Here is a 72,089-nt window from a genome sequence, read left to right as displayed (position 1 = left end):
ACTCGTAGATTATTCCAAAAACTAATTATCTTCGAAAAACCGTAACTTTTGCATACGAGCGCCATTTTTGATGTTCTTTATATCCACGTAGGCGGCAACATGATCTACAACTTTCGTTTAGAATCCGTTGGCTAATTTTGACTGTATTTTTAAAGTTATATTTTAACAGACTTAGATAGATAAAATCCGTTAAAAATTCATAACTTTGTCATCCGACATCCGTTTTCGTACGTCCTTTTATTGTTGAGTTCTTATTAACAAGATCTTTGATTCTTGTTTAGATTGTGTTGGCTAAAAGTCGGTCGATCTAAAACTTGAATTCCGGGTTGTGCACTATTATGCTATGTTAAATCTTAGAAAAATCATAACTTCCTCATACGAAGTTAGATTTGGACGTTCTTTTTATGCACGCTCTCGGTTTAACATATACTACAACTTTTGTTTAGATCGCTAAGGCTAAAAAGTATTTTGTTGTAAACTCACTTTTTACGATTCCCGGTGTCGTGTCGGTTTTGCCGTAAAATTTCGACGGGTCATAACTTCTTCGTTATAACTCGGATTTTAGCGTTCTTTATATGTACAGAACCCTTGTAAAATATACTATAACTTGGTTATGATTATTTAATCTACATAATCTTCTATCAAAAAGTCATTTTTTGACGGTTATTGTTTCTAAATTGACTAGCCTGAATCTGCGGGCGTTACGTTAATCAACGATAATTTTCGAGACACCACTACCACTCTTTATTAGTCCCCCATTAGTATGTTTGTTAACCACACATATTCCAATAATGACTTATAAAGTGTAATGTGCAATCAAATTCATATTTTCCTAAAGTAACTAAGAGTGAAATTTTAGAAAATAGTTTAGTTACTTCATATCATTATACTTATTAATGAGATTATGACCTATTAAATCCGTTCGGCTAACGACCATCAACTATAAAGGAGAGCGATGGGTGAGAGTAGACACCCATTCAATGACCATTTTATAGGCCGCTTCCTTATACCCTCTTTATAGTATGGTTTCGTGAATGAGATATACTAACGATTTGACTGACTATTCTTATATATATATATATTAAACTTTTAATTATATATACATAGTATAAGGTGTACTTTTAAACATTTTAAATTGCAAGAGTTTAATCTTTTAATAAATTAAACTTTTAACTTAATTAAATTTAAACCATTTTATGGATTTATTCATTATCTTTTAATTAATCATTTAATTAAATTAATAATAAGATCCATAAGGATAATTTTAATCATATAAATTTATCATTATCTTATCTATAATCATCTCCTAATATTTTGGGTTTATTTAATTATCTAATATGAACAAAATTCAGATTATGGAAGATTATATAAAAGATAATTACCAAATAACAATCAAATAAATCAAATTAGGCAAAAATTCCAAAAATTCGAATATAGTCTGTCAGGAACCAGATTTCCAGATTTATATGTGCTCACGTCGTGAGATCTGATTCTTCAGAAAAATTCGATTTTGTTCAGGTTCAAGAAATATACATTCAATTGTTAGAAAACCTACGCTCAGATAACACTGATGGGTTTTACATGTATTTGTAACACCTCAAGTTCAGAAGTGCAAGTTTAGGGTTCTTAGTGTAAATAAGTAAGGTCGACTCGGTGAGTCAATGGATAGACTCGGCAAGTCGAGTCGTGATTCTGGTCATATGTTAAGTGACTAACTCGGCGAGTCGGAAGTGGACTCGGTGAGTCGGTGTTGAAGGGAGAAAACCCTAGTTCCGGGTGTTGTGCCCTATATAAAGCACATTATAGCCACCCTCAGCCTCTTTACTGCCCATTTGAGTTCTAGAAACCCTAATTAGTGTGTGTGAGCCTCCATTGTTAAAATTTGAGCTTGGAAGAAGAATTTAAGAGGAGAAAGTTAGAAGATCAAGAAGCTAGCATCGGGAGATCATTGTAGATCCAGAATCTACTCCTTCTTGGGCACATTTCTGAGGTAACAAGTCGTTACCTTGAGTTTTCTCCTTCTAAATCCATTCTTGGTTGTTGTTTTGGGAATTTTAGCTTGATTGGAATCCATTTTGGGTTTAGAGGTTACATGTGAAGTTGCAACTTCAGATCTAGGTTAATAGTGAGCCATGAAAGCTTAAAGCATCAGCCATGGGGCTTGATTTAGAGTATCTTTGTCCCAAAACCACCTTGTAGCTTGATTAGAGCTTGTTGAGCCTTGCATGTACGTAAAGTTGGAAACTTTACGTGTGAATCTGGCCCTAGGAGTCCAGATCTATGTATTGGAAGCAATGAAATGGCCTGAAATCGTCTAAATAAAGATGTCACATTTTGGACTTGGCGAGTGGAAGAACAACTCGGCGAGTCTGTTGAAGATTGCCTTGGACTCGGCGAGTTTGTTCTTGGACTCGACGAGTCTGGTCGTGGAACCCTAACCTTTTCTGGTTAAGCCTCGAATTGGTGAGTCGAGGGACGACTCTGTGAGTTAAGCAGGATGGGACTCTGAGATTGTTGGGCTCGACGAGTCTTGGGGCGACTCGACGAGTTGAGTCGTATAATCGGAGTTCTGAGTAAAGGAACTCGACGGGTTGACTCGACGAGTAGGGTCAACCAGAAAGGTTGACCTTGACTGAGGACTTTGACTTGGACCAAGGGTTGACCAGTTTGACTTCCAAGGGTATTTTGGTAATTATTGGTGTTTATTGGTTTTGGTTATTGGTAATGATCAGTGGTGGAGTCTGTGCTGGTGGTCGGAGCAGCGTGGTCTTATTCCTTCAAGTCGGCAGTTGCAAGTGAGTTATCCTCACTATTTCAACAGGGTCTAAGGCACCAAGGTCGGCCCTTTATCGGATGGAAATCCGGGTAGTTGTTGTTATGTTATTGTTTTGCTATGTCTGCATCCGGGTAGTTAGGATGGTATGTGTTAGAGACCTGGTTAAGGTCGGTATCCAGGTATATAGGATGATGTTATGCTAGTGACCGGTTAGGTCTGTATCCTGGTTAGGATGTTGCTATGCTATGTGATGTGTTGGATCGGTTTGATTAGTTGTGAGATGTTATATGATTATATGTTTATGTGCACATGGTTGTTGGACTGTGGTTGGGTTGAGGCAGGTCCTGCTTTGTGCTGTAGGCCAACATACCTAGGGCGGACCGGTTAGACCGAAGGCCCGGCGAGCGATCCGGATAGGCTGAAGGCCCCAAGAGGGCAGACCAGACGTGTCGAGGCTTGGAGAGTGGACCAGACAGACTGAAGGCCTGGTGAGTGCAGACCAGTCATAGTGTAAACTCAAAGAGTGGAGCAGGTGGACTGAAGGCCCGGTGCGGGCGGACCAGTCATGCTGAAGACTCGGAGAGATAGTGGACAGGGTGACTGAAGGCCTGGTGTAGGCGGACCAGTCATACTATAGACTCGATATGCATGGCTGTTCTTTTTATGATATGATATGATATGTGTATGGTATTGTGGTTGGTATTTTGGGGTAACTCACTAAGCTTTCGGGCTTACAGTTTCAATGTATTGTTTCAGGTACTTCAGGAGGTCGTGGCAAGGCAAAGGCGTGATCGTACCGCTCCTCAGTTTTATGTTGATGTTTCTGGGATACTCTAATAATAAATGAACTAAAAACCTTTTTGTAATAAGTTAATGGATATGGGTTGTTTTGAAAAGTTTAAATTGGTTGTAAATTTCCACAGTGTTACAAGTTAGTATCAGAGCCTTGGTTTGAGTGAATTGGAGGAACATTCGTGTGAATCCAGTCTCAAATCAAGGAGAGTTTTCAAAGTGAAATTGAAATGGTTTTCAAAAATAAGTAGAGGAGGATGCGGAGGTACAATCAGCCAGAGCCAGTAAGTAAACCCCAAAATACCATACAAGTTATTTGATTATGTGAGATGTTAGAACAACATGCTAGTACTAGGCTAGGGATCTTTAGAAATTGCATGATAGAATTGCTTGATTATATGATGCCTGCTAGCCTAGGGTTCCCTGTTATGTGAGGTAGTTAGCAGTTCCTATAGAGGTGAGGATTGAGTGTTGCCATGTATATGATTATCGCTAGGGTGTTGTGGTGATACTTGATATAAATATTGGTAGGTGTGGAAGGTAGTATGGGCCTTTACTACTGAAAGCACAGGACCCATACGCTTATCAAGGAAGTCACAACCCCTAGGGTCGGGTTGGGAGTTGGTATCCGGGTTATTGGGGAAGCATCTGATTTTCTGGCGGTGTATTTGCAGTATGGTGGTTACGAGGCATGCCGGGAGTGGATCCGGGTAAGGATCGGGATCAAGAAAGGGCGGTCAGGGTGGATCAGTGCCACCCGAGGTCATCGATCAGATGAATACGGATGAGTTGGATGCCAGGATTCGTGAGATCCTGCATGATAAGATTTCTACTATGTTCCGGGCGGAGATGCCAGAGATGTTTGGGTCGATCAAGACTGCCATGGTTGAGTATTTTGATGAGCGCTATGCAACTCTTGCAGAGACGCCTACTGTGGCAGCTGCAGCGGCTGTAGCAGCGACATGTGGAGGAGCCGGTCGGGGTTTCCAGTATCGGGACATCGATAATACGAAGCCCCCTACTTTTGATGGAGTTCAGGATCCGATCATTGCTATGAGGTGGTTGTCAGGCGTAGAGGGTTGTTTCTTCACGTGTTCATGTCATGCGGATCAGAGGGTGAGGTGTGCTTTGAACCTTTTAAGGCTCGGGGCAAAGGATTGGTGGAGGTTGACTACGGGATCATATTCTGATGTGCAGCGGGCTGTGGTTACATGGGATCAGTTCCGGGAGATGTTCAGTACTCGATATGTTTCGAGGGTTGAGAGAGAGAGAGAGAGAGAGAGAGAGAGGTTGGCTCAGAAGTTATTGCAACTGAAGCAGGATTCGGAGTCGGTGATGGAGATCACCAGGATGTTTACTTAGAGGGCGATGTTTTTCCCTGAGTTTGCTTCGGAGCAGGCTCATATGTCCCGATATCTGAGTATGCTCAAGAGGGATATCAGGCAGTTTGTGTCTACGCAGAGGTGCGATACCTTGCTGGAGTTGCAGGAGGCCGCTCAGCGGCGTGAGTTGGAGATTGAGTTACAGTTGCGAGAGCAGAGATAGGCCCCGGTGCAGTCGCAGCCGGCGCCAAAATGGTCCAAGACCGTTGATTCCAAGTTGGGAGGTCAGGGTAGCCACACTTGCGAGCAGTGTGGGAAGGGTCATACCGGAGTTTGTAAGTCCGGTGGTTCATGCCGCAAGTGTGGGAGAGAGGGGCATTATGCGAGGGATTGCCGTCAGTCAGCCCCGGTTCAGGATTTGAGGATTTGTTATCATTGCCATCAGGTTGGTCACTTGAGGGCCAACTATCCTCATCTTGTTTCCAGATCGGTGCAGGTTCCAACACCGTCTTCTGTGAGGATTATTGGCGGGGGTCAGGGTGGAGTGGAGCCTCCGAGGGTTCAGGGGCGCGTTTTTCAGCTCACAACATAGAAGGTCAGGGCAGAGCCGGATGCAGTTGCGGGTATGTTTTCGTTTCCATTTTGTTATCTTGTTATCTTGTGGTTATTATGGAGTATTTGTTGGATTAGTGTCTAAGTCCATAACTATTTTGGTATGTACTTGACCCGATGGTGCATGGTCCTTTTGGGTTGCCTTCACCAAAACAACTTGATAGGATGAATTATGGAAAGAGAGGATTAATTATGATTTATTAATATATTATAAGAATAATATATTAAAGAAGAAATCATATTGTTTAATTAATATTAGTCAAGAATTAATAAGAATTAAGTTTGTCGCTAAAAGAGATTAATTAAACTTAAGGGACTGGAATTGTAATTATAAGATAATTGCAATTGGGCTATGGATTACCTTATAATATAAAGTTGGACGAATTCTATGGGGAAGCCCATTAGAAATCGTCCAAGGCTTATTAAAGAATGGTCCATGGGCTGTTTAGGGCTTAAGCAGTCACTTTAGGGTTTCCTAGTTCAAAACCCTAATAGCCTACATGTATATAAAGTTCCCTTAAGCCCCAAAAACGTGGTGAAGACTCCTTCTAGGGTTTGTAGACGTTTTGGGCAGCCTCCTTCTCTTCTCCTCTTCATCCTCTTGCTCTTGGTGTTTGTGAACCATTAGAGGAGTGACATTTGTGACTCTAAGCTTTCTAAAGTCAATACAAGAAGGATTTGAGATTGTTATTGCTACATAACAATCAAGGTATGATCTAAACCCTAATTTATATATTATATTGATTAACATATACTAGATCTAGGGTTTATAGTCTTGGATGAAATGCATGTACAATAGAGAAACCTAGATCCAAACATTAGGGGTTGTATGAGCACATAGGATGTTCTTTTGGCTAAAACCCATCAGTGGTATCAAAGCCTTGATTGGTTTCTATTGTATTGATGCCTTGTATGTTTGTTCAAGTTTCAAAATCGATTTTTAGCCAACCTGCCTAATGAACTCGGCGAGTCCCATTGTGGACTCGGCGAGTAGGCCCCTAATCGGCGAGTCCATAGTTCGAGCGTCAGAAAGAGGGGATTTCGGGATTTCTTGCTGTTTTACTCATGGATACTTGCCTTATTTGTTTTAGGTTATTAAAATATGATTTTAAACATATTTATGAGTATATCCTTGATTAAACAAAAGATAATTACCAATTGATTAGGTAATAACTTCCTTATATGATAAAGTTTGATTATTTGTATTAATTGGGTAACTTACTTTGCAAGAAATTGAAATTAGGTCAAATATAGATAATGATAAAATTAATTGTTTAATTTATATTATTTGTTATTGGATCCTTGTGTTATGAAAAGTTTCAATTTTCCCCTTTAGGTTTTATAGTTTAAATTTGAACTCAAAAGTTTTGTTTTGAAATTTAAATAGTTGAAACCCTAATGTTTTGAAAAAGGTTTCAAAACTTGCCCTCAAGTTTTGGAATTTAAATTTTGATTGAAAAGTTTGATTTTGAAATATTTAAATTCTAAACCCTAATGTTTTGAAATGTTTCGAAACTTGCCCTCAAGTTTTGGAATTTAAAAGTTGATTAAAAGTTTAATTTAGGAATGTTAAATTCTAAAACCCTAGTGATGTTTTGAAAAGTTCATATCACACCCTTATGGTTTTATTAATTAATTAAGGTGTATAATTAAAAGAGGTTTAATAAATCCATAAAAGTTTTGGTTTGCAATTTAATTGAATTAAAAGTATAATTATTAAGTTTGACCACCTAGTATTTTAAAAGTGTAAAATACACCCTATATTATATATAACATTAAAAGTCTAACATTATATATATGTATAAGTAAAAGTCTGTCTTACCGTTAGTAGGCCTCATTCACGAAGCTGGTCTATAAGGGGTGTTTAAGGAAATTGCCTATAAAATGGCGATTGAATGGGTATCCACTCTTACCCACCGCACTCTTGACTAGTCGAGGGTCGTTAGCCGAACGGGTAGGATAGGACAGAAACCTTTCATTATAAGTATAATGAAGTACAAAAGTAACTAAATGTTTACAAAATTCCCAATCTTAGTTACTTTAGGCAAAAGTGAATTGATGCAATTCCATGAAATTACACTTTGTGCCCTTGCGAAGACGTTAGTGGAGCGCGTGTGGTTAACCGGCACACTAAATGGTTCTAAGCAAAGGTAGCAAAGGGTGACTCAATGTTTGTCATAGTTCAGTGGAGCGTGTGTGGTTTACCGGCACATCGAATAGGTGACTGTAACATGTGAGGGCACCATGTAGATTTGCATGGTTATTCACACCCGCTTTGTGATCCTCGGCATCCCAGTCACAAACTAGATGGGCATATCAAGATTTAAACATGTCATTGAAAAGGTTGAATGAATCTCAAAGAATCTAAGAGTTTTCAATACATTTAAGACTTAATCTGTTTTTCTTTTTTCATGGTGGAAAATTAGTGAATCGTCATTCACTTACCTTCAAATGTTCTGCAATTAGGGTTACGACATCCCTCTCCCGAGTTGTGGAATATTGTGTTGGGTCCTAGCCTTAATATCTCATTTGGGTGATTTATGAAGGACTCAATCGATCAACTAACTTGAATTTGTTTTCTCCCGTTTTGTAGATGTCAAAGTTCGACAACTATGGTCTTCCCAAATCCCGTGGAACAAGCATTCCACATGAAGATGATATTCCACGATTCGATCGAGGAACAAGAGATCATGCTTCACTTCCTCCTCCTCCTCCTCCCGTTATTCTCCCTAACCCACAAGATCGAAGAATTGAAAGGTTCAATGTCACTAAAGCCCTATTGGAAATGAAACATGAAGATGGTAAACTCGTGTGTGCCCACGTTCTAGGAATGAAATCACACATCGATAGGTTGATAATGTTGGGTGCGTCATTCCCGGATAAGTTGGCTGTGAACTGGGTTCTGCTGTCACTCCCTAAATCATATAATGAGTTCAAAAGAAAGTATTATATGATGGATCATGACGCAAACCTCATTGACCTAACTTACATGCTCATTGCTGCTGAATCAGAAATGATTTGGCAAAGCAATGTAGCATATTTGTTGGGAAAGTCAACCAACCATGCTTCCAAGGACGTTCTAGGAGAACCAACCTGCGTTTGCTGCCAAAAGAAAAGGCGTTGGATACAAGTCTGCCCTAAGAGCCTGAAGAGTCCAAAAGATGGGAGAGTCAAAATGTATGGTTGTGCTTCAGGTAAAATCCACTATCTAATTCCATTAAGTTCCTATTCGTTGATTCTTAATACATGATGTGATAAGATTGCATTTGAATGTTTTGTAGGATCAGTGAAAAGAGAGGAAGCTTGATGAAAGAGCAAGATGAATCTAATCACGAAGAAATGGATCTCGATTGCATGGATTTGAAGATTAGATTTTGAGCTAAGAAAGTTATGATAGAGTTGTTAGGAATTTTTCTTTTGACTACATAGTTTTCAGTTGATTTTGCATTGTAAGGACAAATGTTTTCCGCTGCTTTTATGAATAAAATAAATTTTTGATATGACTTATTTATTTATTTATTTATTTCCTTGCAATTAAATCATTATGAAAATTGATGTTTGCATATTTCTACAACGAATGGATAAGATTCTTAATTATGTTAATAGTGGAAATGTCAAGAATTTACCAAATAGGGAGAGTCTCTCATCACCCAAGTTTCAATTGGACAGAAACTTGGAATTGGTTGCACGATGAATGAGAAATTTCATATTTGGAAATTAGACTAATTCGTTGACAAAGTGTCAAGTGAAAGACTATTAGATCGAGTACACAAAAGTTGTGTGTTGATCAAGTCCACCACAAGGGTAACAAAGATATTCGTCATGATTTACTAAAAGATTAGTAAATATGATTATGCTTATAAGATTAAGTGTAATTCTAAATTGATTGAAAAATGTTTAAATCAATAGCAGAACGAATAAGAAGAATCAAGTAGGTAGAAAGATAAAAGTTTCTCTATTCTAAGAAGAAGGGATAGTACCTTTTATGCTTTATGATATGACTTAATGATTAAGAACCATATTTCAATTGATCCTCTAAATAAGTCCTAGTACAATTGTTTGTCTGAGAAGAGGAATCAAGAATTGAAGAAATGGTTAAATCAAGAAGTCAATCATACTTCATTCCAAAACAAGTCTTAGAGTTAAGATTGTAATATTGAGTGGCAAGTCTTAAGAAGGTTCATAACATTCATCAAATGTAGAATTGGAAAATGGTTTTCTTATTCTTGAACATTTGAAATTGGTAAGTTGTGATGACTTGAATAAGACAAAGACCAACTAGGACCAATTTTATGAAATGTTTTGTCTTGATAAAGGCTACACTAACTCTTGAATATTTGTTTGTCAAGAAATGTTTATTGACAAGAGAATCTTATATGTCAAGGAGTCAGTAGGAGCCTTAATGGTATTGAAGGGCTTTAATAACAAATCAAGAATAAACCTTATCGATCATCACTAGCACACGAGTTGAGGTTTACAACCTATCGTGTTGACATTACCTTGTTTCTGTGCCGTTCCAATTGAGTTAATTATGCATGTGAGCCTTATGAGTTCTCATTTGAATGCATAAAAGGCAAGGACAATGATCAATGAAAGGTACATTCATAGGAAAAGGTGAACTACTTAACTACTTGGAAGACATGGTGGGCAACCGTGTTACCATGAGGCAAGAAATCAAGATTTAGAAAGTTCGGTCCATATGAGTTTGAATTTATCGTAAACTTTGGTTTTGACAAATTCACATGGATAGGAAGACATACACCATTAAAATCTAAGTGTCATAAGATTCCCTCCTTCATTAAAATGACTGTGAGGAAATGCTTTCACTAAGGAAGATTTTAAGAAGATAGTGATTATGAAATTGTATTCTCGAATTCGATTATGGTTACGGTATCCCTTTCCATGATTCGAATTGTGAGATTTGGCAATTAGTCTGAATTGTTTAAGACACACATATGAGCTATCTAAGGCAAAGGTGTATAAGTTTAAGAAGCCTTGATAAAAGATTATCAAAGCATTAGGTATTAGAAATATGAACTTAAAGAAATTCAATAGGCATTGTTTTTCTGAAAGTTAAGCTATTTCTGAATACATGTCAAAACTAGTGGGAGCATAAGTGTTATGTTTATAATAATCATCGTGATAGTGGGAGCATAAATGTTATGATTGCATGATTATTAAGGCAAGTATTGCAAGTTAGCAATATTAATTATAGAAAACAAGAGTCATACTTTGCAAAGTTGTAAGGGTTGAATAGTTGTTTTTCTATAATTAAGGGAGAGAATATTATGCTTCATTTCAAATATAAAGGATTAGGTTGTGGAATGTTAATAAACTTCGTCAAGGATACATAGTGTGTTATTAAATTTCGATTATGATTACGACATTTCTCTTCATATTTCGAATTGAGAGAACGTAGCACATAAAATATTATGGCATAAGATTGATAAAGTATCGAATCTTTATGTAAGACATTATGCATCGTGTCCCATATGCTTCGGGTATAGGATCGATTGCAAATGCTATAATATTTGACCATTCTAAAATTTTCCAAATGTCTAGTGCATTTAGAGGGAAAAGGACAAGAATCGGTTTTGACTAAGATAATTAGACAACTATCAAAGGACAATCCAAAGTTCGCTGATGATTGTTCGCTTGTGAGTAGTTGGAAGTATAGTATTGGATGGACCATATCGATGTTATTATGAATAGTAAATATTCTATTGAGAATGAGTTGTCACATGGTAAGTATGGAAAGGTTTCCATATTGGGAATTGGATATTGAGAATCAATGTCTAGATTAGAAATTTTATGCAAAATGATGTTCAAAGGAATGTACTTTGAGTGAGAGACATCACATCTATGGAATTGTCTTGTAACAATCTCCAATAGAGGACTTTGTAATCTCATTGGCAATAGTCATTGTGATTTTGTGATATGACATTACGAAAGGATCATTGCATAAAATGTTAGAATCTAGCATATTCTATAAGTGGCAAGAATTTGATATTCTTTGACTTGTGGAAAGGATTAGGAGTTGTGAAATGAGTATGATTGGAAATGTGTTCATTTGATCTATTTCATAAAGTAAGAACCATAGGTAAACATTGTGTGCATGCTAAGAGCATGGGACAAGTGTTGTAATTCAAGTAAGAAGTTGATTACCCGAAACAACAAATAATGAGTAATCGATATGGTGATAAATAAAAGGTGTTTTATTTATACTCAAAGGTTTGAGGCCATATGGAATTAGTATTATTCTTGTGTTTCACTTTGCATGTTTTGACTTCCTGAATAATTTAGTTGGTTGAGAACAGTCAAATTATTCAGATGGGCCACAGTCGTTCATATGTTGGAAGTAGATATGAATGAAGACTGTCATGAATTGGTGTGTGGATTGTCTAAAGAGAATTAGACATAAGCAAATGTTTGCTGCAACGTTCATGAGTGCTTATGAATATGATTTGATCATTGGATTAAACTCACGCTCACTTGGATCACTTCATGGATAGTATCACGAGTGATTAGTGAGACGATAACATCTTATATTCTTGAAACCGAGATGTGTGAGTTGTACCTTGCGAGTCGGTTACACATTGATAATATGTAAACACACCAGTAACTTAGTGTTATAAAACATATTGTTGTGTGTGATTTGGTGAGTGAGTGCAAGCGAGCATTGAGTCAAAGTTTATCCGTTCCTTTTGTCCAAAGAAGGATAAAAGCGATATATGTGGGCCCCTCGATGATTTAGTGATGTCACCTAAGCGCTTGGCCAAGCCGGGACTAAATTGATGTGTTCAATTGTAGTCTATTGTTAGTCGTCATAAATCTGAATTCGGGAAATAGCACATAGACAGAGAGAAAGATTTAGATCCATGTCTCAGTCTATACGATATCAAGAATGGAGGAATATACGATCTCTTATCTAAAGGACACGCGTATCTGATAAGATCAGAGTTGACAACGGCTTTGGAAAGCTACGATTGCAGATCAGGATCTGAAGTCATACGCAGAATAGTTATTAGACTTGTCCAAGTGGGAGACTGTTGGATTAGTGTCTAAGTCCATAACTATTTTGGTATGTACTTGACCCGATGGTGCATGGTCCTTTTGGGTTGTCTTCACCAAAGCAACTTGATTGGATGAATTATGGAGAGAGAGGATTAATTATGATTTATTAATATATTATGAGAATAATATATTAAAGAACAAATCATATTGTTTAATTAATATTAGTCAAGAATTAATATGAATTAAGTTTGTGGCTAAAAGAGATTAATTAAACTTAAGGGACTGGAATTGTAATTATAAGATAATTGCAATTGGGCTATGGATTACCTTATAATATAAGGTTGGACGAATTCTATGGGGAAGCCCATTAGAAATCATCCAAGGCTTATTAAAGAAGGGTCCATGGGCTGCTTAGGGCTTAAGCAGTCAGTTTAGGGTTTCCTAGTTCAAAACCCTAATAGCCTACATGTATATAAAGTGCCCTTAAGCCCCAAAAACGTGGTGAAGACTCCTTCTAGGGTTTGTAGACGTTTTGGGCAGCCTCCTTCTCTTCTCCTCTTCATCCTCTTGCTCTTGGTGTTTGTGAACCATTAGAGGAGTGGCATTTGTGACTCTAAGCTTTCTAAAGTCAATACAAGAAGGATTTGAGATTGTTATTGCTACACAACAATCAAGGTATGATCTAAACCCTAATTTATATGTTATATTGATTATCATATACTAGATCTAGGGTTTATAGTCTTGGATGAATTGCATGTACAATAGAGAAACCTAGATCCAAGCATTAGGGTTTGTATGACCACATAGGATGTTCTTTTGGCTAAAACCCATCAGTATTGTATATCTGCTAGTCTCGTTTGCATGATTCATGGTACTGTATTCGTTCGTCCTTTCGCCGGGTTTATCGTATGATCGAGGGTTTTGGTATTGGGAGTATTAGTTGGTTATCATCCATGGGGATTGTTGTTGGGGAATTAGGATTTTTGGTCTGAATGTCGGGTATAGCATTTTTAATTTGATGAGTGCTCAACTGAGGGTCGAACTCCCTTAGAGTTCGAGGTGTGCAATGTTGGGACGCGATTTCATGAAGGTTTCTTGTTTAGATGAAATCAGTTCATGGATAAGGGAAACATGTTGAGTAGGGTTATTTAAGGTGTTCAAGTAGTGGTCCAGATTGGCTGAAGGCCTAGTAAGGCGGTCCAGTCATGCTGAAGACTCTGTATGTGTTGATAGATCCATATGAGGAGGTGGCTTGAGTATGTTGTGATGCAATAGCAACCAGTAGGTCTGGACACGGGTATTGATTATGTTAGTAAAAGGTGGTGTATGGACTTCGATAGTCCTTGTGATCAGATTCAGAGTATATGCGATGCATGGAACTGTGGTTGCTCTACAAGGGATAGTGTAGAGTGGAGTGTGAGCACCGTGGCACTTGTTGTTATGGAAAGGTGTTCAAGTAGACTTCCTTGGATAAGGAATGGGAAAGGTATGTAACTCCGGGAGGGAGTGTTGGTTCACGGAAGTGAAAGCGGTAGTGAGAATGGATGATTGAGAGTATTTCAATTATGGTTGTTGAGCACTGTGATTGTGTCAGTGGTATGGAAGCACATCCAGATGGGGTGTATGTTGAGGTTGCAGAAGAATTTTCGGTGGTGTAGAACCAGAGGAGTCCGGAAGGGATGCAAGGATGGAGCCGTAGATTTTCAGTATGGTTGTGATCAGGAGGTTATCTATGTAGCGGTAATTTATCCTGGGGATGTCTGAAGGTATCTGTAACGACCCAATTTTCACGACCAAAAATTTCAATTAAAATTAAGTGGTTTGTAAAACGTTTGTAATAAAACATCGTTCGATCATATTAATTCATAAAACATATCTCGTGTCTGAAATCCCAAAACATGAAAATAATAATAATGTCAGAGTACAATCCAGAACATCTCATAAGGCGGAAAACCAATATGTGTGTATGATGTGCCGCTACCGTGCTAGCTCCTTCCCCTTCGCTGAAGTGGTACCTGAAACCAAAACTGAAAACTATAAGCACGAAGCTTAGTGAGCTCCCCATAATACCACATACCATACAATCATATAATGAACAGCTAGGAGATACGGGCCTCGCCCACACTCATGGAGATACGTGCCTCGCCCACGCTCCGCTAGCTGGGAGATACGGGCCTCGCCCACACTCCGCTATCTGGGAGATACGGGCCTCGCCCGCACTCCGCTATCTGGGAGATACGGGCCTCGACCACACTCTGCTATCCGAGAGATACAGGCCTCGCCCACACTCATCTACTAAACCATAACATACAAGTATCACACAGACAACGAGTATAAACAATTCTACCACACTAGCATATATCATCATCAAACTCAACTATGAGATACGGGCTCTGCCCACACTCCGATACTTTCATATCGTCTATATGGGCCGGCCTTGGTGTCTTAGACCCGTTCCTACTGGAAGGAAACTCACCTCGAAAGTAGCTGCTGAAAGTCTGCTTGCTAGACGTCTGACTGCTGCATCTTGAGGATTTGGGTTTCTGGGACAATTGCTACAAGTTAAGTTGCTAATTCCGCGTTCAGCTACGAAGGGTTGGACCTTCTACACTTAAACCCGTCTTAACTCAGTAACAGTTTATATGACTCGCCGAGTTTGAAGAACAACTCGTCGAGTACCAGGCAATCTTCAAAGAACTCGCCAAGTTGTTCATCCAACTCGTCGAGTCTAAGACCATCATCATAGAACTCGTCGAGTCCACTTTGGAACTCGCCGAGTCCCTTCCACTCTCCTCCTATACAAACCAAATCTGAGACATGCAACGGTTCCAAACCATAGATCTAAGCTCCTAGGGCATGCTTATCACGTAAAGTTGCAAACTTTACGTGCATGCATGGCCTTATGAGCTCCAAAAGGCAATTCCAAGCTCTTTATGAGGTCATGCACTCAATAAGGACCTCAATCACTTCAACCACAGAGACTTTACACTTCTAAGATGTCCATAAGGTCCAGATCTGAAGTCCTTTCAGAACATAGAGCATAAACACATGGAGTTTGAGGTTTTAGGGCTTGTAACGTCATGATGTTTTACTCAATTTTTTTTCATTTATTTTTAAAATCTTTTAACGGAAAATGCATCGAAAGACTGTAAACATTGTTTATTTCAAAAACATTTCAAACCACAATGTTACGTTCAATTCAAAACCAAAATATCAAAAGTATTTAATCATAGTGGAAGCATAAGTTTCAAAATTAAATAACATTTCCAAGTGGCATCTTTATTCTAAGGATAAACTACCCAAAAGTGACCCCATCTCACCAAGCCAAGCTCCTAAGCTACCTGTACCAATTGTAAAGGCACAAAGCTAAGAAACAAGTGTCAGCAAATGCTTCGTGAGCCAATAGGAGTTTGTACACAACCGAAGGGAAAACATACCATCCCTTAACAGGTCAATCATTCAAATTATGATCATATAAACAAAATTGACATATAAATCAATAATCAATCATTTTTCGCATAAAATTCAATCATTCAATTTTTGTATCATCCATTTATAAATCATTCATTAGTGTAACATCAATCTTATTTCATGCATAATCATATCGTAATCGTACATCATCATATCAAATGAATCTATCATAATCGTATAGGCGTAGGTAGTCTCATAGTGATACCTAACCCCAAGGGAAAAACCCGTTCGCTACTTGTGTGCCTGGCCAGCCAAATGCTTTAGGTGGTTCGCGACTCCCACCCGTCACACCGACCCCAAGACTCCACTTTCACTACTCCGACTATGCAATGTACAAGTACATTGCGGTGTCGTTCGAGATCGGTACAAGCGATGTCAATTCTACCGATACACCTCCCGATTCTCACATGATGTTTGATCTGGCCTCGTTCGAATGGCCAACATCACTCCAGTCCGCAAACACCGAAGTGTACACGTACCATGTGTCGCACGGGCATCTAGAAAGACCGAGCAACTCGTAAATGGCTTAAGCGCTTTTCCTAGGAGTTATTTTTCAACCAACCAGGCTCGAAGGTATCTGGATAGGGTTTCATGCTAAGTGTTAGGTTCTACCCTTTGCCCTCTACGTATAGCCCCGCATAATCGATCGTAAATCAAGTACAAGCATGCAATGTTTGTATTATCAATAATCAAGATTCATAACATTTATATCAAGAAGATACTCAACAAGATCATAGTCACATAACAAGCTTTTCATTTAGCATATCATAGTTGCAATTAATTGTATCAAGCACCATATAGTCATATCAACCAAATTTACTAAGCATACAAATGTCACAGAAGGCAAAACAATGACATGTCTCATATTGCATATACCGGCATAATCAACAATTAATAATATTCTAATTTGACTAACCGAGCCGTTTCTGGAAACTAGTTTTCGATTATGTACAAGGTTTATGAAAAGTCTATCGACTCACCTGATCCTTCTTGATATCTATATGGTTGCCCTAGCCGTCACTTCGTAATCTCGTTAAGTCGTCAAAACCTAAACACATAAAGTAAATATACTCATATTTCCATTTTATTAGTTTATAAAACTAATATTTTTTAATAGAAAAACCAACGCAATAGCCAATTAATAACATTTTCATGTTGTTAATCCCATTTATAATTTTACCACAATTTATATTTTTCTAATCGTGTATCAATTATGTTTTTTTATATATAATTAACTTTCAACATATATACTGCCAAGTTTTCGCGTGTGTTAGTAAGGGTGGTAATTGTTAAAATCCAAAATTTATAAGCTTTAGATCCCTACAGATTTTAATATACTATACCTAAGGTAATTAATTCAAACCATTATTCATCACTAAAATAATTAATCCAATAAGCATGATAATTCAAGGCTACATATTGTACCGACCTGCTCATCGAAAGTGCTTGAATAATTTCCTTTGAAGTTGACCCAAGAGTTTGTCAATTGCTCTTCTGATTTTTTTTTGTTTATTACTTTTAAATCAATGTTAAACATTAAATCAAATTAGATGTCAACGATAATATGGGATCATAATTTACATGTTGTCTTTAGGGTTATCATAGTCCATTAATTTCCGGCAATTAGCAAGGATAAAGATGCTTCTTAACGGCATCATCGGGGATCACCAATCCAAGTATGGCATGATATTTTATTAAGATACCAGGGAAAATTGTACAACACAACTGTTTTTCATGCATGGTATCTCAAGGCTAACTGAGACTAATTAGGCGGCAATAGTTCAAGATAAGGGAAGGGAAAATAATTATAGTTTGGCAGCAAAGTAAGGCAACATTGAGTCAAATGCATGAGGTATCAGCCCCACCAGATGTCATGACTCGGTAAAAAGAAAAGAGCATCGTGTGGGTCAAGTCTTTTGGGATTTGGGCATCACAAACATTATGCAAGAACATGATATTACAATGAAGCTAATCATGGCTGTTGAGGATTGTCACTATGGAGTCTTTTTGGTAGCAAGACCGTCAAACAGAAGCAGAAAATAACATGTGATGAAGGTCAAGAGCTTACCAGCAAAACCAGGGACAAAACCTAGAAGCAAGATCGTACTCCTTGTTTCTCTCCCTCGTACTCACCTCCTTCCCGTCGCCGTCTCTCGTCGACTCCCTCCCCCTCTCTCTGGTAAATGTCGATGGTAAAATAGCCCAAGAGGAAGTACGTGACGGCCCTTTTAATCGACCTCCAGCAACTCAAAGGATGAAACGGACGTAACAGAATGAAACGGACGTAAACAAAGGGTTTCAAATTCATGGGCTTTCAATTAAAAATTGATCCCTATATACTTTGATAGTTATTTCAATAATAATCCTAATCATATTTACATATTAAATACTACTTCCCTTTTTTTCTTTCTATACTCGTTTATTTTGATTTGCATATAAAATAAACCTATTTTTAATAATTTGAGTTTTAAACAAATCGTAGTATTACTTAAATATCTTTATTTCGTTTTAATTATTTAATCTCTACTAAATTCTTTAACACATTAATATGTTTTCGTTTATTTTTGTATATATTAAACTCATCCGGTCTCTCAGCCTAAACGTGCGTAAAACTTAACTCTATGTAATGGAAAACTAACTTCACTAATGTAGAGAATTTAGGTCGTTACACCACTGCCCCTGAAGTCCTTAAAGGACAGTGTGCGAGATCCTGACTGACTAGATGTCATGTCACTCCTGAACGCCCTAAGGCGGTCCTCCATCAGCTCAACCATCCCTTCCTTGATCGACCCGAAAATGATGGGGGTCGACTCAAGGATGCCTCTGGTGATCTCTGACGCGATGAACTTGCGTAGCCTCTCATCTACTGGCTCGGAACCTGATCCCGAACCCGATCCCTCTCTAGAACTGCCACCCGTTGGCCTCTGACGTAGTACCACCATTCTGCAATACACATAGGCAACCATTAGTGATATTGATACCTCTAAAGGGATCACATGTATTACAAGTTTCCTGGTTTTGCCTTAGCCTTCCTTGACTCGAGTATGGATCCTCTGCTTTAAGTAGTACGGGTCCATACTACCTTCCACATCTCTCTGTACTTTCCTCAAGTATTGCTTCGACTTCACCAAGTCCCTTCATCACTACTGCTCTCTGCTATCCTCATCCTAGGCTTGCCTAGGGAACTCCCGACCCTACCCTAATCAGTCCTCAGCTGCCGAAGGTTTCTGTGTGATGGTGCTTAGCCATCACCTGAATACAATCACATGCAACGAGGCTCAGATAATCCTTCGAGTAAGGGACCCACCCCTACCACGGTTAGGACTCAAACAAGAGCTACGAAATAAAGTCAAACCCCTCACTCTGGGATTATTCGATCCTGATCGTATGTGACCTAATGTATCCACCTGATAGCTAACCCCCATCACCCGAACTCCCTCAAAGCACAAAGCAAGCAACATTCTGACGAAAAGGGAAGGATGTCAACAATCACATCCTCAAAGCAGGAAACTATCCTAGCATACAATGCTGAGCTCACACTATCAGGCACAACCTATACAGGCTACCCTACTATTGTCTACTCAATACTAGCATGCAATTTTCATAAGCAGAAACACATATAGCAGGCACATAAGGCATCATTCCTAGATCCTTAGTCCTATACTAGCATGTTGTTCTACTGAATCTTATAAACATAAAATAACATTGTATGGGTACTTTGGGGAATACTTACTTGAGCTCGGCCGGTCGCGCGCATCACACACTTCGTTTTTTCTTAAAACTCTTTACTTAATCCTTTAGAAAACTTTTTCCTTTGAAAAAAAATCATTTTCTTAGAAAAATAATTTTATTCCCTCTATTTGAGTCCAGACACTCCCGAGGGTGTGTCCGAATCCCTCAAACCAGGGCTCTGATACCAACTTGTAACGACCCAATTTTCACGCCCAAAAAATTCATTTAAAATTAAGTGGTTTGTAAAACGTTTGTAGTAAAACATCGTTCGGTCATATTAATTCATAAAACATATCTCGTGTCTGAAATCCCAAAACATGAAAATAATAATAATGTCAGAGTACAATCCCAGAACATCTCATAATGCGGAAAACCAATATATGTGTGTATGATGTGCCGCTACCGCGCCAGCTCCTTCCCCTTCGCTGAAGAGGTACCTGAAATCAAAACTGAAAACTGTAAGCACGAATCTTAGTGAGTTCCCCATAATACCACATACTATACAATCATATAATGAACAGCTAGGAGATACGGGCCTCGCCCACACTCATGGAGATACGGGCCTCGCCCACGCTCCGCTAGCTGGGAGATACGGGCCTCGCCCATACTCCGCTAGCTGGGAGATACGGGCCTCCCCTACACTCAGCTATCTGGGAGATACGGGCCTAACCCACACTCCGCTATCTGGAAGATACGGGCCTCGCCCACACTCCGCTATCCGAGAGATACGGGCCTCGCCCACACTCATCTACTAAACCATAACATACAAGTATCACACAGACAAGAGTATAAACAATTCTACCATACTAGCATATATCATCATCAAACTCAACTATGAGATACGGGCTCTGCCCACACTCCGATACTATCATATCGTCTATACGGGCCGGCCTTGGTGCCTTAGACCCGTTCCTACTGGAAGGAAACTCACCTCGAAAGTAGCCGTTGAAAGTCTGCTTGCTAAATGAATGACTGCTGCACCGGTAATCCTCCGACTATAAATCCATAAACATAGATTAGTCACTCATAAATACCCTTAGGTCAAATGACTGACCTACCCCTGGTCCAAGGTCAACTCCTTGGTCAAAGTCAACTTCTAGTTGACTGGACTCCCCGAGTCATGGCACAGACTCGCCGAGTCCCTCTCCTATTAACCGAGTACTAACTCATCAAGTCCCTCTTCCACTAACTAAGTCACCCATAACTTACTACTTGGGACGATTGGACTGACTTGCCGAGTCCGAGAACAACTTGCCGAGTCCCACGAGCAGATCTCCTACTCGATTCCAAATCCTCACCAGAGCATCCATCTTGAGGATTTAGGTTTCTGGGACAATTGCTACACGTTAAGTTGCTAATTCCGCGTGCAGCTACGAAGGGTTGGACCTTCTACACTTAAACCCGTCGTAACTCAGTAACAGTTCATATGACTCGCCGAGTTTGAAGAACAACTCGTCGAGTACCAGGCAATTTTCAAAGGACTCGCCGAGTTGTTCATCCAACTCGTCGATTCTAAGACCATCATCATAGAACTCGCCGAGTCCACTTTGGAACTCTCCGAGTCCCTTCCAATCTCCTCCCATACAAACCAAATCTGAGACATGCAACGGTTCCAAACCATAGATCTAAGCTCCTAGGGCATGCTTATCATGTAAAGTTGCAAACTTTACGTGCATGCATGGACTTATGAGCTCCAAAAGGCAATTCCAAGCTCTTTATGAGGTCATGCACTCAATAGGGACCTCAATCACTTCAACCATAGAGACTTTACACTTCTAAGATGTCCATAAGGTCCATATCTAAAGTCCTTTCAGAACATAGAGCATAAACACATGGAGTATGAGGTTTTAGGGCTTGAAAACCACCAATTTGGGACAAAAAGGGGATGTAATGAACTATGATCAAGGTAGGAACTTTTCTACCTGAATGAAAGCTTCTCACAGTGTAGATTCCGGATCTACCTCCCCTCCTTTCATTCTTCAACCTCCTCCTTCTTCTTCTAAGCTCCAAACTTCCTTCACAAAGCCAAAATCACTCACAAGAACAATATGTAGGCTAGTGTTTCGCTCTACAGCTCTCTGGAAGTGTTAGGGACAAAGGAGGCCAAGTTAGAGTGTTTAAATAGGGTGCAAACACCCAGGTTAGGGTTTTTGCCCAGACAGGGTCTACTTGCCGAGTCCGGGAACCGACTCGCCGTGTCCATAGCTTAGATCCCGCGTCTTATCCCGCTTCTACTCGGCGAGTTGGTCCTTCAACTCGCCGAGTCCAGGGCCAAAAATTCAATATTTAAAGAGTTAATTACAAAGAATACGTACCAAGAACCAGGTGCTACAGTATCATCAGTGAGTCGGGTTTTTCCAGCCTGAGGGTGTTGGATCAGGTGCAATATGAGTATGGAAGTGTAGATGAGAGCTCATGGGAGCTGCTCAAGAGCTTTAGGATGTATTATCTTGACAACACATGAAGGAAAGAGTTGGATCAGAAAGGAAGCGGGATGAGTCCCATCGGAGATTTCGAGAGATGTAACGCCAGTTAAGGAAAGGGATAGCATTTTGGTACCGGGTCAGGACCCGGTGGTACATGGTGATATCCAACTCTGTAAGGGGCAAGTGAGTGGGTAAGTTGGAATGATGGAAGTATCACCGGCTAATACTTAGTTGATGTGGACATCATTAAAGAGAGAAACCGGTGGCTGGTTTGAAGCAGTTGTTGTGACTCTGTGAGGGGATAGTTGGACTTCATAGGGTCTGATAGCAGTGTTTGGAGGAACTCGAGTCGTTTGAGACCATGAACTGTATTATGGGAGTATCATCTGGGGTGTGTTGCTGCAGGCTTCGAGGAAGAAGCCTAATTTAAGCGGGGGAGAATTGTAACACCCCGAGTTCAGAAGAGCAAGTTCACATAAGGAAGGTTGACTCGGCGAGTAGATGGATAGACTCGGCAAGTCGAGTCGCGATTCTGGTCATGTGTTAAGTGACCAACTCGGCGAGTCGGAAGTTGTGACATCCCCATTTTCACGGCCAGAAAAGACCGATTTGTTTATGCTTTGTTTTATAAAATCAAAGTAATCTTTTAAAGAAAACGGTTGCGGAATTTGTTCCTAAAACAAGATATGATAATAACTTATCAAAACATTTCTCAAAGAGAATGTATTTTCATTTAATAATAAAACCTCGAGATGTCATGTTCAGATACAGACATATAAGCATAAACAGAACTTACATTCAATTACACTAATGATTTATATCTCCTTTAAATCTCTCTGTGAAATATGTCTTCGTATCGATACCTGTGATACAAAGAAAACTGAGTGGGTCAAGCTTGGGAGCCTAGTGAGCATATAGGGTTTTCATCCCACAATGTTATATCATATATTTATAAATATAGAACATTCAAACTTGTACAATTTCACCATATAAAGGCAACTCTTATCCCACCCCATCGATCCTCACAACGACACAATCTAAACTCTCGTATCTAAAATTTACCTCTTTACCTGATCCATACTCATGGATCTAAAACTATCCTCTTCACCCGATCCATACTCACGGATCTAAAACTAACCATGTTCACTTGATCCATACTCACGGATCTAAAACTAACCTTTTCCCCTGATCCATACTCACGAATCTAAAACTACCTGATCCATACTCACGGATCTAAAACTAACCTCCTGATCTGATCCATACTCCCGGATCAATAATTGCACCCAATCCATACTCCCGGAATAAGGACAATTAACTATACCCTAATCCTGATCTGATCCATACTCCCGGATCTATAACTGTGCCCAATCCATACTCCCGGACTAGGGACAATTAACTTAATCTTAATCGATATCTGATCCATACTCCTGGATCTATAACTGTGCCCAATCCATACTCCCGGACTAGGGACAATTAACTTAATCTTAATCCATACTCCCGGACTAATAGCAAGTTTATCTCTTTACCTCATCCATACTCACGGATCTAAAACTAACCTCTTGATCTGATCCCTACTCACAGATCTCATCTACCCATGTCCTACCCAACATATTTGTAGATATAAAATACATATACAGTTTAACTCATTAAAACCTATAGAGTTCATCCATTCCACCAACATCTCAAATAAACAACAATATATAAACACATATCACGTATTTCATAGCAAATACTTAATATTTATGTGTTAGAAGAAAGTGACCACACGCTCACACATATAAACAACAAAAAAATATACACATAGCATGTATTTTATAAAATACTTCATATCTATGTGTAAGATGAAAGTGACTATATACTCACTTGATTAGACGATGCTCGGACAACACTACGACTTGTAGAAGTAGTATTCTTCGGTAGATCTGGAAGATCTTCACAAAAACCGGGCTCCTCGCGGGCAGAGCTTCAGCTCGGGAATTGCACTTCTCGGGATCTTCGGGAATCTCGAGAGCGTAAAACGTCTTTCCAAACTTGGATATGAAATTTGGAATGTCGGGATGGCTTCGGGGGTTTAAACGCAGAGCTTCGATACGAGAAAGAGAAGAAATAAGCAAATATGCTCGAAACCCTCGCACCCCTTTTATAGGAGGCTGAGGCCTCGCAGTATGTTGGGTGTACTCCTCTGAAATCGTCATTGCATACGTCATCCAAAGAAATCGAGTGCGAGGCATGTCATGCTTTGCTGTACGTTGGGCGTACGCCAATACGCTGGGCGTACTTCGGATAAGTCCGATGACTCCCCTTCGGATAATGTCGGATTTAATAATTAAATGTATATATTAATTATTTAATAAACTTCAAAAATTCATATCTTCTTCATACGAACTCCGTTTTCGATGTTCTTTATATCCACGCGTAGATGAGACTACGCTCTACAACTTTCATTTAGATTCCATCGGCTAATTTTGACTTTATTTTTATTATTTATTTTTAGTAGGCCGGGACAGGAAAACTCCGTTATAAAATCATAACTTCTTCATCCGACGTCCGTTTTCGCCTATCTTTTTATCGTTTTACTACAATTAATGAGATATTAGATTCTCATTTAGATTGTTTCGGCTAAAAACCGCTCGGTCTCAAATCGAGTATTCGGGCTGCACACCGCTAAGTCGAAACTTAGAAAAATCATAACTTCCACATACGAAGTCAGATTTGGACGTTCTTTTTATGCACGCTCATGGTTGAACGAACTCTACGACTTTTGTTTAGATTGCTAAGGCTAAATATCGCTCTAACGTAAATTCACTATTTACATCGCGCTGTGTCGTGCCAGTTTTGTCGCGAAACTTCGACAGGTCATAAGTTCTTCGTTATAATTCGGATTTCGGCGTTCTTTATATGCACGGAAACCTTGTAACATATACTAAAACTTAGTTAAGATTATTCATTCTAAATAACCTTCTATCAAAAAGTCATTTTTGACGCTTATCGTCTCTAAATTGACTATCCCTGATCTACTGGCGTTACAATTATCTCCCCCTTAGGATGATTACGTCCCGGAATCATCAACAAAAATAGAACTTGTATAATGATTCCATACGCTATCTCTTCATCCTAGGTAATAACCGTAACTTCTATGTTTCCTCAAAAGAGTATTTAACTCTACGGATTTCTTGATCGCAGACGATGTCCAATCTTGCATCTGCTTATCATACCATGTCGTACTTTTCAATCGTAACCTTCGAGTTACCAAATAAGTCCTTATTGTGGACTCCTTCTTCTTTTTGGGATAATTACTTTCCTTTATCTATTGTAATAGACCGATGGGTCGTGTTCTAATGACCTCTCATCGCATGATGCAACGCTTTGACTCAAGTCTCTTAGAGTCAAATTCCAAAATGGAATATACCTTCCTTCATATTCTAATGTGATATAATCACATTTCAGCATGTAGCATTTCTACTTGCAAACTTCTTTTAACAACGAGTGCGATACCAATGAGTGCATTAACTTCAATCTTCTGACTTACGTCCGATGTTACTTCGAACTAGGTTCTCTAAACCACGTAACATACTCACCGTAGTTAGACTCCAATTGGAATATGATCACTAGGGTCGGATTTAACAATCATCTTACTAGTCACTACCGAAACAAGGGTAATGACACACTTGAACAAAACGGAATCAATTACTAGCTTCTTGGTAACCTTGTGACTCTCCCTGATCCAAGTGTGAGTCATGTGCTTCCGGTAGTATATGCATCTACTACCTTTCACACCTACTCATACTCGTCCCAAGTATTTTCCCGCAGTCGACCAAGTCACCATACAAGAAAATCAGACAATCATTCAAAACATTAGTTAGCAAAACTAGGGTTTATATTAATTACTTGAAACGATTTACACAAAAGTTCAAGTTCACCCTATACTATGCCTATAATAGGCTACACCACATGTTACTTTTCATATCGCTACTTTATAACTTGATCTTTAGATATAAAATCCTTATTCATGATTCCTTGCATTTCCATCTGCTTCATCAAGGATCATTTGAAATGCTCTTGCCTTTGGCTTTGGTGGCACATTTGGCTTTGTAACCTCTTCCCTTCCTGGGCAGTTTTGTTTGAAGTGTCCTTCTTCACCACACTTAAAGCAGGCTTCTCTTTTGCTTGGGCATTTGCTAGCGTAATGACCAGTCTTCCCGCATTTGAAGCAGGTCATTTGTTTAGAGCATTCCCCAATGTGCTTCCTCTTGCACTTGTCACACCATTGTGTTCCTTCTTCGAGCTTCTTCGAATCAGACTTCGAAAATTTTCTCTTCTCATTGGACCTTGAAGATCCTTCAATCTTTCTTTTCTTGCCCACCTCGATTCTCTCTAGACCCATTTCCTTTAACTGGGTCTCCACATTTCTAGCTGCTCAGACTGCTGTCTTCAAAGTAGTTGCCATCTTGACCGTTGGGCCAAAGTCGGCAGACAGTCCATTTGCGAACCTCTCAATTTTTTAGAGTTCAGTTGGCACTAAGTATGGAAATAACTTCATATTTTCGGTAAATGCAGTGGCATAATCATCAATGCTTAATTTACCTTTCTTCAGGTTCTGGAATTCATTGTTCAGATCAGTCAGATCTATCTCTGAGTAGTACTGCATCTTTAACTGCTCCAGGAATGACTCCCAAGACATTCTCAGGGCTTCCCCTCGAGGCATCATATCTGCCAGTAACTTCCACCAACTCAAGACTCTGGTCTTCAGTTGTCTAACTGCAAAGACAGTCTTCTGTTTGTTGCTACAGTCACAACTCTCAAACACCATCTCCATTTCGGAGATCCAGTCCATAATCTCAACAGGCTTTGGGCTTCCAGAAAGACTTGGCGGCTTGGCGCCCACGAAATTTTTATACATACGCCCATCCCTATTTCTTTCCCTTTCTGGGTCATTCCTTTCTACCACTGGGGGTTCTGCTTGTCCAACAGTCCCACTGTAGTTACCTCCCTCCGACAGCCCTCCATTCACTTCGGGCTTTTCCACTTGAAGTGACAGTTCCTCACGATTTTGTTGGAGTAATCGTCTTGTCTCCTCCATTTGGCGATCCAACATCATCTGCATCATCGCTTGCACCCCAACCATCGTCATTGGCTCTGGTGTTGCTGCTACAACAGGTGCTTGCTCAATAACAGGTGGTTGATTCCTGTCTTCGTTCACGTTTCCAACTCCACTTCTGGTTCTTACCATTTTTGATCTACACACCGAATATGGTGAATTCAGATCCTCAATCACAATAGATAATTAATTCATCCTTATCACTCCGAAACGTTTACATGCTAGTTCTAATATCGTAGTTGTACACTTAAAATCCTAAACACATAAGGTTTCCAAATCCGGTCGGCAACAGACCATAGATCCGAACAAATAATAGCATCAATATAGCTATCACACAAAACATTTAGCACATAAAAGCATCTTAGGCATCATTCCTAAAATAAACTAGTGCTTGTGTCAATTTAGGTGTACTACCTAACATATTTTAGACACACTCCTCACAATCATTACTTAGCATTCTAAGTTTAAGTCTAGAAATTTCCTACAATTTCCTAGTTCGCTTAAACTAATGCTCTGATACCAACTGTGACATCCCCATTTTCACGGCCAGAAAAGACCAATTTGTTTATGCTTTGTTTTATAAAATCAGAGTAATCTTTTAAAGAAAACGGTTGCGGAATTTGTTCCCAAAACAAGATATGATAATAACTTATCAAAACATTTCTCAAAGAGAATGTATTTTCATTTAATAATAAAACCTCAGGATGTCATGTTCCGATACAGACATATAAGCATAAACAGAACTTACATTCAATTACACTAATGATTTATATCTCCTTTAAATCTCTCTGTGAAATATGTCTTCGTATCGATACCTGTGATATAAAGAAAACTGAGTGGGTCAGGCTTGGGAGCCTGGTGAGCATATAGGGTTTTCATCCCACAATGTTATATCATATATTTATAAATATAGAACATTCAAACTTGTACAATTTCACCATATAAAGGCAACTCTTATCCCACCCCATCGATCCTCACAACGACACGATCTAAACTCTCGTATCTAAAATTTACCTCTTTACCTGATCTCTACTCACGGATCTAAAACTATCCTCTTCACCCGATCCATACTCACGGATCTAAAAATAACCTTTTTCACCTGATCCATACTCACGGATCTAAAACTAACCTTTTCCCTTGATCCATACTCACGAATCTAAAACTAACCTCCTGATCTGATCCATACTCCCGGATCAATAATTGCACCCAATCCATACTCCCGGAATAAGGACAATTAACTATACCCTAATCCTGATCTGATCCATACTCCCGGATCTATAACTGTGCCCAATCCATACTCCCGGACTAGGGACAATTAACTTAATCTTAATCGATATCTGATCCATACTCCCGGATCTATAACTGTGCCCAATCCATACTCCCGGACTAGGGACAATTAACTTAATCTTAATCCATTCTCCCGGACTAATAGCAAGTTTATCTCTTTACCTCATCCATACTCACGGATCTAAAACTAACCTCTTGATCTGATCCCTACTCACGGATCTCATCTACCCATGTCCTACCCAACATATTTGTAGATATAAAATACATATACAGTTTAACTCATTAAAACCTATAGAGTTCATCCATTCCACCAACATCTCAAATAAACAACAATATATAAACACATATCACGTATTTCATAGCAAATACTTAATATTTATGTGTTAAAAGAAAGTGACCACACGCTCACACATATAAACAACAAAAAAATATACACATAGCATGTATTTTATAAAATACTTCATATATATGTGTAAGATGAAAGTGACTATATACTCACTTGATTAGACGATGCTCGGACAACACTACGACTTGTAGAAGTAGTATTCTTCGGTAGATCTGGAAGATCTTCACAAAAACCGGGCTCCTCGCGGGCGAGCTTCAGCTCGGGAATTGCACTTCTCGGGATCTTCGGGAATCTCGGGAGCGTAAAACTTCTTTCCAAACTTGGATATGAAATTCGGAATGTCGGGATGGCTTCGGGGGTTTAAACGAAGAGCTTCGGTACGAGAAAGAAGAAATAAGCAAATATGCTCGGAACCCTCGCACCCCTTTTATAGGAGGCTGAGGCCTCGCAGTACGTTGGGCGTACTCCTCCGAAATCGTCATTGCATGCGTCATCCGAAGAACTCGAGTGCGAGGCGTGTCATGCTTCGCTGTACGCTGGGCGTACTTCGGATAAGTCCGATGACTCCCCTTCGGATAATGTTGGATTTAATAATTAAATTTATATATTAATTATTTAATAAACTTCAAAAATTCATATCTTCTTCATATGAACTCCATTTTCGACGTTCTTTATATCCACGCGTAGGTGAGACTATGCTCTATAACTTTCGTTTAAACTCCGTCGGCTAATTTTCATTTTATTTTTATTGTTTATTTTTAGTAGGCCGGGAAATGAAAACTCCGTTATAAAATCATAACTTCTTCATCCAACGTCCGTTTTCGCCTATCTTTTTATCGTTTTACTACAATTAATGAGATATTCGATTCTCATTTAGATTGTTTCGGCTAAAAACCGTTCGGTCTCAAATCGAGTATTCAGGCTGCACACCGCTAAGTCGAAACTTAGAAAAATCATAACTTCCACATACGAAGTCAGATTTGGACGTTCTTTTTATGCACGCTCATGGTTTAACAAACTCTAAGACTTTCGTTTAGATTGCTAAGGCTAAATATTGCTCTAACGTAAATTTATTATTTACGTCGCGCTGTGTCGTGCTAGTTCTGTCACGAAACTTCGACATGTCATAACTTCTTCATTATAATTCGGATTTCGGCGTTCTTTATATGCACGGAAATCTTGTAACATATACTACAACTTAGTTAAGATTATTCATTCTAAATAACCTTCTATCAAAAAGTAATTTTTGACGCTTATCGTCTCTAAATTGAGTAGCCCTGATCTACGGGCATTACAGAAGTGGACTCGGCGAGTTGGTGCTGAAGGGAGAAAACCCTAGTTCCGGGAGTTGTGCCCTATATAAAGCACATTATAGCCACCCTCAGCCTCTTTACTTCCCATTTGAGTTCCAGAAACCCTAATTAGTGTGTGTGAGCCTCCATTGTTAAAGTTTGAGCTTGGAAGAACAATTTTAGAGGAGAAAGTTAGAAGATCAAGAGGCTAGCATCGAGATATCATTGTAGATGTGGAATCTACTCCTTCTTGGGCACAGTTCTGAGGTAACAAGTCGTTACCTTGAGTTTTCTCCTTCTAGATCCATTCTTGGTTGTTGTTTTGGGAATTTTAGCTTTATTGGAATCCATTTCGGGTTTAAAGGTTACATATGAAGTTCCAACTTCAGGTCTAGGTTAATAGTGAGCCATGGAAGCTTAAAGCATCAGCCATGGGGCTTGATTTAGAGTATCTTTGTCCCAAAACCTCCTTGTAGCTTGATTAGAGCTTGTTGAGCCTTGCATGCACATAAAGTTGGAAACTTTACGTGTGAATCTGGCCCTAGGAGTCCAGATCTATGCATTAGAAGCAATGAAATGGCCTGAAATCGTCTGAATGAAGATGTCACGTTTTGGACTCAGTGATTCTGTTCTTGGACTCGACGAGTCTATTCGTGGAACCCTAACCTTTTCTGGTTAAGCCTCGAATTGGTGAGTCGAGGGACAACTTGGTGAGTTAAGCAAGATAGGACTCTGAGATTGTTGGACTCGACGAGTCTTGGGGCGACTCGGCGAGTTGAGTCGTATAATGAGAGTTCTGAGTTAAGGAACTCGACGAGTCGACTGGTTGACTCGAGGAGTAGGGTTAACCAGGAAGGTTGACCTTGACTGAGGACTTTGACTTGGACCAAGGGTTGACCAGTTTGACTTCCAAGGGTATTTTGGTAATTTTGGTGTGTATTGGTAATGATCAGTGGTGGAGTCCGTGCTGGTGGTCGGAGCAGCGTGGTCTTATTCCTTCAAGTCGGCAGTTGCAAGTGAGTTATCCTCACTATATCAACAGGGTCTAAGGCACCAAGGCCGACCCTTTATCGGATGGAAATCCGGGTAGTTGTTGTTATGTTATTGTTTTGCTATGTCTGCATCCGGGTAGTTAGGATGGTATGTGTTAGAGACCTGGTTAAGGTCGGTATCCGGGTATATAGGATGATGTTATGCTAGTGACCGGTTAGGTCTGTATCCTGGTTAGGATGTTGCTATGCTATGTGATATGTTGGATCGGTTTGATTAGTTGTGAGATGTTATATGATTATATGTTTATGTGCACATGGTTGTTGGACTTGGGTTGGGTTGAGGCAGGTCCTGCTTTATGCTGTAGGCCAGCATACCCAGGGCGGACCGATTAGACCGAAGGCCGGGCAAGCGGTTCGGATAGGCTGAAGGCCCCAAGAGGGCGGACCAGACGTGCCGAGGCTCGGAGAGTGGACCAGACAGACTAAAGGCCCGGTGAGTACGGACCAGTCATACTGTAAACTCAGAGAGTGGAGCAGTTGGACTGAAGGCCCGGTGCGGGCGGACCAGTCATACTGAAGACTTGGAGAGAGAGTGGACCAAGTGACTGAAGGCCTGGTGTAGAAGGACCAGTCATACTATAGACTCGATATGCATGGCTGTTCTGTTTATGATATGATATGATATGTGTATGGTATTGTGGTTGGTATTTTGGGTGTAACTCACTAAGCTTTCGAGCTTACAGTTTTAGTGTATTGTTTCAGGTACTTTAGGAGGTCGTGGCAAGGCGAAGGCGTGATCGTACCGCTCCTCAGTTTTATGTTGATGTTTCTGGGATACTCTGATAATAAATGAACTAAAAACCTTTTTGTAATAACTTAATGGATATGGGTTGTTTTGAAAAGTTTAAATTGGTTGTAAATTTCCACAGTGTTACAGTATTAACACGGATAAATCCATAACACTTAAAGGTACATGCAACCTAAAGATCTATGTCATAAGAGTATTGAAGTAATATTCTATTGAACACAAAACTATAAACTGTAGGCTAATTTTTGAATATAACTAAACAAAAGCAGGGTTTACATACCTTTTAGTTATTGTAGTAAATAAATAATCAAAAACCTTCTTGAAAAACTCTTGAAAGCAAGCACCGTAAGTCTTTTGTCTCTAATGGTTCACACCCAAATCCTTGCGACTAAGGAAATTAAATAGAGAGAGGGAGAGAGAGAGAGAGAGAGAGAGAGAGATAGGTGAGAATTTTAGCCTAACTAAGGTCTAGATGGCATGGCCGAAATTTGTATCCCAAGGGGTCCTTTTATAGTGCAACAAGGAAACCTTATATAAGCCTAAAACCAATATAATAAAATTATCTTGAATTGGTAATTATCTAGCTTCATAATTATCCTCCAAGGATAACTCTAAAACTCTAAAACCCTACAAAAACCGTCAAAGGCTTCTAGGAAGGTTCTAGAGTGCCTATTGCTCAACTATTGAACAATTACAATTTAACTCATGTACTTTTAATTAATCCAATTAATCCCAAAATTATTTCCAATTAATTTCTTATTAATTCTTAATTAAATATCAATTTTTATAATTAATATATTATTCTCATAATATATTAACAAATCATTTATTTTGATTTCTAATTAATGTATTAATCACATAATAAATTAATAAATCAGTTTATTTCTCTAAAAGTTATCATATTCAATTGTTAGGTTTGACGGCAACCCAAAACGACTGTGCTACTATCAATTTAAGTTTATACCAATAATAGTTATGAGCTTAGACACTTAATCTAATTGTCACAAACACCACAACCAACACATGTACTTATTAAACTCTTAAAGAATTTGGTAGCTTTGCTATATTTTTAAGAACTTGATGTATTTACAGTAGTTTTTCGTAGTTTGGTAGTTCATTAGTTTGTTAAATTGTTAAAGGCTTAAATGATTTGATAGTTTGATAGTTTGTTAAATTGTTAAGGACTTAATTCATTTAGTAGTTTGTTAATTTGTTAATGACTTAATATACTTACTTTGTAGGATGTGGATGTTAACTCTTTTCTCCAAAACCCGACATTTGTGGCAAAAATTGGAGATATTATCCACTCGTTTAAGAACCAAGTCAACAATGCGGGCAACAACGACGAGGAAAACAACGATAAAAAAGACGAAGACACCTAGTATTTCTTGTTTTATGTTAAGGATGATGTTATTTTGGATATATTAGATAGTTTATGGATGGTGTAGTCAATGTAGTATATTTGATGATTATTTTGGATTTATGAGATAATATTTGATGTTTTATGTAATATATGGGATGTATTGTTTTATGTTATTTGATGTTTTATGTAATATGGTATCTATTGATTTCTATATTTTTATAAAACCTGTATCTTATAATATATAAACTATATATTATCATATATAAATTGTTTAAAGAAAAAAATTAGTTATGACAACTTTTGCAACGACATATACCAATTGCTACGACGCATGATTTTAGGAAGCTTAGTCGGAAAAACTTCGATCAGTGGCCGAAAAATTAATAGAGGCGACACTAATAGTGTCGACAACGGCTTTTTGCCACGACACCTATTAGAGATGACACTAATTGCGACAACATTTGAGCATTAGTACGAGGTAATAGCAGTGACCCATTAGCGATGACTTGTTGTCGCAAAAGGTAATATATTTTAGGCATTAATTGCGATCTTATTTGTCATCGCTAAAGCTTATATATATATATATATATATATATATATATATATATATATATATATATATATATATATATATATATATATATATATATATACCTTTAAAAGCATTTACAAGATTTTGCTGAATTTTAAGAGGTACAAGCTTTTAAGCACCATATACAATAATTTTATGCATCGGAGAATAATATATCTTATCCGGTCAAAGACAAATTTTGAATAGGTCTTCTAAGCTTATCTTCAAATTGAATGGGTTAAATATGAAAAAGTTAAATAAGATGATGATGATAAGATTTTGAATGGGTCAAAGTTTGACCAAGTGTTCCTCATATCCAATTGAATCGGTAAATACTAAATCTTATCCGATCAACATTTATGAAAAAGTCAAATAAGATGATGATGATTAGATTTTGAATGGGTCAAAGTTTGACCAAGTGTTCCCCATATCCAATTGAATCGGTAAATACTAAATCTTATCCGGTCAACATTTATGAAAAAGTCAAATAAGATGATAATGATAAAATTTTGAATTGGTCAAACTTTGACCAAGTGTTCCTCATATCCAATTGAATCGCTAAATACTAAATGTGTCAATAATAATGAAAAAGTCAAATAAGATGATGATGAGATTTTTAATGGGTCAAAGTTTGACCAAGTGTTCTTCATATCCATTTGAATCGGAAGAGGCGCATTGATCTAGCATTCGTCTATCATGAATGTCTTGCCATTGACCGCAAAACCTTGGTTCTCTCTCATGCTCGCTATCTTCTCCTTTGTTTTTCTTTCTATTAAAATCGAATAAGCCCAAATATGTCTTACGTTTAATCCTAGCTCAGGTATAAGAAATCTCTATCTGTTCGTCATTTTGTTTAACAAATTTTTTATGTCAAAGCGCGGTTAACGGCTAGTATATATATATATATATATATATATATATATATATATATATATATATATATATATATATATATATATATATATATATATATATATATATATATATATATATATATATATATATATACTTTTTTATTTTTTTCCAACTAGTTTTTTCAACTTGGCGTATTATGCGACATGAGCATCAGGCAACACATGGTGCTTCGTCGAGGGTGGATCCAGTTTACAGTTGGCACCACAATGATCTCCATCATCCATTACAACTGAGAACTTTCCGGAACGAGATTAATCGACTTTTTTTAGAAAGACGGTGTTGACCTTTTTTTGCATTTATAATTGATGCTTCGGTGTACGAGGCTTTGACTAAGTTTAGAAACCTGCATGGTAGGATGCCAGTCGTGTTTCTTTGACTTTATGGATCTATCATCTGTGCATTGGATAGTATTGGACTACTGGTCCCTTTTAACCTATCTATATATTAGGAAGCAGATGACATTTAATCCAGCTTGTTGAGACCATTTACTGAGTTTCCAGAGTTGTAGTTACAACAACTCATGTCATTTATAGGAACCAAACTACCTTTCAGTTTTCATATAAATCTTTCCGCACTTTCAACTTCAATTTCGAATAATTAAACCATCTTCCTCCCTACTTCATTTTCATTTATGTTTTATGCATCTTAATTTGGTTTCTGCTGATAATATATGTGCCATATAATGCGGATGCATATAAAATAACCTAAAAATATAGAGCTAATTAAGGACATGTTATATACCTAAACTTTATTCAAATTAAGGGTAAAGTGAATTTTCTATTTCCTACATTAATTTTAAGGCGACTCATATATATATATATATATATATATATATATATATATATATATATATATATATATATATATATATATATATATATATATCAATGACTGAGTTTTACTTCCTCATAATTTGTGGCTATATTTGGAATATTTAAGATTGAAATAGTCAAATTTAAAGTAATAATAACGAATCATTGTAAGAAAGTATAATCTGCAAAATAAATTTAAACATGTAATTATTTCAATTTTGAACCAAATTATTAAATGTTTATTATTATAATCATAATATCACTTAAAAGCTCCGAGTCAAATATCCTCAAAATCTCTGTCATTGAATTTATCTTACAACATTATGGGAAACAATGGAAACAAGCGTGAAAGACAAAAGAGGTATGACGACAAAATTAGAATACCTTTTAATTGACTCGCATGGGTTCACTTCTATATTTAATATTATGTTACATAAGTAAATCTACTATCTTCTATATCCGATCTAACTTTCAATTTGGTATTAGCCCATAGGTTTTGTCTTTTAGATTTGAGATATGAGTTCTAACCGAGACGTTGACGAAACTTCTAACCATTAACCTTCTTCACAAAAATTGTTCAATCTAACAAAGTGTTTCTAACAATGAAGTATATACTTTTCTAAATGGAAAAAAATAAGGGAAAATGTCACTATAATACATTATAGTTTTGTCATTTTTCCTATTTGGTCATCAAAGATTTTTTTTTTTTCTTTTTTTTTTTTTCACAATAGATCACTAAACTATCATTTTACCTGTTAGATAGGGTAATATTCAATTTATATCCGGTTTCACCGGTTAAACTTATCCCAGGTGGCTTTTTTTCAAAAAAGAAATCAAAAGTAAAATAAAATCCAAGTCTATGCGGCTTCTTTTCATTTTCCCTAAAGTCAAACCTAAATTAAACATTCATCTTCTTTACAAACGACTACTCAAGTCTTCTTCCCACCACCACCACTATTTCTTCTACGGTCCAACACCAACTCTAGCCACCTCCCTCGTCTCCGACATTTTGAGCTCCTATATTTGCTGCTACTGAAGCTTCGATTTGAGTATATTTTTATTGAAAATGTGTTCCAATCTTTCTCCATCGTCCCTCTGTGTGAAATCCTTCCATACTTCAAGTCCTTCCGCCTCACAGAGCTTCGATTTCCGTTAATGGGTTTTGTCCCGATTTTGATTTCCATGAAAAGACCCATAAGCACAATAAGTTATCTAATCCCCAATAACTTAAATCGAATCAAATCACAAGATTTTAACAGATCTTGTTTCTTTCTTCCCATTAAGTGTTGTGTTTTCTTAAAGTTCAGGCAAGAGATTTTGATCCAGATTCATTAAAGAGAAGCTTACCAAAAGTTGTTTCTTCAGTGGAATGGGCCAACTCTGAAGAAAAAGGAAAGTTGTATGTACATTGCACAACTGGTTTGGGTCGGTCTCATGCTGTTTCCATGGGCTCACGATTTCCCGATTTCAATTTATGGGTTTGTTCCAATTTTGATTACGGCTACCGGCCTAAATATTATCTCGAGTTAGCTATAGGTTTGAATGGAATTGAACCATATTAACGGGTTTCACTCATCCGAAGAAGCTACAATATTCACCTCCAACAAACCCCCAACCCTAACTCCACGATCTCCATGTAACCTCCACCTCCTCCGCCACTAACCATTTCCGGTGACTTAACCCCGTCCATCTTTAACCATTGAATTCCACTTCTTCAGATTGGATCTCGTCGACGAGCAGTGTCGGAGTAGCAATATCTTGCTTGGGGTTGTAGAGGTCGGTGGCGGAGGAGCATATGTTGCTTGAGATTATAAAGATCAACAAAGGAGCCACCAAATTGATATGTGTTCTTCGTTTTCTTTTTTTAAACGATTTGTGTAATCAATCTATTACAAATTAATTATTGTTGTAATCGATCTGTTATAATGAATTCTTGTTGTATTCGATCTTGAGGAGCCACGAAAACTGATTTCGGTTTCGCAAAGACGGTTTTTGTTTGCGTTGGTAAAAACAGTGAGTAAAAACAATGAAGACAAGAACAGGTCAGGTGGTTTCTCTAAATTTTAAAAACTTAAAATATATTGTTATTTATCTAGGTGGATTATATGACGTGTCTCACAAACTATAAAGAAACTAATTATAAATGTCACATCAGCCACAAACTATAAAGAAACTAATTATAAATGTCATATCAGCCTTGTAATCTGGTAACCTATTAAATTTGAGCAAAATGGTTTAATTAACAGGTCAAAAAAAAGTTTAGTGATCTAGTGTGCAAGAAAAAAAATTTAGTGACCAAATCGGGAAAATGACAAAACTTTAATGTGTTACATTGACATTTTCCCGAAAAGTAATTTACAAAAATACATATATACTTATTCTTATTCTAATAAATGAATAGTTTTAATATTCTTTTGTCAAGTATCATTCTAATACAATTCCTCTTTAATATTATGCCATATGTCATGTAGATATTGTGACATCCCCAAAATCACGGCCAGAAAACACCGATTTCATTTATGCCTTTTAAAATAATTTCAGAGTAAATCCTTTTGATTTAAAAGAGTTGCGGAATTTGTTCCCAAAACAAAATATAATAAAATAATATTTATCAAAGCATTTCATCAAGAGATGCATTTTCATTATATAATCAAAACTTGAGATGTCATGTTCCGATACAGACCATAAAGCATAAACGATAACATTACAAGTCATTCAACAAATATATACATATACAGACTTGTAAACAAAACAACTCGATGATTCATCCATCTTATGCCCTTGCGCCACTTCCTGTAATACAAATAAAACTAAGTAGGTCAGACTTGGGAGCCTGGTGAGCATATAGGGTTTTCAACCCATAATAAATAATTATATTTAATTTCACCAACCAACAATAACTCGATTACCCATTCCCGTTATCCTCACTTTATGTCCCTAAAACAACATCTATCCCAAGGGACCTAATGTAGGATTTTCATCGGGACAGACATTACTGCTAAGGGGTTTCCTCAACAATAGATATCCTAAAGGCAACCATAAGAGGGATAAAGTACACCGGTGAACACATCGTTCACAACACCTACAGGTTATGGACCTGCTAGCGTTCCACTGGACTGTCTAGAAAGAGTTTGTGGTCATCATCCATACTCTGCTAGATGACTAGGTCAACATCAACAACATCGAGGTCTCTCATCTGTTTATCACACATCAACTATCTACTCATGTTCTACCCAACATATTAGTAGATAAAAATATATATTTTTATATATAGTTTAAAACCAGTATAGCATGTTCAATCAATACATATTCCATATAACAAATGAGGCACACACACATAACACGTATTTCATAGAGAATAAATCAGATCTATGAGATAGAAGAAAGTGAATATACATTCACACTTATAACAACAAAATATACACATAACACATATTTTATATAAAATACTTCATAATTATGCGTTAGAAGAAAGTAACTACACACTCACTTGATTAGAAGATGATCGAACAGCACTATGACTTGTAGAAGTAGTATTCTTCGGTAGATCTGGAAGATCTTCACAAAAACCGGGCTCCTCGCGGGCAGAGCTTCGGCTCGGGAATCTTACTTCTCGGGACCTTCGGGGCTTTGGGACTTGCTTCGGGGCTCGGGAATGATACCGGGGCTTCGGGATAATTCTTGCACGAAAAACGATGCAAAAACGCGAGAGAAAGGGAAGAAATGAGCAAAGAACTCGGTTGCCCTCGACATCCTTTTATAGGGGGCTGGAACTTCGATTTATGTTGGGCGTAATGAGGATAGGATCGCTGACTCCCCTCTGGATAATATCGGTTATTTTATATTTAAATTAAATATTGAAAATATTTAATAAACTTCAAAAATTCATATCTTCCTCATACGAACTCCGTTTTCGACGTTCTTTATATCCCAGTGTAGGTGAGACTACGCTCTACAACTTTCGTTTAGACTCCGTCGGCTAATTTTGACTTTATTTTTATTATTTATTTTTAGTAGGCCGGGACAGGAAAGTTCCGTTATAAATTCATAACTTCTTCATCCGACGTCCGTTTTCGCCTATCTTTTTATCATTTTACTACTATTAACGAGATCTTCGATTCTCGTTTAGATTGTTTCGGCTAAAATTCGCTCGGTCTCAAATCGAGTATTCAGGCTGCATACTGCTAAGTCGAAACTTAGAAAAAATCATAACTTCCTCATACGAAGTCAGATTTGGGCGTTCTTTTTATGAACGCTCTCGGTTTAACGAAATCTACGACGTTCGTTTAGATCACTAAGACTAAATATCTCTCTAACGTAAATTTCACTTTTTACGTCATTCAGCGTTGCCGGTTCTGTCGCGAAACTTCGACAGGTCATAACTTCTTCGTTATAACTCGGTTTTTGGTATTCTTTGTATATTCGGAAACTTCGTTTCAACTACTACAACATTATACATAGATATCAGCTTTATCTAACATTTTATTTTGACGCTTATTTTTATTCTTAATTACATTAAGACACACAATTAAGCACAAAACACATAATACACTTCTATTATCTGAAAACGGGTTACAAAAGTTAACCTAGACTATTACATCAACATTAATGACAAGCCCAAAAATACAGGCGTTACAGATATACTAGGCAACTCATTTCAAAATTCAAATTTAGATTTTCTAATTATATGTTAAATTTGAAATTATAATAACTTTAAAATTTTGATATATCTCTTAATTAATAGTTTATTTAAAATGATTTATTTAAAATAATTGATTAATACCTATAAATTTTTATTGTAAAAGTTTAATTAATTTTATACAAAATTACAAAAATGGTCCCTATGGTTTGCCAAAAGTCACAAAGTCAATCCCTGCTAATTTTTTTGACGAACATGGTCCCTGTGGTTTCCAAAACTTGCATCAATGGCCCTTTTTGCTGACGCCGTTACTGTTCATCTGTTAGTGTAAGGGTATTTTGGTCTTTTCAAGTAGCAGGGACTGGGTTTGTGACTATGGGTAGACCATAGGGACCATTTATGTATTTTTTTTCTATATTTTATGTTTACGAGTTTGTGACTTTTCCACCCATTTACTTTTTAAAATATCACTTTGAACCCGTCACTTTGAACTTTGAAAAATGTTACTTTCACCCCTCTATTTTCTAAATTTTTGTGTTTAACCCCGTATTATATATAATTTGTTTTTTATTAATAACTTTTGTTCGCTAACCTAAAAAAACTATTTTTACATTTTTATTTTCATATATTTGTCGGTATAATTCAAGGTGATCAATGTTTCGACTATAATTTAGAACTTTCTTTCGTCATTTTTTTTTAAAGTTACATGGTTTTTTTTTATAAAATTGTCGGTTTAAATTCGAGCTTATTTTTAAACGTAGTTTTTTTATTTTAACTTTATGTACGTTTCCTACGTATGAGACGGGTCATATATAATAACTTTCGTTTGTTAATTTTAAAAAATATATTATATTCGATATTGTCTATGTTTTGATGTATTTTTTATACATTTTGTGCTTAATTTTATATACATTCCTACATATCATTCGGGTCATATATAATAACTTTCGCTTGTTAGCTTAAAAAAAATGTAGTATATTCGAATTTGTTTATGTTTCGACCTAACTTTTGTTTCATGTTTTTTACGTATCAATATAGATTCGAGTTCGTCTATATTTCGACGTAATTTTTTTTTATGTTTCGTGCTTATTTTTATGTACGTGTTTTTTTCATTCATGTTTTTTTACGTCGAAATGCAACTTTTATGACTATAATCACCAAAATTCAACTTACAAAATTCAAGCTTATAATTACGCTTTTATCTATTATATGTGAACAAACTTATACGTAGAAACATACATAAAATAAGCACCAAAACGTTTTGCGAAACATATTTTTTAACGTTTTCGTGCTTTATTTTCTGTAAGTTTCCTACTTATGACTAGGGTCACATATTATATATTTTTTATTATTTAAACTTTCGTTCGTTAACTTAAAAAAATCTTACTTATTTTTATGCACGTGCTGATATAAATTTGAGTTTTTCTTTTTCTTTATTTTTTATGTTTTGATTTAATTTTTTTTGTACGTTTTGGTGCTTATTTTATGTATATTCCTACGTATAAGTTTGTTCACATATAATAGATAAAAGCGTAATTATAAGCTTGAATTTTGTAAGTTGAATTTTGGTGATTATAGTCATAAAAGTTGCATTTCGACGTAAAAAAACATGAATGAAAAAAACACGTACATAAAAATAAGCACGAAACATAAAAAAAATTACGTCGAAATATAGACGAACTCGAATCTATATTGATACGTAAAAAACATGAAACAAAAGTTAGGTCGAAACATAGACAAACTCGAATATACTACATTTTTTTAAGCTAACAAACGAAAGTTATTATATATGACCCGAATGATACGTAGGAATGCATATAAAATTAAACACAAAATGTATAAAAAAATACATCAAAACATAGACAATCTCGAATATAATATATTTTTTAAAATTAACAAACGAAAATTATTATATATGACTCGTCTCATACGTAGGAAATGTACATAAAGTTATAAAAAAAAAAAAAAAAAAAAAAAAAAAAAAAAAAAAAAACTACGTCGAAAAATAAGCTTGAATTTAAACCGACAATTTTATAAAAAAAAACCATGTAACTTTAAAAAAAATAACGAAAGAAAGTTCTAAATTATAGTTGAAACGTTGATCACCTTGAATTATACCGACAAATATATGAAAATAAACACGTAAAAATAGTTTTTTTTAGGTTAGCGAACAAAAGTTATTAATAAAAAGCAAATTATATATAATACGAGGTTAAACACGAAAATTTAGAAAATAGAGGGGTGAAAATAATATTTTTCAAAGTTCAAAGTGAAGGGTTCAAAGTGATATTTTAAAAAGTAAATGAGTGGAAAAGTCACAAACTCATAAACATAAAATATAGAAAAAAAAAATACATAAATAGTCCCTATGGTTTACCCATAGTCACAAACTCAGTCCCTGCTACTTGAGAAGACCAAAATACCTTTACACTAACGGATGAACAGTAACGACGTCAACATAAAGGGCCATTGATGCAAGTTTTGGAAACCACAGGGACCATGTTCGTCAAAAAAAATTAGCAGGGACTGACTTTATGACTTTTGGCAAACCATAAAGACCATTTTTATAATTTTGTCTTAATTTTATAACCGTGGTTCCCACGGGTTATAAACTAGTAGTCCAATAAATAAAAACCATTTTTGATACTTGTCATTCTCTTATATCATTTTGAGGTAATTTTAAATTAAATTATATTTATGTTATTTTGTGGCTTTTTTTCTATTCTATTAAATTTTATATAATATTTAAATGTAATAAATATAAGACAAAACTTCAAAAATGGTCCCTATGGTTTCGAAAATATCAAGTTTAGTCCCTAAGTTCAAAAAACCTCACAGACGGTCCCTGTGGTTTCAAAACTTTTAACAAATGGTCCTTTTGCTAACTCCGTTAGCTTTTAGCCGTTAAGTGAAGGGCATTTCTGTCATTTCACTACCACGGGGACCATTTATGAAGTTTGTGCCTTATTTAAAAAAAAGAAAAAATATAATTATTTAATATTAAAGGGTCCCACCCTCTCTCTCTCTCTCTCTCTCTCTCTCTCTCTCTCTCTCTTTCTCCTGATCTGTCTTCCTTCCTTGAAATCGCAACCCTCATTCCCGATTCTCAACCCTAAGAGAATACAAATCAATAATCAACAAACCAAAACCTAAATCTATCACCAATAAATCACTTACCCCCCTGAAATCTACTCAGAAATCTGCAAACATACGAAGACTTCTCCTTCTGATTGTAAAATTGGTTCTCAATCAAACTACCACATACTTGAGTTGGAAATTTGGTAAGCTTGATAGTGAGAACTCTTTGTCTGGTTGTCTTTGCATCAGCTCAGCTAGCATCGGCGCCACTGAAGCCTCATACTCATTTTATGTAACATGTTTCTTCCCTAATCTAAATCCACCAACTGAAAAGGGTCGTTTACCCGATTAGAAAAGAGGAAAGAAGAAGAAACATTATAATGTTGCAGTGATATAATTGATTGCAGAATTAGAAATTGGGTTTTTCGTTTGCTTATGCTTATCTAATTTCTAGGGTTTATTGTTTCTATAAGTATTATAATGGGTTTATGCATTGTTTTTCTATAACATTGTGTTCCTGTAAACATGGTAGGGTTGTTCAGAATGACAGAAGAAAATTGAGACTAATAAAGAAGAGGTGATGGTGTTGTTGGCGTTCGTCGGAGATGTTACCTGGTTTGGGTAATGGCAAGGTACAATGGATGATGGCAAGATATATTGGGTGATGTTGAGGGTCAAGCGGGTGGATCGGGCAAGAGAAAAGTAGTGATTTCCGGTGATTGTATTCTCACATGGGTTACTGAGAGGTTGTAACATGTTTGATTTTGAAATTGTTTTGGATTGATTTCTTTGAACTTGTCGGAGAAGACATATCAGATGGGGGCAGGGGAGGGTAGCTGTTGGTCGGAGATAAATATAAATGGTGGTGGTGATTGTTCGTGGAAGAAGAGAAAGGGAAAAGGGTGAATCGGAAAAGCTGGAGCTCAAATTGGAATAACGGGAGTCTTCTTTGTCCGATAAAGATGCAGATTAGGCTCAACTGGAGCAGGGTAAAGAAACAGAGAGATTTCGATTAAATTAAAACACGAAATAGAGCTTTGAATCCTTATATGATTTGGAATTTGAGGTTTGATTGATAACGAGATTCAAAACCCAGATGAAATCAAGCTTGTGGAAATTTGATTTGGAATTTGAATCTTGATCTGTTGAGGAAGAAGACGTACCAGAGAGAGAGAGAGGGGGGGGGGGTTGGGACCCTTTAGTATTAAATAATTATATATATATATATATATATATATATATATATATATATATATATATATATATATATATATACTAGCAATTGGCCCGCGCAAAGCGGCGGCAAAAGATTAGTTTGTTATTAGAGAACATATTTTAAAAAACAGTTACCACATTGGTCAATCGATCACTGTACCAAATAAGAAACTAAATAAAAATAATTTTTATACAAGTCGATCAGTGTACCAAATAATAAAAATAATTGTTATTATCACTTATATTATTTTTTGGTTAATATAATTTTTATAAAAGACACTTTTAAATAAGAAACTAAATAAAAATAAAGTATAAAACAACCAATATATTCTTGCTTTTAATCTTAAAAAATAATAATAATAATAATAATAATAATAATAATAATAATAATAATAATAATAATAATAATAATAATAAATTGTTAAAAGAAAATGAAAAAAAAGAAAGATTAAGTTAGTCTTTTTATCCCAAAGGACCAAAACTGCTATATATATAAACCACAAGGACACAACCTATTAATTTTTTAACTTAGGGACCAAAACTTATTAACTTTTTAACTTTGGGACCAAAACTTTAATCAGACCAAAGCTTAAGGGTCATTTCTATAATTTACTCTAAAATAAACGGGAAAATAGTTTTGAAAAGTGTATTTGAATGGGTGGTTTTGACTTTTTATTGGTGCCTTTAAAATCTCTCTGGATAAGATTTCAAAATATAGTTAGTTTAACTTTTAATTATTATTTTAATAAGAGATAATTATACTTTAAGCTTATATATTTGTACAACTTAAAAATATTATTATTTTATTAATGGTTACTTGTACTATTAGCTTAATGATTTGAACGTCTTAAAAAAATATTATTATTATATTGAATCTATTTTTAGAAATAGTAAGATTTACTTTATAATGTATATATATATATATATATATATATATATATATATATATATATATTAAATAAGGCAAAAACTTCATAAATGGTCCATGTGGTAGTGAAATGAAAGAAATGTCTTTCACTTAACGGCCAAAAGCTAACGGAGTTAGCGAAAAGGACCATTTGTTAAAAGTTTTGAAACCATAGGGACCATCTGTGAGGTTTTTTGAACTTACGAACTAAACTTGATATTTTCGGAAACCACATGGACCATTTTTGAAGTTTTAAATATAATAAAAATGCATATCAAATTCATTAATACAATTTCTCTTATAATTTCTAAATTTCTAAAATTGAATCAAATTATTTTAATTGTTTCGTTCATTAATTTTAAAAGACAAAATAATCACTTCAATTTTAATAGTTAAATATTTTTCTCTTTTTCCTTAAAAATTCAAAATTTTAAAATTTTTAGATCTTCATATTTATTTTTATTTTTTCGAATAGATTCATCTAATACATGTGTTCATAACTAATAAATAATAAATGATGTTCATTAATATATATATATATATATATATATATGTGTGTGTGTGTGTGTGTGTGTGTGTGTGAAAAGTAAAATAGTGAAGCTAGCTAATAATAAATATTAATAACCAGTACACCTTTTAGGTTTTAAGTATCGAAATGATGATCACTTTCCTAAAGAAACATTGTACATTGTTGAAAGCGGCATCTACTTAGTTATTAAACATTTCGAAAGCACAAGAGTATTTGATCGTGGTTGCAACTCATCGTTGGCCATTCTAATCCCAATATCAACCAACCCAATCTCACTTGATGACTATCGCCCAATCAACTTAATTGGTTCTTTGTATAAAATCATAGCCAAAGTCTTGGCTGAAAGACGGAAGATAGTTATCCCTCATGTGGTTAGTCCCACCCAAACAACTTTCATCAAAAATTGTAACATCCTCGACGGGCCACTAATAATCAAATAACTAATCTTTTGGCTCAATAAAAATAAACTCAAGACATTCCTATTCAGAGTCGACTTAAAAACCCCATTTGATTTCCTATACTGGAATATCTTGATTCGGTCATGACAAATATGATATTTGGTAAAAAAAAATAGTGTAACTAAATCATGGGATGTCTTTCTTCCGTTCGCACAAATGTAATTATTAACACATCATCCTCAAAAGATTACTCGCTTAAGAGATGAGTGAGGCAGAGAGATCCTTTATCTCTCTTATTGTTTATCTTATTAGGGGTGATAGTTCTCGACCCAAACCTTAAACCAACAAGAAAATAAATAGGTTTGGGTTTAGATTTCTTATCCGCCAACCCATTTATTTCATGGGTTGGGTTGTGTTACTTATTTTGGCTCGCGGATCAACCCAAGTGTGTGTGTGTGTGTGTGTATATATATATATATATATATATATATATATATTTCATGGGTTGGGTTGTGTTACTTATTTTGGCTCGCGGATCAACCCAAGTGTGTGTGTGTGTGTATATATATATATACACACACACACACACACTTGGGTTGATCCGCGAGCCAAAATAAGTAACACAACCCAACCCATGAAATATATATATATATATATATATATATATATATATATATATATATATATATATTAAAATGAGTAAATTATACGAATCGTCTTTCGTGTAGTTGCCAAAATACATGTTTAGTCTCTATTTTCAAAAATTAACTTGGACTATCCCTCATTTGTTTATAACTCACAGGCTTCATCCCCATTAACATGAAATTACTATATTGCCCTTACTAATATCTTTTCTCATTTATTTTTTTATTTATTATAATTTATTAATTATAAATTTTAGAAAATAAAAGGGTCCTTTCTCTCTCTTTTAATTTATTGGAAAATAAATTTCTTCTTTCTCCTCTTAACCCTCCAAGAACCACCAACAATCAACCATCAATCTCCACTACCATTGATCAAACCTACAGTTGAATATCAACCATCAAAACTTAAACCCCAAAAACTATATTCATATCTAAAACTCAACCTTTCCTAGATGACGAACCCAATCAGATCTGCATTTGAATATGCATTACTAGAGAGAAGGGGATCATAGATGAATGTGATTCATATAGGAGAAGAAGAAAATTCATATCGGAATAGAAGTAGATAAAGATCAGAAACTCAAACCCAATAATCACTGTTACTCTCCACCACCACAACCACCATCTCTAAAACTTGAACCTAGATCGGCGGGTGGTGGTGTTGTTACTATATCTCGTACGATTGCTTACTCTCTACAAGACCATAAAACAACACGTATTTTGGAAGCGATGTTGAGATCTCTAAGTACTTATACTTAAAGATCAAGGAGTTGTCGGGTGATGATTTATCGAAGGTGGAATTGAATAGCTTCTCGTCATTCGATTTCATTCTCACAACAAACAAGAATGGTTTGGAGATGTAGTTGAAGTTTAATTACCTCTAGAGAACTCGAAGACGGTGATCAGGATTTTCCTTGACCGGCCGATGGTTTGTATTGATGGAATGCGAGGTTGGTCTCATTGGTAAGATATCGGACGAAACTTCCTATCGTTCTTGTTGTTCATCAATTATGTGTAACCTCAACTACACAAAAGCTTCACGGTGATTAAGTTTCTTTGTTAAATAATTGAGGAAAGAGGAATTAAAATAAGGTGGATCGGCTTTTTATTTTATCTTTTTATATTATAAATAATTTTAAGAAAAAAGTAAAAATCGAAAGTTCTTGTATGCCCAACTGTCACTATAGAATGATATTGTTAATTGATGGGCTCAAAACCTAACACTTGTGTATGAATCTAATAGAAACCTTGAATAATAACCCAAGTATTTGAAAACTAGTAACTAATATTACTTATCGAGTTTTTCTCTAAGAATAATGCTCTCGGAAAGAGAACGAGTACAATGATTCAGGACTCACCAAGAACTCTAATTTTATCTCTACGGAAACTCTATCTCTCAAAAATAATATAATGCATCAACTCTCAACTAATGGGAGATGCTAGTATAAATACTAGTCTAACTAAGGAGATAAGATTTCTTCATATTTTTCATATCTTCTATTTAACTCAAGTCCCTGATTTGAAATCATTAATGATAAATGTAGATATGTATTTAAGGAATGGATCAAATTAGGTATGCAAAATGTTTCTTCACCAAGTAAATCTGAGCAACTCGAAATTCGGACAACAACATCAACACAACATACACCGTGTCTCTAGAACCCATATGATACAACATCAACCTACCGACCGTTGCCCCAAAGGATCCATTTGCACTCGTACCATATGCACTTATACCCCGTTCCCCTTGGCTGATTATCGAGAACACATGGAAGGAGAAGTCTCTTGTCTTGTTCCATGACACTTGAGTGATGGTTGGAACCCCCATCACTTGTCTTGTTCCATTATCGAGAACACACGGAAAGAGAAGTCTCTTTTCTTGTTCCATCACATGATCCATATATAACCTCGAGTTTGAAGACGCAACCCACCAACCATATGATGCAGGGTCCCATTTCAAAGAACATATGAAAATTATCAAGTCGTGTATGTCGGACCCATATGAAACTACATCGAGCTAACGACTCCTACTCCAAAGGATCCATATGCACTCATACCGCGTGGCCCTCTGGTTGATGACTGATAACAGATGGAAGGAGAAGTCTCAGCTCTCATTCCATGATACTAGAGTGATGGCCGGAACCCCTAGCGCATGATCCATATAAAACTTCGAGTTTGAAAATGCAGCCCTCCACCCATACAATGCAGTGTACCATGTTGAAGAACTTAAAAAATCAGCAAGTCGTGTCTCTTGTACCCATATGATACTACATCGAGCTAACGACCATTACCCTAAAGGATACATATGCACTCGTACTGCATGCCCCCTTGGCTGATGATCAAGAACACACGGAAAGAGAAGTCTCGTGTCTGGTTCAATGACACTCTAGTGATGTTTGGAACCTCCAACACATAATTGATATATATTACCTCAAGTTTGAAAAAGCTACCCCCCGTAGCCATATGATGCAGGGTCCCATGTTGAAGAAAATAAGAAAATCAGTAACTTGTGTCTCTAGAACCTGTATGATACTACATTAAGCTGACAAACGCTGCCCCAAAGGATCCATATGCACTCGTACCAGATGCACACATACTAGATGCCCCTATGACTGATGATCGAGAATGCACGAAAGGAGAAGTCTCATGTCTCATTCCATGACACTAGAGTGATGGCCAGAACCCCCACACCTATATGATGCAAAGTCCTAATCTAAGAACCTAAGAAAATCAACATGCCGTGTATGTCGGTCCCATATGATACTACATCGAGCTGACGACTCCTGCCCCAAAGGATCCATATGCACTCACACCACACACACTCGTACTGTATAGCTCTTTGGACGATGATCAAGAACACACAAAAGGAGAAGTATTGTGTCTCATTCAGTAATAATAACGTGATGACCGGAACCCCCGGAGCATCATCCATATATAACCTCGAGTTTGAAAATGCAGCCCCCCGCACTCATACGATGCAGTGTCCCATGTCGAAGAACATAAGAAAATCAGCAATCCATGTCTCTTATACCCATATGATACTACATTTAGCTGACGAACGCTACCCTAAATGATATATATGCACTAATCCCACATGAACTCATGTTGTGTGGCCCTATGGATGATATTCAAGAACACATGGAAGGAAAAGTCTCATGTATCATTCCATGACTCTAGAATGATGACTGGAACCCCCAATGCGTGATCCATGCATAACTTCGAGTTTAAAAATGCAACCCCCCACATCCATACGATGCAGGGTCCCATGTCGAAGAACATAAGAAAATCAGCCACTCGGACCCATTTGATACTACATCGAGTTGAAGACAGCTTCCCAAAGGATCCATAAGCACTCGTACCACATGCACTCAAACCACGTGCCCCCCTGAATGATGATTGAGAACACACAGAAGGAGAAGCCTCGTGTCTCGTTCCATGAGACTAGACTGATAGGAGGAACCCTCCAATACACGATCCATATATAACCTCGAGCTTGAAGACACATTCCCTACACCCATACGATGCAGGGTCTAGACTCGAAGAACACAAGAAAATCAGTAAGCCGTGTCTCTCGGACCATGCGTTTGGGGCCCCAAAGAGTCCATATGTACTCGTACCACATGCACTCATACCGTGTGGCCCCCGTGATGATGATCGAGAACACACCTAGGGAGAAGTCTCATTGTTGCATGAAACTAGAGTGATGGAAGAAACCCTTAACGCATGATCTATATATAACCTCAAGTTTGAAGATGCAACCCCCACACCCATATGATGCAGTGTCTTATGTCAAAGAACATAAGAAAATCATCAATCCGTATCTCTTAGACCCATATGATACTACATCGAGCTAACAACAGGGCCCTAAAGGATCCATATCGGAACGTACCTCATGCACTTGCACTGCGTAGCCCCCGTGGATAATGATCGAGCATAAAAGGAAGGAGAAGTCATGTGTCTCGTTCGAGAACACTAGAGTGATGGACGGAACCCCCAACACATGATACATATATAACCTCGAGTTTAAAGATACAACCCCTTTCACCCATATAATGTAGGGACACATGTCAAAGGGCATAAGAAAATCAGTAATTTGTGTCTCTCAGACCGTTATGATACTACATCGAGCTGACGACCATTGAACAAAAGGATCCATATTCACTCGTACCGCGTGGCCCCCTGGATGATGATCGAGAACACATGGAAAGAAAACGTGTCTAGTTCGATGAGACTATAGTGATGGCCAGAACCCCCAGGATATGAACCATATATAACCTCGAGCTTGAATACGCAACCCCCTGGGATGATAAGAAAATTAGCAAGTCGTGTCTGTCGGAGAAGTCTCATGTCTTGTACCAAAGGATCAATATGCACTTATACCATCTACCCCCCAGGATGATGATCAAGAGCCCATAGAAGGAGAATTTTCATGTCTCGTTCCATAATTAGAGTGATTGTCGGAACCCCCAACACATGATTAATATACAACCTCAAGTTTGAAGACGTAGCTCCCGCACCTATACGATGCAGGGTCCCATGTTAACAAACATTAGAAAATCAACGAGCCGTGTCTCGGTCCCATGTGATACTAAATCCAGTTCATGACCGGTGCCGCAAAGGATCCATATGCACTCATACCACGTGGTCCCCTGGAAGATGATCAAGAACACACAGAATGAGAAGTCTCATGTCTCGTTAAATAACACTAGAGTGATGGACGAAACCAGCAACACATGATCCATATACCCTCGAGAGTGAAGAGGTAGCCCTCCGCACCCATACGATGTAGGGTCACATATCAAAAAACATAAGAAAATCAGCAGGTCGTGTCTATCGGAACCATATGATACTACATCAGCTTACGACCGCTGCCTTAAAGGATCCATATGAACTTGTACCACCTCCAAATGTACTGTGTAGCCCCCTCGTTGATGATCGAGAATATACAGAAGGATAAGTCTCGTGTCTCATTCCATGACACTAGAGAGAAGCCAGAACCCCAAGCGCATGAACCATATATAACCTTGAGTTCGAAGATGCACCCGCACCCCCGCACCTATACGATGTAAGGTCCCACGTCGAAAAACATAATAAAATCAGCAAGCGTGTCTCTGGGACCCATATGATTAAACATCGAGCTACATACCACTGCCCCAAAGGATCCATATGCACTCGTACGACATGCACTCGTTCCGCGTTCCCCCCTGGCTGATGATTGAGAACACAAGGAAGGAGAAGTCCTGTATCTCATTCCATGACATTAAAGTGACGGACGGAACCCCGAATGCATGATCCATATATAACATCGAGTTTGAAGACGCAGCCCCTCGAACCCATACGATACAGGGGCCCAAGTCGAAGAACATAAGAAAATTAGCATGTCGTGTCTCTCGGACCCATATGATAAAATATCGAGTTGACAACCGCTTCCCTAAACAATCCATATAGAGTCGTAACTTGCCCCCTGGCTGATGATCAAGAACACACAGAACGAGAAGTCTCTTGTCTTATTCCATGACACTAGAGTGATGACAGGAACCTAAAAGCATGATCCATATATGACCTTGGTTTTGATTATGTAACCCCGTGCACCCATATCATGCAGGTTCCCATGTCGAAGAATGTAAGAAAATCAAAAAGACGTGTATCTCGGACCCATATGACACTACATCGAGCAGATGACCGCTGCCCTAAAGGATCCATATGCACTCGTACCACATACACTCGTTCGACGTAGCCCTATGGATGATGAATGAGAAAACACTTATGGAGAAGTCTTGTGTCTCGTTCCATGACACTAGAGTGATTGTCGGAAGCCCCAACGCATGATCTATATATAACCTCGAGTTTGAAGACATATCCCTTGCACAAATATAATGCAGGGTCCCATCTCGCAGAACATAAATACATCAGCAAGCCGTGTCTCTAAGACCCATATGATACTACATCGAGCTACGACTAGCACCCCAAAGGATCCATATGTATTTGTACCACATGCGCTCATACTGCATGCCCCCTGGTTGATGATCGAGAACACACATAAGGAGAAGTCTCATGTCTCCTTCCATGACACTAGAGTGATGGATGGAATCCCCAACGCATGATCCATATATAACCTCGAGTTTAAAGACACAACCCCTTGCACCCATAAGGAGTAGTCTAGTACCGCGAGGCCCCATGGCTGATGATCAAGAATATAAGGAAGGAGAAGTCTCGTTTCATGTTCGATGACACTAGAGTGATGGAAAGAAACCCCAATGCATGATCCATATATAACCTCGAGTTTGAAGACGCAACGCTTACACTGATACATTGCAGGGTCCCATATTGAAGAACATAAGAAAATCAGCAAAATGTGTCTCTTGGACCCTTATGATATTACATAAAGCCGACGAACACTTCCCTAAAGGATCCATATGCACTCGTATCACATGCACTCATACCGCATGGCCCCCTAGCTGATGATGGGGAACACACAGAAAGAGAATTATCTTGTCTCGTTCCATGACACTAGAGTGATGGACGAAATCCCTAACACATGATCCATATCTAATCTTGAGTTTCAAGATGCAGCCCCCCGTACCCATATGATGCAGGGTCCCATCTCGAAGAACATAAGAAAATCAGCATGATGTGTCTCTTGGACCCATATGATACTACATCGAGCTAAAGACCGCTGCCCCAATGGATCCTTATGCACTCGTACTGCGTGGCCCTCTGACTGTTGATTGAGAATACGCGTAAGGAGAAGTCTTGTGTCTCATTCTGTGATACAATAGTGATGGTCGGAACCCCCAACATATGATCCATATATAAGCTCGAGTTAGAAGATGTAGTCCCTTGAGACCCATACGATGCAGTAACTCATCTCGAAGAACATAATAAAATTAGCAATCCATGCTCTTGGACCCGTATGATACTACATTTAGATGAAGTCCGCTTCCCGAAAGGATCCATATGCACTCGTACCATGTAGCCCCCTGGATGATGATCGAGAACTCATAGAATGAGAAGTCTCGTGTCGCATTCCATGACACTTGAGTTATGGCCAGAACCTCCAATGCATGATCCATATATACCCTTGAGTTTTGTGGACGCAACACTACACACCCACACGATGCAGGGTCGCATGTCAAAAAAAGATAACCAAATAATCAAGTCGTGTCTCTCGGATCCATATGATACTACTTTGAGCTAACGATCACTTCCCTAAAGGATCCATATGCACTCGTACCAAATACACTTATACTATGTGGCCCCCTGGCTAATGATCGAGAAGATATGGAAAGAGAAGTCTCGTGTCTCGTTCCATGGCACTAGAGTGAAGGACGGAACCCCCAACACATGATCCATATAACATTGAGATTGAAGACGCAGGGTCCCATGTCGAAGAACATAAAAAAATCAGGAAGTCGTGTCTCTGGGACACATATGATACAACATTGAGCTGACGACCTCTTCCCCAAAGGATCCATTCACACTCGTAACACATACATTTGTACTATGTGGCCCCTAGCTGAAGATCGAGAACACAAGGGATGAGAAGTCTCGTGTCTTTCTCCATGTCACTAGAGTGATGGACGGAACCCCCAACACTTGATCCATATATAACCTCAGGTTTGAAGATGCATCTCATTGCACCCATACGATGTAGGGTCCCATGTCGAAGAACATAAGAAAATCAGTTTGCCGTGGGTATCAGACCCATATGATATAATATCGAGTTGATGACCACTGCCCCAGAGAATCTATATGGACTCTTAACTCGTAGGGATTTGGCTGATGATCGAGAACAAACATAAAGAGAAATCTCATGTCTCGTTCCATGACACTAGAGTAATGGCCGGAACCCCAACACAAGATCCTTATTTAACCTCAAGTTTGATGTTGCAACCCCCACACCGATATGATGCAACATCCCATGTCTAAGAATGTTAGAAAATCAGAAAGTCGTGTCTTTCGGAACCATATGATTCTACATCGAGCTGATGGCCGCTGCCCCAAAGGATCCATATGCACTCGTACCACGTAGCCCCCTGGATGATGATCGAGAACACACATAAAGAAAAGTCTCATGTCTCCTTCCATGACACTGGAGTGATGGACAAAACCCCTAACACATGATCCATACGTAACCTTGAGTTTAAAGACACAACCCCCACCCCTATACAATGCAATGTCTCATGTCGAAGAGCATAAGAAAATTACCAAGTCGTGTCTCTCGGAACCATATGATACTACATCGTACTGGCGAAATGTGCCCTAAAGGATCCATATGTACTCGTACCACATGCATTCGTACCGCATGGCCCCATGGCTGATGATCGAGAACAGAAGGATGGAGGAGTCCCGTGTCACGTTCAATGATACTAGAGTGATGGACGGAAACCCTTACGTATGATCCATATATAACCTCGAGTTTGAAGACGCAACCCCCATACCCATACGTTGCAAGGTTTCATATCAAAGAACATCAGAAAATTAGAAAGTTGTGTCTCTCACATACACTCGTACCGCGTGACCCCCTGGATGATGATTGAGAACACATAGAAAGAGAATTATCATGTCTCGTTCCATGTAACTAGAGTGATGGCCAGAACCCACGTCCCATCTTGAAAAACATATGAAAATCAGCAAGTTGTGTCTATTCGAACCATATGATACTACATCGAGCTGACAACCCTTGCCCCAAAGAATCCATATGAACTCGTACCGCGTGGCCCTCTAGAAAATGATCGAGAACAAACGTAAGGAGAAGTCTCGAGTCTTGTTCTGTGATACTAGAATGATGGCCAAAACCCCCAACGCATGGTCCATACATAACCTTGTGTTTGAAGACGCAACCCCTCGGACCCATACGATGCAGTGTATCATGTCGAAGGCCATAAGAAAATCAGCAAGCCGTGTCTCTTGGACCTATATGATACCACATCAAGCTCACGACAGGTGCCCTAAAGGATCCATATGTACTCATACTGCATGTACTAATACCACGTAGCCCCCTGGTTGAGGATCGAGAACAGAAGGAATGAGAAGTCCCATGTCTCGTTCGATGACACTTGAGTGATGAATGGAAAACCCAATGCTTGATCCCTATATAACCTCGAATTTGAAGATGCATCCCCTACATATATATATATATATATATATATATATATATATATATATATATATATATATATATATATATATATATACGACGCAGGGTCCCATGTCGAAGAACATAAGAAAACCAGCGAGTTGTGTCTCTTGGACCCTTGTGGTACTACATCGAGATAACAACCGCTGTCTCGAAGGACCCATATGCATTCATATCACATGCACTTGTAACGTGTAGCCCCCTGGATGATGATCGAGAACACATGGAAAGAGAATGTGTCTCTTTCCAAGACACTAGAATGATGGCTTGAACCCCCCGCACATGATCCACATATAACCTCGAGTTTGAAGACGCTGCCCCCCGTGCCCATATGATGCACGGTCCCATGTCGATGAACATCAGAAAATCATCAAGTCGTGTCTGTTGGACCCATATGATACTACATCGAGCTGACATCCCTTACCCCAAAGGATCTTTATGCATTCGTACCACATGCACTTGTTTCGTCAGGCCCTCTGGCTGATGATCGAGAACACACGCAAGGAAAAGTCTTGTGTCTTGTTCCAAGATACTAGATTGATGGCTGGAACCCCTAACGCATGACCCATATATAAGATCTAAATTAAAGACGCACCACTCCCCCTGCTCCCCTATGATGTAGTGTATCATGTCGAAGAACATAAGATAATCAACAAGTCGTGTTTCTCGGACCCATATGATACTAAATCGAGTTGACGACCGCTTGCCCAAAGGATCTATATGCACTCGTACCATGTAGCCCCTTGGATGATGATCAAGAACACATAGCAGGAGAACTCTCATTTCTCGTTCCATGACATTAGAGTAATGGTCGAAACCCTAACGCATGATCCATATACAACTTCTAGTTTAAAGACGCAACCACCCGCTTGCATACGATACAAGGTATCATGTTCAAGAACAAAAGAAAATCAGCATGCCGTGTCTCAGTCCCACATGATACTAAATTAAGTTGACGATCGGTGCCCCAAAGGATCCAAATGCACTCGTACCGCATGGTGCCATGGCAGATGATCGAGAACACAAGAAAGGAGAAGTTACGTTTCTCGTTCCATGACAATTAAGTGATGGACGAAACCCCCATCATATTATCCATATATAACCTCGAGTTTGAAGATGCACCCCCAAACCCATATGATGTAGGGTCCCATCTCCAAAAACATAATAAAATCAACAAGTTTTGTCTATCGGACCCATATGATATTACATCGACCTGATGAGCCCTGCCTAAAGGATCCTTATGTACCGGTGACCCTTTGGCTGATGATAGAGAACACACATAAGGAGAAGCCCTGTGTCTTATTATGTAATACTGGAATGATGGCCGGAACCCCCAACACATGATCCATATATAACCTCGAGCTTGAAGATGCAGCCCCTGGATCCATACGATGTAGTGTCTCACGTCAAAGAACATAAGAAAATCTATAAGTCGTGTCTCTTGGACCCATATGATACTACATAGAGCTCACGGCAGGTGGCCTAAAGGACCCATATGTACTTGTATCGCGTAGCCCCCCTAGATGATGATTGCGAATAGAAGGAAGGAGAAGTCTCGTGTCTCGTTCGATGAAAATTGAGTGATGAATGGAATCCTCAATACATGATACCTATATAACCTTGAGTTTACGACGTAGGGTCCTATGTCGAAGAACATAAGAAAATCGCGAGTTGTTTCTCTCATGCCCTTATTTTACTACATCAAGATAATGACCTATTCCCTAAAGGATCCATATGCACTTGTATCACATGCACTCGTACCATGTAGCCCCCTAGATGATGACCAAGAACAAATGGAAACATAATGTGTCTCTTTCCATGACACTAGAGTGAAATTCTTCGTAAATTTTAAAATAATATTGTTATTCCCTATGTGAGTCGTTACAACCAGGCTAATGCGACTAAAGCGCTTGTCTTGAGCTTCTTCAGGCATCGGTTTCTAATAAGATATTTGTCACCCTAGACTGGCTCATCTAGCTGTAGCAAACAACTCAGATGTGGGGGTGTCAACCCCGTATAGATCTATACACAATTACCTCGATGTCCCTCCAAGAGACTCTGGTTATAAATACAGGACTTACAATGTACACTAAGTAGGTACGGTGAAGGAGTGTCTCACAGGAGCCTTAACAAAAATTTTACGCGAATTTATCGAATAATTCCTATGGGGTTCTTAGTGTTAATTTATGACTACGGTTTTATGACGCGCATATATTTTTGTCGTATAACTCTATTTTGCGTACCAATTTTATTGAATTATTCATAACAATATTTATAAATAATTACTAATGGGTTGTCAACTTGCAATATGTGTTGTAAAAGTAACAAAATACTCTAGGTTTTAGCCCTTTGAAATAGTACAACCTTTTACAATTATTTTACTACTAAAAACTATATTTTAGTAAAATATTCAAGTGGGATGGTGGGTTTTTAACACACCAAAATTTGTTTGAGTGTCCTGTAACACCAAAAATACTCTATTTTTGTTGTGACTAGAAGTTGTCACAATTTACGCAAAATTACATAAAACCTTGAAATTTATTATGTTTCAACAATTCTACAAGTATTAGTGGTAAAAATTTACATATTTAAAAACTTACCATTTTGAGTGTAAACTCTCATATTTTGCCATCTTTCAAGCTTTTATAACCAAAAATGCTTTAACATTTTCTTTGACATTATTTGTGTTTTTTACCACACATTATAAGAAACCATTTTCACTTAGCAACTTGTTTCAGTTGTAACATGATACCAAAATATGTGAAACTACACAAAGATAACTTTGTTCCAACAACTTGAGACTTTGTGAAAATATCGAGTTTAAGGAGTGTTAGCATGAAATAATAACATTTCAACACACCTAGACATAGAAACATACAAGTTCATGCAAATATCCAAGGATTTAAAAAAAGACTTGACTTGTTCCCCCCCCCCCCCAAAAAAAAAATGACGAAAACTTGAAAAAAGAATGGGATATGAAGCTCACCTTGAGTAGTTGAAGGGTGTAGTTAAAGTGATGAGGGGAAAGTTTTGATCCTAAACACTTGGAGCGTTTGATGAACTTGTGAAGATTATGATACCCTAGAGTTGTTAACACATAATGTCATGTGTAAATGGAAGGAAATCAACAAGATAATGGGTAGGATCACTCTACAAACTCAAAATACTTACTAGGATTTAGGAAATGCCTTGAAAAATTAAGTATCCTTAAAGCTTGAAGCTTGAGTTCTCAGATAGCAAATTTGGGATTTCTCAGTAAGTGCAAATGGGAACTGTGATATGGAAAAAGGGTTTTCGTTCCTTAGTAAAAGAGAGAAGGTTGACATGATGTTTGATTGGGTTACTGGAGGATTATGCTTTGTTATTTGATGGTTAATATGTGTTTAATTGTGATTGCCTTGGAAAGGTTGAAATATCCCACCCTAAAGTCAAATGTAATTTTCTTTTCCTTAATTCTAAACCGTAAACACCTCAAAACATTCAAGCATGGTCGTAAACACATGTGTTTATGCCCTAGGATGGTTTTCCCTTTGAGTTTACGTCCAATATGTGGTCCACCAAGGGTGTTTACGTCCCTAAAGTGGGTTTCCTTTTGGGTTTACGACCAAGAGTGGCCCAAGTAAGGGTGTTTTCGGCCCATTATGGCCGAATAGAGGTGTTTATGGTCAAGGTTGATTTCCATAAATGTGTTTACGTTTTGGATGATTTTTATAGATGTATATATGCTTCTAGTGATTAGGAAACTCAAAATAATTGCCTTAAAGTTCAAGCATTCAATGTTCCAATATAAACACAAGTCCTTATGTCTATATCATGTGATTTTTATTTAATTTGCAATAATCATTAGGGCTTAGGGTAACATGAACTCCAATTATATATCATAATTGTATTATAGCTAAAACATTTGCGTATACAAGACCCTTGGACTTGGTTTTGACCTTAAATTTCTAGTTGTGACATATGTAAATGTATTGGTAAAATTCAATGTAATTTAATTAATGTTATTACAAACGATTCAATTAATGTTCTCACTCTGAATGATAAAGAACTACTAAAAAGCTTAGATTCTATTAAAAATAAAAATAATCAAGAATTAATTATTAAACAAATGCTTAATAAGAAAGAGAGTGACACTATTGTATTCAATAATACTGAATTATTTAATCTCAATAACGTATTTGAAATATTTTCTAAAGAAAAACCTTCTACTCCATAACTTCAAGAAGAATTAAAATTAGTTAAACAAGAAATAAAACAAATAAAAAATAAATTATTATTAAAGGAAAAAGGAAAACAATTCCTAACAAATAGAAATAATTTTCAAGAAATCAAAAACCAAGAAGAAAAATGAAGAAGTATTAATTGGAAGGATTATCAATTCACAACTTTATCAAAAATGAAAAACTCGGATTACTTTAGTAAAAGAGAATTTTCAATTCAAGATTGATAGTGGTCCAGACATGAATTGCATCCAAGAAGGAATAATTCCTGCTCACTTTTGTGAATAAACTTCTTCTAGATTAAATGAAGCAGGTGGCTCAAAATTAATTGTAAATTATAAAGTTTCGGATGTTCATATTTGTAATGATCAAGACTATTGTTTGAAAACCCATTTAATTTTTGTAAAAAATCTCACTTCTCCTCTAATTCTAGGAATACCTTTTATTACTACTATATATCCATGAAAATTAAATTAAAACTAATATTTTTGGAAAAGAAATTATGTTCAAATTTTTTGAACCTATTCAATACTAAAATATAAATATACTCAATTATAAAACAAAACAAGCTAAATATATTATTAACTAAATAAATGATCTTCGTATAATTAATCAATTAGAAGAAAAGCATATTCGAGACAGAATAACAACTTTAAAATCATAATTTGAAAATAATGTTTGTTCTAATATTCCAAATGCCTTTTCGAACAGAAAACAACATAGTTTCAAATTACCTTACATTAAAATTTCAAATGAAAAAGACATTCCTTCAAAATCATGATCCATTCGTATGAATAATGAATTAGAAATTCATTGTTAAAAAGAAATTCAAGACTTGTTAGATAAAAAACTTATAAGACCTTCTAAGTCACCATGGTCCTGTTTAGCCTTTTATGTTATGAATACAGCCAAATTAGAAAGAGGATCACCCATATTGGTTATCAATTATAAACTTCTAAATACAGTTTTAGAATGAATTAGATATCATATTCCTAAAAAAAGAGATTTATTGAAAATACATTATGATTCAAAAATATTTTCAAAATTTGATTGAAATCAGGGTATTGGCAAATACAACTTCATGAATCTGATAAATATAAAACTGGTTTTAGTGTTCCTTTTGGACATTATGAATGGAATGTTATGCCTTTCGGATTAAAAAATGCTCCTTCTGAATTTCAAAATATTATGAATGATATTGTCGTTCATATAAACAGTTTCTCTATTGTTTATATTGTTGATGTTCTTATATTTTCAAAATCTATTGACCAACATTTTAGACATCTAAACATATTCCAAGATCTAATTTATAAAAATGGTGTAGTCGTGTTGGCAATAAAAATTACATCTATTTAAATACCAAAATACACTTTTTAGGACATAACATGTAATGCCTAGTTCCTGGTACGTATTTAATTTAGTAATTATTCAAATTATAAGAGCAACTCGACAAGTTGGAAGCCACAAACTCATCGAGTAAAGACCATATGGTCCGCATGATTTATGTAACCTACTCGACGAGTTGAGAGGCCTCAACTCGGCGAGTAGGCTGACAGAGCTAAAACCCTAATTTCTGGGATTTGCACCTTATTTAAGCATCTTAAATCCTCCATGTTGGCCTCATTTCCAGCCTACAAGTCCCAAACCCTAAATCCATAAACCCTAATGCTATTGTGGGTATTTGTGAGCCATTCTAAGTGTTTTAGTGGGTGTTTTGAAGCCATTGGAAGAAGGAAAAGCTTGAGGACACAAGAAGGAGTTGTAGATCCAAAATCTTAGCTTCATTCTCGACATTTTTATGGTATCAAGTCTGAACCTTTCCTTGTGGTTATTTAGATCTTCTTTTGGGGCTATTTTGAGTGGTTTTGACCCAAGTTCCTTGGTCCTTAGGAGTTGGATATCCCAAATGAGTTTATACTTCAAGTCGCATGCAATCTATAGACCATCATTTTGGTCATTTGAAGCCATTATGGCCATGCATGTGGATAAAGTTCAAGACTTTATGTGATTATTTATCCTTTAGAGTCCAGATCTATGATCTCAGGGTCTAGCTCTTAGTTTTGATGGTGTTTGGATTAAGACCTTGAACCTTTTAGATTAGGGTTTGAGCTAAATCCTTTTAGAAGGGGTATCCAGGGGTAAAGTTGGAAACTTTACCCTTATAGAGGCTTTTTCAGTAGAGATTCGAAGTTTAGGGCTCAAATTTAAGGGACAATGGATTAATGAATTAAGGGATTAACAGACTGAAGAACTCGACGAATTCAAGGATGGACTCGATGAGTTGAAATGAAGTATCATGATTCTGTAATAGGGAAGGACTCGACGAGTTCATGGAAGAACTCGACGAGTTGGAATGCGAAATCACGATTCTGTATTCATGAGAACTCGATGAGTTGAAGGGTAAACTCGATGAGTTGAGGTAACTCGGGGCGTTGACTTTGACTTTGACTTGACCAAAATTGACGCTTAAGAGTTGTGAGTATGGAATGGTATCTAAGGGGCTATTTTGATTCAGGGAGCGAGTAGAGCTGATTCCGGGCAGAGACATTGTAGCTATCATCCGCAGTGAGGTGAGTTTCCTTCTGTATGAATGGGTCGAAGGCACTAATGTTGGCCCGTATATGTATGCTAGTATGTTCTGGACCAAGGTCCGATGACGGGTAGTGTCCGATATAGGTTTATATGTTTCTGGATTCTAATCCGATGTCGGATTGTGCCCAAGGAATGTTTGAATGCTTAATGTCTTCGTGATTATTGTGTGTGTACATTTAGTATGTTTCCGAACTTCAGTTTGATGTCGGGCAAAGCCCGAGGAATGTTTATATGCTACCGGATTTCGGTCTGATGTCGGGCGGGGCCCGATCAATGTTTATATGTTTATGTTATGTGATTATTTAAGTGTACTTGTTGATATGTTTATATGTATACCGAGCTTTGCTCGATGCTGGGCGGGGCCCAATGCCGAACTTTATCCGATGCCGAACGGCTCCCGATGAAGTGGGAAAGGCCCATGATATGCTATGATGTGATTATGTGATTATGTGTATGGTGTGTGGTAGTTTGGGGAGACTCACTAAGCTTTGTGCTTATAGTTTTTAGTATTGGTTTCAGGTACTTCCGGTAGCAAGGGGAAGAGCTCGGGATGACTACAGTGCACACATCATTTTGTTTAGCCTGGGATGTTTTTACTCTGATATATTGATATGTGTTTTGATGTGATACTTTGATTTGATACTATGACTTATGTTTTTGGATGAAATGATTTTGATAACTATGGTTATTTTAATAAATAAAAATGAAATTTTTGGTCATGATTTTTGGGATGTTACATGACATCATTAAAAACACCATTAGATCAATAATAAGAAGTTTAGAATTTTTAAGTAGATTCCTTGATGAAAATAAAGATAAAAAACAACTTCAACGTTTCTTAAGATGTTTAACTAGATACATGACTTTTTCAAACGTTTGAGAACTATATGTAAGCCTCTTTACAATAGAAAGATAATCCAAAACCATGGACTCAAAAACATACTAATATAGTTAAACATATTAAACAAAAAATTCCAACATTACTATGTTTAAATTTACCCCATCCAAATGCAAAAATCATAGTTGAAACTGATGCTAGTGATATTAGATTTGGAGGTATATTAAAACAAAAAATTATAGACTGAAAACGTGAACAACTAGTTCGATATTTTTCCGGTGCCTGGAATACCCAAAGAAACTATTCACCGGTCAAAAAAGAATTTTAAGCATCGTTCTATGCATCAAAAAAGTTTCAAGATTATTTATTTATGAAACAGTTTTTATTAAGAATTGATTGTCAGTCTGCAAAATCAATTTTAGAAAAAGATGTTAAAAATATTATTTCCAAACAAATTTTTGCTAGATGCCAAACCCTTCTAGACAAATTTGATTTTGAAATAGAATTTATTAAAGGAGAAAATAATTCACTTCCAGATTTTCTTTCTCATGAATTTTTATAGGGGAAATGAGTTCTTCCTCTTCATCCTCCAAAACGGATAACAAGAAGCCTATTTCTCAAAAACTTGTACCTTTTTCCCCTCGTCAAAATAGATTTTCCCCTTTATCTCCAAAAAACAAATATGTAGTTTTTACTGATGTTCTACAAAACAAAGACTCAAGACTTGTCACTCCTAATATTTATCCAATCAAGACATTCAATCCTTTTTATCAAATCTCCATTTTCGTCTCCATTGGGAACTCAAAAAATTGTTCCTTCTATTCTCAATAATAAGACTCCATATATTATAAACCCATGATGAGTTACAAAAAATTCTTTGATCGATTAGATCTTCGTAACAGGTAAGTAAAGAACGTAAAAAGCAGGGAAATAAAACACAAGTATGGATCACAATGAGTCGAATGATTAGATTACTCAATCCTCAGCAGAGCTCGACTAAGAACTTCCGCTGTAGAGGATTCTAGGGTTACAAAACAAGAACGATGAATATACTTGAAAATACTTCTCTAATCGTTTCTAATCATTATCTTCTAGGATGCATGCAAGCATCTATTTATAATAAACCCTACAAAACTCACGGATGGACAGGCACATACCGGAGATAAACATTGGACTAGCTAACGAGCCCAATAGACGCAACATAATACTGGACCTAACAATCTCCCCCTTTGCGTCAATTTGGAGCGAGACTTCATTTCTTCTTGCTTGGACCAGCAGCTAGAACTTTCTTGGTTGTATCAAACAAACGTGAAATAAGCGCAAGGATAGTCTGTCTGAAGCGAATGTACCATTGAATCATATCGTCAAAGTACTTTTTATCATCCGCTGTGTTCTACTTGCACCGATGGATAATCCCTAAGACATGCTCCAGACATGCAGTGGTATAGAGATGTTTGTTTGCCAAAGCGAAAAGACATTTCTGGCCTTCATCTCTGGTAAACATAACAGAGTTTCTCTTTGGGTCTATCTTTCCCATCTGCATCATGTTAAGGTCACTTGCCGAGCCAACAGGAGATATGGTAGGCTTTTTCTTGAATACGCTCGCAATCTCCTGATCCATCTTTGCGACTTCCATTATATAGGAGACAAGCATCCTCTTGAAGTGGTCGATGATCAGACCATATTCAGCTTCGTTTGTAAGAAGGATGTTGTGCAAGATGATCCAGTCGTGTGGATTTAAGTTGGGAAGATCAGCAAGCGAGAGTGCATGTTCGGTCTTAGTAGATCCCCTTAGCACCTTAAACCGAACGATGGTGAAGTTTCCTTCCCTGTACGGCTTCAGTACCCGAACATTGATAATCTTCTGAGCGCTCCATGTTTGGTACTGTGGTTGAGCGGCCCTCAGATAGAAATCAACTAAGTCCCTGTCAATTTTTGGATGTGGGTGAGGGAAGTCAGCAATGTTGTCAAAGGCATGGAATACAAACGCCTTTTGGGTCAGTGGCATGTCGAACTGAGAATCGACAGTGTTAGAACGATCTAAAGAGATCACCGGTTCTAGCGACAAGATGCTGGGTGTTTCGATGGCTTCTTTCAGTAGCTTCTCAAGAGTCCAAGGAGGAAAAAGAGTTTTCCTGCTCTCGAGAAGGTCGTGAGCTTCTTTTTGTCTTCTTTCGGCTTCTTCAGTCTCTCTTGCTACACGAGCACTGATGTCTGCATCTTTATCTCGACACTGTCTCTTCAAAAGGTCGGCAATTGTCTCCTTATCATCATCGTCACTCTCCTCAGCAATTTTCTTGCCCTTATCTTTCACACCGGAAGCTGAGGCTTGGCCTACTGGAGGAGGTTCGGTTGTGCGAGTTGCTGTTGAAGTAGGAGGCGGTTGAGACACTTTCTCTTTTTCTCCCCCTTGTTTCGGAATGGACACGAAATCAAGGAGCCCTTCAATCTTGCTCAGTAGTGAGAGGGCAGGAGAGAGCTTTTCCGCAAGGTCACGCCTCACAGAGTAGTTGAGGATCGGGTCATGTGCTTCCAGGATGTTGGATATGGAGGCGTGGACATCCGAAACACACGAAGAAATAATCTCTCTTTCAGATCGAAGAGACTCAATCTCCTGTTGAGAGTTGGAGAGTTGAATACTCTTGACCTTAAGAGCGGTAGTCTTCCTTGCAAGAGCATCCATGAGGGAATTCTCAGCAGCTAAGTCTTCTTGAAGCTTGGAGAGGCGTTCCTTAATGGTTGTTTTGAAAGCTGAGTTGTCGTCTGATAGAGTTTGACGAAGAGAAGCGAACGACTTCAGCTCTGATGCAACGGATGTAGCCAGCTGGTTGACAATTGGTTTCAGCGTTGTTTTAGTGGCTGCAGCAGTTTCCTGTAAAGATTGTAACAGGGAAGAAGCATCAGTAAATAGTTTATCGACTTTTTCGGTCGCTGCCTCACAGGCTTTGGTTGAGGCATCAATGGCTGCAGTGGCGGAATCAAGAGAAACTTGATGAGCTTTGGAAAAAGCATCAACAATTTGCTGAATGACAACTTCAGAGATGGAGGACTGGGATGTAGAAGATGAGGTGATGAGCGAATTGATTTTATCGTGAAGCTCCTTGAGATGCTTCTTGGTAACGGGAGCATCATCATCGTCATCACTCTGAACTTGAAACAGACTATAGTAGACCGAATCAAAGGTCATGTCCTCTTCGCCGAGGAATGATTCTTCACTCTCTGCTGCATGAGCAGGAGATGATGGTGGTGGTGAAGCTTGAGGCTCGGAAGTAAAGGTAGGTTCGGTTTGGGTGGTGTGTTCGGTTGTTAGTGTGGGTTCGGGTGCTGAGGTGGATTTGGGTGTGTCAGTATGAACCCCCGTATCAGATACGTTGGTTCTTACTTTTGCAGTGGTGGTGGTTGCTTCGGTAAAGATGGGTGGTGGTACTGGGATGAAGGTGGATGGTATTTGAGTGGTGGAGGTTATGGGGGGAATAGAAATAGGAATAGTAACTGGTGGAGAAGAAATTGGAGAAGTGGAAATATGAATCTCTGGTGTAGGCGAGCGTGGTGGAGTGTTACCACGAGGAGATCCATCAGAATCAGAACCCTCTTCCTTAGATTCGCTCGAGGATGAAGCGATGATCAGCTTTCGCTTAGGTTGGGTTTTTCGCTTCTTCATTGGAGGGGATTGGACAGCCTTGGTGGTTTTTCTCTTCTTGGGAGATGGGCCTTTCGCTCCCTTTGCAACTTGCTTGCCCTTATCAGTCTTCTTTCCCCTTGGGGCAGGCTTATCAGCATCGTGAATTGATTTGAGCATCTCAGGAGTAAGCTCTCTCGGACCAAAGCGTCGTAACTCCTTGTATGTTTTTATAATCCGGCTGTCAGCAGGAACATCGCCGTACATCGATTCAGGGATTGAACCGTTGAAGGGAAATTTTGAGGCATCGGAAACAATGATCTTCGTGGTATGGAAAGTACCAATCGAAGACATTGGAGAACCTGTAACAATGGGGATGTTGTACTTGTCCATCACCCATTTAGTAACCAGAGTCCAGAAACGGGCGTATGAAATCTCAGAATGCCGAGAAGTTGAAGAGAGACTCTGAATAAGTTGTTGCCAAAGGACCGATCCATAGTCCATATTGATCCCGTTGTAGACCCCGTATAGAATTGAGAGAAAAAGACGACTTGCCCCGTCCGATCTAGCACTGCGTTCAGACAACCCCTTGAACAGTACCGTAAATAACCCATTCCACTGAGGAGGCAGGCACGATTTCTTGAATTTCGTGACCGTTGTGAGAACCTCAGTGTACCCCATGTTGTAGAACATGTTGAAAAGATGACCCATTGGAATGGTTTCAGGGTTAACCCTCGATGAATCAGGTTCAAACCCTAACAATGAGCATAATCTCTGCATGGAAATTGATGCCTTGTGACTGAACACGTCGAAGAAAATCCGATCGACGACCTTGTCGTAGTGAGCAGTGGCAAATATCTGAGACAAGAACTCCACGGGAACTGCTTCAGCTCTGGTGAGAGCAGGAGCAATCGGCGAGTACTTCAGGCATTCGATTATCGGGAACATGAAAGCGTCGTAGGCATGAGGAGTAAGATCAATGATTAAACTCTGCTGGGGACGAATCGGCAAGATATGTGAAGTAGCGTGAACTGATGACGAATCGGCAAGATATGGGAGAGATGATGAACAGTAGAGTGTTTGAGGGTTTGCTTGCTCTCTGGAAATATGGGTGCAGTAAAGAGGTAAACAAAGGTTTACGTTACCTTTTATACAGTGGGTAGAGGAGAGAGAAGAATCTTTCCCAAATCGTCGAGTGAAATACGAAGAGTTTTTCAGAGGCGATTGACGCGTGACAGTTGGTATTGCCGATGATTACGCATGAGAGAGAGTGTCAGTCCCGATTTACACGCCTTCCCATCAGGCGCCATTTTCAGATGAAACGGTTCCAATTCGCACCCCTGGCCTTCTAGCGCCGTTTGAAATCAAATCGATTTGACTCCCGCCTGAGTCAGCATTTTATCATCTTATCCTTTTAGGGTTAACGGCATCTTTAAAGCAAAATTACCCACGTGGATTAATATTAACCACAACCCGTTTATAACTACCAATCCCATTAAAATGCCTTGTAACCAATGTAATCAGAATTCTGGAAAATTAAAAAGATTTTCGTGCTTAGTGTGTAAAAGAAAAAGAAATAAAGCAACACATTTGAGGGATTATGTGATGTCAATAAAGACACGAAACAATGGATCCCGGGCACGAATCTCTTCCTTCAAAGTCAAGAGAGACCTTAAAGTGTTTGTGTGGTTTCCCGTTGAATAACGATTAGACACTTACTAAGAAGTGTTGAAAGGCTTCTTTTAATTAGGCTTATTTGGGTGGCTTTCGCTTCAATTCAGAATTCCTGATCTTGATATAAGACAAAAATCGAACGAAGTACTTGTGAGACCAGTGTAGTCTGTTGAACAAGTAGGTTGGAGATAATTTAAATAACAAGGTAAAATAATGTATGTAAAATCTCAAAAAAAATAAATAAAATTGGATTCCAAGGGAAGAAATGTTATTGGTTTTAACAATTTCATAGAAATCACTCAAAAGGAAATTAGAGATTTTACTTTGTATCCCCATGTATAAGTCCGTCAATTCATTAGTGAAAGCTAGAGCAAATTTATTGTTCACCGTCAATGCATAGTAGGTATTGAATTTTGGGTTTCACTTAGTACGTAGTGAGACGAAGCTAAGATCATAAACTCAGAAATTGTGTAACCATAAACCTCAGTGGTAATTTTTGAGAGTCTCAAGGGTTACGTTTATGAAGCGAATGAGATGGAGAAGTAGGGTAGATGGTGTAAAGAAACCAAAGTACCTCTGCTGTTAAAATATGGACTAAGCAAAAAACTCTTATCTCATGTGAGAAGAGAGTTAGGTAGCTCATGATTAGAATAAATATGAAAGCCTAATTGGGAAGACAAGGTTTGTATATACCAAGTCAGTAAGGCTATTATTCAGAATCAGGTGAGGCTTTGGACACATACAACAGCATGCTTCTAGGGACACTTAACTAGTGAAATGATTTCCCCACAAATAGACACACAAAAAGATAAGACATAAACAAATAAAAAAAAAATATTTTTGGAGTTTTTGAAGTAACGAAAAGAAAACAAAATATTTTTTTTGGAATTTTTGATTTTAAAAAAAACTTAAAAAAAAATTAGAAACATAAAAAAAATTTGGAACCAAACCCGAGCGTTCGGTCTATTTCGGTTTAACAAAAATTTTGGAACCGAACCCGAGCGTTCGGTCTATTTCGGTTGAGAAAAAAATAAGTTTGAAAAAGAAAAGAACTTTGATAATATAATAAATGACTTCGAGAAAATAATACAACAGATTTACAACCAAAGAAACTACCTTTGAGTGATAAGCGAAGAACAGATGATACGACCGAACCCAAGCGTTCGGTCTATTTCGGTACACCAGAACAAGACCCAAACCCGAGCGTTCGGTTCATTTCGACATACATGAGACCCGAACCCAAACGTTCGGTCTATTTCGCTTCCAACTTTTGAGCTTGAGAAGTAATCTTTGGTACTGACTCTGATTCCATCATTCCTAGCCCTTGTAGAATTTTGTTGAAAGATGCTTCAGGAAGAGCTTTGGTGAAGATGTCGGCCAGTTGATCAGTGGTTCGAACAAAGTGAATTTCGACGTTCCCATCTTCCACATGATCCTTTATGAAGTGATACCTCAGTGCTATATGCTTGGTCTTGAAATGTTGCACTGGGTTATGATAGATCCTAATTGCACTTTCTAAGTCGCAATATAGTGGGATCTTTTTCATATTGAGTCCATAGTCCCGAAGCTGGCTTTGGATCCAAATCACTTGAGATGTACAGGAGGCAGCTGCGATGTACTCTACTTCAGCTGTAGACAAAGATACACATGTCTGTTTCTTTGATTGCCAGCTAACCAACTTCCCATCTAGAAATTGGCAGCCTCCAGTGGTGCTTTTCCTGTCTAAACCACAACCTCCAAGATCTGCATCTGAGTAGGCTTGAACGAAGAAACCTGAGTTTGATGGATACCATAAATCGAGAGAGGTGGTTCGTTTAAAATACCGGAGTATGTTCTTCACAGCAAGCATATGAGGTTCACGAGGATTCGCCTGAAATCTAGCACAGTAACAAACAGAAAACATTATGTCAGGCCTGCTAGCAGTAAGGTACATTAAAGAACCAATCATCTGACGATATAACGTAATATCGATTGCCGGTTTCTCCAAGGATGGTGTAAGCTTGGTGCCGAATGCCATTGGAACTTTAACTTTTGAGTCTCCCATCATGCCAAATTTAGCAAGAAGAGTCTTGGTGTAAGCTTCCTGGTTGATAAAGATGCCTTCGGGTCCCTGTCTAATATTTAAACCAAGGAAAAAGTTAATCGGACCCATTGAGCTCATTTCAAATTTAGTCTCCATCAGCTTTCTGAATTCAGCTGTTAAGCTAGGATTCGTTGAGCCAAAGATGATGTCATTGACATAGATTTGAACAATCATAAGGTGGTTACCTTCCTTCTTACGAAAGAAGGTTGGGTCAACCGAACCTTGTTTGAATTTTGACATCTTTAAAAACTTGGTGAGCGTTTCATACCATGCCCTAGGTGCTTGTTTCAGACCGTAAACCGCTTTGTCCAGAATATAACAGTGATTGGGGTACTTTTCATTGACAAACCCAGGAGGTTGCTCCACGTAAACGGTTTCTTCAAGTTCTCCGTTCAGAAAGGCGCATTTCATGTTCATTTGGTAGACCTCAAAGTTCTTATGTGCAGCATAGGCCAGTAAAATTCGAACAGATTCTAGCCTCGATACTGGAGCAAAAGTTTCCTCATAATCAATTCCTTCCTCCTGACAGTATCCTTTCACCACTAGACGAGCTTTGTTTCTGATCACATTGCCTTACTTGTCCATTTTATTTCTAAAGACCTATTTGAGACCAACAACTGAGGCGTCTTTAGGAGTTGGAATGAGGCGCCAAACCTTATTTCTTTCGAACTCGTTGAGTTCGTCTTGCATAGCTTGAACCCAGACAAAGTGATCAAGAGCAGTATTAACTGTCTTCGGTTCAACTTTTGAGACGAAAGAGTTAAACTGTGACATCCCCAAAATCACGGCCAGAAAAGACCGGTTTGTTTATGCTTTGTAAAAATCAGAGTACTTCTTTTAATGAAAGTGTTGCGGAATTTGTTCCCAGAAAAACACGATAAATTT

This window comes from Lactuca serriola, chromosome 6, assembly GCF_051521515.1.
Source record: "Lactuca serriola cultivar US96UC23 chromosome 6, Lser_US96UC23_V15, whole genome shotgun sequence".
In the NCBI taxonomy this organism is placed as follows: domain Eukaryota; kingdom Viridiplantae; phylum Streptophyta; class Magnoliopsida; order Asterales; family Asteraceae; genus Lactuca; species Lactuca serriola.
This window is presented reverse-complemented; position numbering follows the sequence as displayed.